The following is a 72,089-nucleotide window of genomic DNA, read 5'->3' on the forward strand; positions in this document are numbered from 1 at the left end:
CATAGCGACCCAATTTCCGTGTGAATTCGTCAATGTGTGGGAGTGAGGGATGCAGTAAAGTGGGATTAGTGGATCGGAAATGTGATTGTCGTATCCCAAAAGAAAACCCTGTCGTTTCCATAGAAACGTTACTCGATTTAGAAGGAAATGTCTTAGAACACATAGTACTCGTATTTCATAGCCACGGAATTCCCGTGTGAATTCGTCAATGTTTGGGAGTGAGGGTTGCAGTAAAGGAGGATTAGTGGATCGGAAATGTGATTGTCGTATCCCAAAAGAAAATCCTGTCGTTTCCATAGAAATGTTACTCGATTTAGAAGGAAATGTCTTAGAACACATAGTACTTGTATTTCATAGCGACGCAATTTCCGTGTGAATTCGTCAATGTGTGGGAGTGAGGGATGCAGTAAAGAAGGATTAGTGGATCGGAAATGACACTGTCGTATCCCAAAAGAAAATCCTGTCGTTTCCATAGAAACGTTACTCGATTTAGAAGGAAATGTCTTAGAACACATAGTACTCGTATTTCATAGCGACGGAATTTCCGTGTGAATTCGTCAATGCTTGGGAGTGAGGGATGCAGTAAAGAAGGATTAGTCTATCGGAAATGAGATTGTCGTATCCCAAAAGAAAATCCTGTCGTTTCCATAGAAACGTTACTCGATTTAGAAGGAAATGTCTTAGAACACATAGTATTTCATAGCCACGCAATTTCCGTGTGAATTCGTCAATGTTTGGGAGTGAGGGATGGAGTAAAGAAGGATTAGTGGATCGGAAATGAGATTGTCGTATCTCAAAAAAAAGTCCTGTCGCTTCCATAGAAATGTTACTTGATTTAGAAGGAGAAGTCATAGAACCCATAGTAATTCTAAGCGACGGAATTTCCGTGTGAATTCGTCAATGTGTGGGAGTGAGGGATGCAGTAAAGAAGGATTAGTGGATCGGAAATGTGATTGTCGTATCCCAAAAGAAAATCCTGTCGTTTCCATAGAAACGTTACTCGATTTAGAAGGAAATGTCTTAGAACACATAGTACTCGTATTTCATAGCGACACAATTTCCGTGTGAGTACGTCAATGTGTGGGAGTGAGGGATGCAGTAAAGAAGGATTAGTGGATCGGAAATGAGATTGTCGTATCCCAAAAGAAAATCCTGTCGTTTCCATAGAAACGTTACTCGATTTAGAAGGAAATGTCTTAGAACACATAGTACTCGCATTTCATAGCGACGGAATTTCCGTGTGAATTCGTCAATGTTTGTAAGTGAGGGATGCAGTAAAGAAGGATTAGTGGATCGGAAATGAGATTGTCGTATCCCAAAAGAAAATCCTGTCGTTTCCATAGAAACGTTACTCGATTTAGAAGGAAATGTCTTTGAACACATAGTATTTCATAGCGACGGAATTTCCGTGTGAATTCGTCAATGTGTGGGAGTGAGGGATGCAGTAAAGAAGGATTAGTGGATCGGAAATGAGATTGTCGTATCCCAAAAGAAAATCCTGTCGTTTCCATAGAAACGTTACTCGATTTAGAAGGAAATGTCTTAGAACACATGGTACTCGTATTTCATAGCGACGCAATTTCCGTGTGAATTCGTCAATGTGTGGGAGTGAGGGATGCAGTAAAGAAGGATTAGTGGATCGGAAATGTGATTGTCGTATCCCAAAAGAAAATCCTGTCGTTTCCATAGAAACGTGACTCGATTTAGAAGGAAATGTTTTAGAACACATAGTACTAGTATTTCATAGCGACGGAATTTCCGTGTGAATTCGTCAATGTGTGGGAGTGAGGGATGCAGTAAAGAAGGATTAGTGGATCGGAAATGAGATTGTCGTATCCCAAAAAAAAATCCTGTCGTTTCCATAGAAACGTTACTCGATTTAGAAGGAAATGTCTTAGAACACATAGTACTCGTATTTCATAGCGACGCAATTTCCGTGTGAATTCGTCAATGTGTGGGAGTGAGGGATGCAGTAAAGAAGGATTAGTGGATCGGAAATGAGATTGTCGTATCTCAAAAGAAAATCCTGTCGTTTCCATAGAAACGTTACTCGATTTAGAAGGAAATGTCTTAGAATACATAGTACTACTATTTCATAGCGACGCAATTTCCGTGTGAATTCGTCAATGTGTGGGAGTGAGGGATGCAGTAAAGAAGGATTTGTGGATCGGAAATGAGATTGTCGTATCACAAAAGAAAATCCTGTCGTTTCCATAGAAACGTTACTCGATTTAGAAGGAAATCTCTTAGAACACATAGTACTCGTATTTCATAGCGACGCAATTTCCGTGTGAATTCGTCAATGTGTGGGAGTGAGGGATGCAGTAAAGAAAGATTAGTGGATCGGAAATGAGATTGTCGTATCCCAAAAGATATTCCTGTCGCTTCCATAGAAACGTTACTCGATTTAGAAGGAGAAGTCATAGAACCCATAGTAATTCATAGCGACGCAATTTCCGTATGAATTCGTCAATGTTTGGGAGTGAGGGATGCAGTAAAGTAGGATTAGTGGATCGGAAATGAGATTGTCGTATCCCAAAAAAATGTCCTGTCGTTTCCACAGAAACGTTAGTTGATTTAGAAGGAGAAGTCATACAACCCACAGTAATTCATAGCGACGCAATATCCATGTGAATTCGTCAATGTGTGGGAGTGAGGGATGCAGTAAAGAAGGATTAGTGGATCGGAAATGAGATTGTCGTATTCCAAAAGAAAATCCTGTCGTATCCATAGAAACGTTACTTGATTTAGAATGAAATGTCTTAGAACACATAGTACTCGTATTTCATAGCGACGGAATTTCCGTGTGAATTCGTCAATGTGTGGGAGTGAGGGATGCAGTAAAGAAGGATTAGTGGATCGGAAATGAGATTGTCGTATCCCAAAAGAAAATCCTGCCGTTTCCATAGAAACGTTACTCGATTTAGAAGGAAATGTCTTCTAACACATAGTATTTCATAGCGACGCAATTTCCGTGTGAATTCGTCAATGTTTGGGAGTCAGGGATGCAGTAAAGAAGGGTTAGTGGATCGGAAATGTGATTGTCATATCCCAAAAGAAAATCCTGTCGTTTCCATAGAAACGTTACTCGATTTAGAAGGAAATGTCTTAGAACACATAGTACCCGTATTTCTTAGCGACGGGATTTCCGTGTGAATTCGTCAATGTGTGGGAGTGAGGGATGCAGTAAAGAAGGATTAGTGGATCGGAAATGAGATTGTCGTATCCCAAAAGAAAATCCTGTCGTTTCCATAGAAACGTTACTCGATTTAGAAGGAAATGTCTTAGAACAAATAGTATTTCATAGCGACGAAGTTTCCGTGTGAATTCGTCAATGTTTGGGAGTGAGGGATGCAGTAAAGAAGGATTAGTGGATCGGAAATGTGATTGTCGTATCCTAATAGAAAATCCTGTCGTTTCCATAGAAACGTTACTCGATTGAGAAGGAAATGTCTTCTAACACATAGTACTTCATAGGACGCAATTTCCGTGTGAATTCGTCAATGCTTGGGAGTGAGGGATGCAGTAAAGAAGGATTAGTGGATCGGAAATGTGATTGTCGTATCCCAAAAGAAAATCCTGTCGTTTCCATAGAAACGTTACTCGATTTAGAGGGAAATATCTTAGAACACATAGTACTCCTATTTCATAGCGACACAGTTTCCGTGTGAGTACGTCAATGTGTGGGAGTGAGGGATGGAGCAAAGAAAGATTAGTGGATCGGAAATGAGATTTTCGTATCCCAAAAGAAAATCCTGTCGTTTCCATAGAAACGTTATTCGATTTAGAAGGAAATGTCTTAGAACACATAGTATTTCATAGCGACGTAATTTCCGTGTGAGTACGTCAATGTTTGGGAGTGAGGGATGCAGTAAAGAAGGATTAGTGGATCGGAAATGTGATTGTCGTATCCCAAAAGAAAATCCTGTCGTTTCCATACAAACGTTACTCGATTTAGAAGGAAATGTCTTAGAACACATAGTACTCGTATTTCATAGCAACGGAATTTCCGTGTGAATTAGTCAATGTGTGGGAGTGAGGGATGCAGTAAAGAAGGATTAGTGGATCGGAAATGAGATTGTCGTATCCCAAAAGAAAATCCTGTCGTTTCCGTAGAAACGTTACTCGATTTAGAAGGAAATGTCTTAGAACACATAGTATTTCATGGCGACGCATTTTCCGTGTGAATTCGTCAATGTTTGGGAGTGAGGGATGCAGTAAAGAAGGATTAGTGGATCGGAAATGTGATTGTCGTATCCCAAAAGAAAATCCTGTCGTTTCCATAGAAACGTTACTCGATTTAGAAGGAAATGTCTTAGAACACATAGTACTCGTATTTCATAGCGACCGGAATTTCCGTGTGAATTCGTCAATGTGTGGGAGTGAGGGATGCAGTAAAGAAGGAATAGTGGATCGGAAATGTGATTGTCGTATCCCAAAAGAAAATCCTGTCGTTTCCATAGAAACGTTACTCGATTTAAAAGGAAATGTCTTAGAACACATAGTATTTCATAGCGACGCAATTTCCGTGTGAATTCGTCAATGTTTGGGAGTGAGGGATGCATAAAAGAAGGATTAGTGGATCGGAAATGAGATTGTCGTATCCCAAAAGAAAATCCTGTCGTCTCCATAGAAACGTTACTCGGTTTAGAAGGAAATGTCTTAGAACACATAGTACTCGTATTTCATAGCGACGCAATTTCCGTGTGAATTCGTCAATGTTTGGGAATGAGGGATGCAGTAAAGAAGGATTAGTGGATCGGAAATGTGATTGTCGTATCCCAAAAGAAAATCCAGTCGTTTCCATAGAAACGTTACTCGATTTAGAAGGAAATGTCTTAGAACACATAGTACTCGTATTTCATAGCGACACAATTTCCGTGTGAGTACGTAAATGTGTGGGAGTGAGGGATGGAGTGAAGAAGGATTAGTGGATCGGAAATGTGATTGTCGTATCCCAAAAGAAAATCCTGTCGTTTCCATAGAAACGTTACTCGATTTAGAAGGAAATGTCTTAGAACACATAGTATTTCATAGCGACGCAATTTCCGTGTGAATTCGTCAATGTTTGGGAGTGAGGGATGCAGTAAAGAAGGATTAGTGGATCGGAAATGTGATTCAAAAATGGCTCTGAGCACTATGGGACTCAACTTCTGAGGTCATTAGTCCCCTAGAACTTAGAACTAGTTAAACCTAACTAACCTAAGGACGTCACAAACATCCATGCCCGAGGCAGGATTCGAACCTGCGACCGTGGCGGTCTTGCGGTTCCAGACTGCAGCGCCTTTAACCGCACGGCCACTTCGGCCGGCCAGAAATGCGATTGTCGTATCCCAAAAGAAAATCCTGTCGTTTCCATAAAAACGTTACTCGATTTAGAAGGAAATGTCTTAGAACACATAGTACTCGTATTTCATAGCGACGGAATTTCCGTGTGAATTCGTTAATGTGTGGGAGTGAGGCATGCAGTAAAGAAGGATTAGTGGATCGGAAATGAGATTGTCGTATCCCAAAAGAAAAACCTGTCGTTTCCATAGAAACGTTACTCGATTTAGAAGGAAATGTCTTAGAACACATAGTATTTCATAGCGACGCAATTTCCGTGTGAATTCGTCAATGTTTGAGAGTGAAGGATGCAGTAAAGAAGGATTAGTGGATCGGAAATGTGATTGTCGTATCCCAAAAGAAAATCCTGTCGTTTCCATAGAAACGATACTCGATTTAGAAAGAAATGTCTTAGAACACATAGTACTTGTATTTCATAGCGACGGAATTTCCGTGTGAATTCGTCAATGTGTGGGAGTGAGGGATGCAGTAAAGAAGGATTAGTGGAGCGGAAATGAGATTGTCGTATCTCAAAAGAAAATCTTGTCGTTTCCATAGAAACGTTACTCGATTTAGAAGGAATTGTCTTAGAACACATAGTACTCGTATTTCATAGCGACGCAATTTCCGTGTGAATTCGTCAATGTGTGGGAGTGAGGGATGCAGTAAAGAAGGATTAGTGGTTCGGAAATGTGATTGTCGTATCCCAAAAGAAAATCCTGTCGTTTCCATAGAAACGTTACTCGATTTAAAAGGAAATGTCTTAGAACACATAGTATTTCATAGCGACGCAATTTCCGTGTGAATTCGTCAATGTTTGGGAGTGAGGGATGCATAAAAGAAGGATTAGTGGATCGGAAATGAGATTGTCGTATCCCAAAAGAAAATCCTGTCGTCTCCATAGAAACGTTACTCGGTTTAGAAGGAAATGTCTTAGAACACATAGTACTCGTATTTCATAGCGACGCAATTTCCGTGTGAATTCGTCAATGTTTGGGAGTGAGGGATGCAGTAAAGAAGGATTAGTGGATCGGAAATGTGATTGTCGTATCCCAAAAGAAAATCCAGTCGTTTCCATAGAAACGTTACTCGATTTAGAAGGAAATGTCTTAGAACACATAGTACTCGTATTTCATAGCGACACAATTTCCGTGTGAGTACGTAAATGTGTGGGAGTGAGGGATGGAGTGAAGAAGGATTAGTGGATCGGAAATGTGATTGTCGTATCCCAAAAGAAAATCCTGTCGTTTCCATAGAAACGTTACTCGATTTAGAAGGAAATGTCTTAGAACACATAGTATTTCATAGCGACGCAATTTCCGTGTGAATTCGTCAATGTTTGGGAGTGAGGGATGCAGTAAAGAAGGATTAGTGGATCGGAAATGTGATTCAAAAATGGCTCTGAGCACTATGGGACTCAACTTCTGAGGTCATTAGTCCCCTAGAACTTAGAACTAGTTAAACCTAACTAACCTAAGGACGTCACAAACATCCATGCCCGAGGCAGAATTTGAACCTGCGACCGTGGCGGTCTTGCGGTTCCAGACTGCAGCGCCTTTAACCGCACGGCCACTTCGGCCGGCCGGAAATGTGGTTGTCGTATCCCAAAAGAAAATCCTGTCGTTTCCATAGAAACGTTACTCGATTTAGAAGAAAATGTCTTAGAACACATAGTACTCGTATTTCATAGCGACGGAATTTCCGTGTGAATTCGTCAATGTGTGGGAGTGAGGCATGCAGTAAAGAAGGATTAGTGGATCGGAAATGAGATTGTCGTATCCCAAAAGAAAATCCTGTCGTTTCCATAGAAACGTTACTCGATTTAGAAGGAAATGTCTTAGAACACATAGTATTTCATAGCGACGCAATTTCCGTGTGAATTCGTCAATGTTTGAGAGTGAAGGATGCAGTAAAGAAGGATTAGTGGATCGGAAATGTGATTGTCGTATCCCAAAAGAAAATCCTGTCGTTTCCATAGAAACGATACTCGATTTAGAAAGAAATGTCTTAGAACACATAGTACTTGTATTTCATAGCGACGGAATTTCCGTGTGAATTCGTCAATGTGTGGGAGTGAGGGATGCAGTAAAGAAGGATTAGTGGATCGGAAATGAGATTGTCGTATCTCAAAAGAAAATCTTGTCGTTTCCATAGAAACGTTACTCGATTTAGAAGGAATTGTCTTAGAACACATAGTACTCGTATTTCATAGCGACGCAATTTCCGTGTGAATTCGTCAATGTGTGGGAGTGAGGGATGCAGTAAAGAAGGATTAGTGGATCGGAAATGAGATTGTCGTATCCCAAAAGAAATTCCTGTCGTTTCCATAGAAACGTTACTCAATTTAGAAGGAAATGTCTTAGAAGACATAGTATTTCATAGCGACGCAATTTCCATGTGAATTCGTCAATGTGTGGGAGTGAGGGATGCAGTAAAAAAGGATTAGAGGATCGGAAATGGGATTGTCGTATCCCAAAAGAAAATCCTGTCGTTTCCATAGAAACGTTACTCGATTTAGAAGGAAATGTCTTCTAACACATAGTATTTCATAGCGACGCAATTTCCGTGTGAATTCGTCAATGTTTGGGAGTGAGGGATGCAGTAAAGAAGGATTAGTTAATCGGAAATGTGATTGTCGTATCCCAAAAGAAAATCCTGTCGTTTCCATTGAAACGTTACTCGATTTAGAAGGAAATTTCTTAGAACACATAGTACTCGTATTTCATAGCGACGGAATTTCCGTGTGAATTCGTCAATGTGTGGGAGTGAGGGATGCAGTAAAGAAGGATTAGTGGATCGGAAATGAGATTGTCGTATCCCAAAAGAATATCCTGTCGTTTCCATAGAAACGTTACTCGATTTAGAAGGAAATGTCTTAGAACACATAGTACTCGTATTTCATAGCGACGCAATTTCCGTGTGAGTTCGTCAATGTGTGGGAGTGAGGGATGGAGTAAAGAAGGATTAGTGGATCGGAAATGAGATTGTCGTATCCCAAAAGAAAATCCTGTTGTTTCCATAGAAACGTTACTCAATTTAGAAGGAAATGTCTTAGAAGACATAGTATTTCATAGCGACGCAATTTCCGTGTGAATTCATCAATGTTTGGGAGTGAGGGATGCAGTAAAGATGGATTAGTGGATCGGAAATGTGATTGTCGTATCCCAAATGAAAATCCTGTCGTTTCCATAGAAACGTTACTCGATTTAGAAGGAAATGTCTTAGAACACATAGTACTCGTATTTCATAGCGACGGAATTTCCGTGTGAATTCGTCAATGTTTGGGAGTGAGGGATGCAGTAAAGAAGGATTAGTGCATCGGAAATGAGATTGTCGGATCCCAAAAGAAAATCCTGTCGTTTCCGTAGAAACGGTACTCGATTTAGAAGGAAATGTCTTAGAACACATAGTATTTCATGGCGACGCAATTTCCGTGTGAATTCGTCAATGTTTGGGAGTGAGGGATGCAGTAAAGGAGGATTAGTGGATCGGAAATGAGATTGTCGTATACCAAAAGAAAATCCTGTCGTCTCCATAGAAACGTTACTCAATTTAGAAGGAAATATTTAGAACACATAGTACTCGTATTTCATAGCGACGCAATTTCCGTGTGAATTCGTCAATGTTAGGGAGTGAGGGATGCATTAAAGAAGGATTAGTGGATCGGAAATGTGATTGTCGTATCCCAAAAGAAAATCCAGTCGTTTCCATAGAAACGTTACTCGATTTAGAAGGAAATGTCTTAGAACACATAGTACTCGTATTTCATAGCGACACAATTTCCGTGTGAGTACGTCAATGTGTGGGAGTGAGGGATGGAGTGAAGAAGGATTAGTTAATCGGAAATGTGATTGTCGTATCCCAAAAGAAAATCCTGTCGTTTCCATAGAAACGTTACTCGATTTAGAAGGAAATGTCTTAGAACACATAGTATTTCATAGCGACGCAATTTCCGTGTGAATTCGTCAATGTTTGGGAGTGAGGGATGCAGTAAAGAAGGATTAGTGGATCGGAAATGTGATTCAAAAATGGCTCTGAGCACTATGGGACTCAACTTCTGAGGTCATTAGTCCCCTAGAACTTAGAACTAGTTAAACCTAACTAACCTAAGGACGTCACAAACATCCATGCCCGAGGCAGGATTCGAACCTGCGACCGTAGCGGTCTTGCGGTTCCAGACTGCAGCGCCTTTAACCGAACGGCCACTTCGGCCGGCCGGAAATGTGATTGTCGTATCCCAAAAGAAAATCCTGTCGTTTCCATAAAAACGTTACTCGATTTAGAAGGAAATGTCTTAGAACACATAGTACTCGTATTTCATAGCGACGGAATTTCCGTGTGAATTCGTCAATGTGTGGGAGTGAGGGATGCAGTAAAGAAGGATTAGTGGATCGGAAATGAGATTGTCGTATCCCAAAAGAAAATCCTGTCGTTTCCATAGAAACGTTACTCGATTTAGAAGGAAATGTCTTAGAACACAAAGTATTTCATAGCGACGCAATTTCCGTGTGAATTCGTCAATGTTTGGGAGTGAAGGATGCAGTAAAGAAGGATTAGTGGATCGGAAATGTGATTGTCGTATCCCAAAAGAAAATCCTGTCGTTTCCGTAGAAACGATACTCGATTTAGAAGGAGAAGTCATAGAACCCATAGTAATTCATAGCGACGCAATTTCCGTATGAATTCGTCAATGTTTGGGAGTGAGGGATGCAGTAAAGAAGGATTAGTGGATCGGAAATGAGATTGTCGTATCCCAAAAAAATGTCCTGTCGTTTCCATAGAAACGTAACTTGATTTAGAAGGAGAAGTCATACAACCCACAGTAATTCATAGCGACGCAATATCCATGTGAATTCGTCAATGTGTGGGAGTGAGGGATGCAGTAAAAAAGGATTAGTGGATCGGAAATGAGATTGTCGTATTCCAAAAGAAAATCCTGTCGTATCCATAGAAACGTTACTTGATTTAGAAGGAAATGTCTTAGAACACATAGTACTCGTATTTCATAGCGACGGAATTTCCGTGTGAATTCGTCAATGTGTGGGAGTGAGGGATGCAGTAAAGAAGGATTAGTGGATCGGAAATGAGATTGTCGTATCCCAAAAGAAAATCCTGTCGTTTCCATAGAAACGTTACTCGATTTAGAAGGATATGTCTTCTAACACATAGTATTTCATAGCGACGCAATTTCCGTGTGAATTCGTCAATGTTTGGGAGTGAGGGATGCAGTAAAGAAGGATTATTGGATCGGAAATGTGATTGTCGTATCCCAAACGAAAATCCTGTCGTTTCCATAGAAACGTTACTCGATTTAGAAGGAAATGTCTTAGAACAAATAGTATTTCATAGCGACGAAGTTTCCGTGTGAATTCGTCAATGTTTGGGAGTGAGGGATGCAGTAAAGAAGGATTAGTGGATCGGAAATGTGATTGTCGTATCCTAAAAGAAAATCCTGTCGTTTCCATAGAAACGCTACTCGATTTAGAAGGAAATGTCTTCTAACACATAGTATTTCATAGCGACGAAATTTCCGTGTGAATTCGTCAATGTTTGGGAGTGAGGGATGCAGTAAAGAAGGATTAGTGGATCGGAAATGTGATTGTCGTATCCCAAAAGAAAATCCTGTCGTTTCCATAGAAACGTTACTCGATTTAGAAGGAAATGTCTTAGAACACATAGTACTCGTATTTCATAGCGACGGAATTTCCGTGTGAATTCGTCAATGTTTGGGAGTGAGGGATGCAGTAAAGAAGGATTAGTGGATCGGAAATGAGATTGTCGCATCCCAAAAGAAAATCCTGTCGTTTCCGTAGAAACGTTACTCGATTTAGAAGGAAATGTCTTAGAACACATAGTATTTCATGGCGACGCAATTTCCGTGTGAATTCATCAATGTTTGGGAGTGAGGGATGCAGTAAAGAAGGATTAGTGGATCGGAAATGTGATTGTCGTATCCCAAAAGAAAATCCTGTCGTTTCCATAGAAACGTTACTCGATTTAGAAGGAAATGTCTTAGAACACATAGTACTCGTATTTCATAGCGACGGAATTTCCGTGTGAATTCGTCAATGTGTGGGAGTGAGGGATGCAGTAATGAAGGATTAGTGGAACCGAAATGAGATTGTCGTATCCCAAAAGATAATCCTGTCGTTTCCATAGAAACGTTACTCGATTTAGAAGGAAATGTCTTAGAACAAATAGTATTTCATAGCGACCCAATTTCCGTGTGAATTCGTCAATGTTTGGGAGAGAGGGATGCAGTAAAGAAGGATTAGTGGATCGGAAATGTGATTGTCGTATCCCAAAAGAAAATCCTGTCGTTTCCATAGAAACGTTACTCGATTTAGAAGGAAATGTCTTAGAACACATAGTACTCGTATTTCATAGCGACGGAATTTCCGTGTGAATTCGTCAATGTGTGGGAGTGAGGGATGCAGTAAAGAAGGATTAGTGGATCGGAAATGAGATTGTCGTATCCCAAAGGAAAATCCTGTCGTTTCCATAGAAACGTTACTCGATTTAAAAGAAAATGTCTTAGAACACATAGTATTTCATAGCGACGCAATTTCCGTGTGAATTCGTCAATGTTTGGGAGTGAGGGATGCATAAAAGAAGGATTAGTGGATCGGAAATGAGATTGTCGTATCCCAAAAGAAAATCTTGTCGTCTCCATAGAAACGTTACTCGATTTAGAAGGAAATATTTAGAACACATAGTACTCGTATTTCATAGCGACGCAATTTCCGTGTGAATTCGTCAATGTTAGGGAGTGAGGGATGCAGTACAGAAGGATTAGTGGATCGGAAATGTGATTGTCGTATCCCAAAAGAAAATCCAGTCGTTTCCATAGAAACGTTACTCGATTTAGAAAGAAATGTCTTAGAACACATAGTACTCGTATTTCATAGCGACACAATTTCCGTGTGAGTACGTCAATGTGTGGGAGTGAGGGATGGAGTGAAGAAGGGTTAGTGGATCGGAAATGTGATTGTCGTATCCCAAAAGAAAATCCTGTCGTTTCCATAGAAACGTTACTCGATTTAGAAGGAAATGTCTTAGAACACATAGTATTTCATAGCGACGCAATTTCCGTGTGAATTCGTCAATGTTTGGGAGTGAGGGATGCAGTAAAGAAGGATTAGTGGATCGGAAATGTGATTCAAAAATGGCTCTGAGCACTATGGGACTCAACTTCTGAGGTCATTAGTCCCCTAGAACTTAGAACTAGTTAAACCTAACTAACCTAAGGACGTCACAAACATCCATGCCCGAGGCAGGATTCGAACCTGCGACCGTAGCCGTCTTGCGGTTCCAGACTGCAGCGCCTTTAACCGCACGGCCACTTCGGCCGGCCGGAAATGTGATTGTCGTATCCCCAAAGAAAATCATATCGTTTCCATAAAAACGTTACTCGATTTAGAAAGAAATGTCTTAGAACACATAGTACTCGTATATCATAGCGACGGAATTTCCGTGTGAATTCGTCAATGTGTGGGAGTGAGGGATGCAGTAAAGAAGGATTAGTGGATCGGAAATGAGATTGTCGTATCCCAAAAGAAAATCCTGTCGTTTCCATAGAAACGTTACTCGATTTAGAAGGAAATGTCTTAGAACACATAGTATTTCATAGCGACGCAATTTCCGTGTGAATTCGTCAATGTATGGGAGTGAAGGATGCAGTAAAGAAGGATTAGTGGATCGGAAATGTGATTGTCGTATCCCAAAAGAAAATCCTGTCGTTTCCATAGAAACGATACTCGATTTAGAAGGAGAAGTCATAGAACCCATAGTAATTCATAGCGACGCAATTTCCGTATGAATTCGTCAATGTTTGGGAGTGAGGGATGCAGTAAAGAAGGATTAGTGGATCGGAAATGAGATTGTCGTATCCCAAAAAAATGTCCTGTCGTTTCCATAGAAACGTTACTTGATTTAGAAGGAGAAGTCATGCAACCCACAGTAATTCATAGCGACGCAATATCCATGTGAATTCTTCAATGTGTGGGAGTGAGGGATGCAGTAAAGAAGGATTAGTGGATCGGAAATGAGATTGTCGTATTCCAAAAGAAAATCCTGTCGTATCCATAGAAACGTTACTTGATTTAGAAGGAAATGTCTTAGAACACATAGTACTCGTATTTCATAGCGACGGAAGTTCCGTGTGAATTCGTCAATGTGTGGGAGTGAGGGATGCAGTAAAGAAGGATTAGTGGATCGGAAATGAGATTGTCGTATCCCAAAAGAAAATCCTGTCGTTTCCATAGAAACGTTACTCGATTTAGAAGGAAATGTCTTAGAACAAATAGTATTTCATAGCGACGAAGTTTCCGTGTGAATTCGTCAATGTTTGGGAGTGAGGGATGCAGTAAAGAAGGATTAGTGGATCGGAAATGTGATTGTCGTATCCTAAAAGAAAATCCTGTCGTTTCCATAGAAACGTTACTCGATTTAGAAGGAAATGTCTTCTAACACATAGAATTCATAGCGGCGCAATTTCCGTGTGAATTCGTCAATGTTTGGGAGTGAGGGATGCAGTAAAGAAGGATTAGTGGATCGGAAATGTGATTGTCGTATCCCAAAAGAAATCCTGTCGTTTCCATAGAAACGTTACTCGATTTAGAAGGAAATGTCTTAGAACACATAGTACTCGTAATTCATAGCGACACAGTTTCCGTGTGAGTACGTCAATGTGTGGGAGTGAGGGATGGAGTAAAGAAGGATTAGTGGATCGGAAATGAGATTGTCGTATCCCAAAAGAAAATCCTGTCGTTTCCATAGAAACGTTACTCGATTTAGAAGGAAATGTCTTAGAAGACATAGTATTTCATAGCGACGCAATTTCCGTGTCAATTCGTCAATGTGTGGGAGTGAGGGATGCAGTAAAGAAGGATTAGTGGATCGGAAATGAGATTGTCGTATCCCAAAAGAAAATCCTGTCGTTTCCGTAGAAACGTTACTCGATTTAGAAGGATATGTCTTAGAACACATAGTATTTCATGGCGACGCAATTTCCGTGTGAATTCGTCAATGTCTGGGAGTGAGGGATGCAGTAAAGAAGGATTAGTGGATCGGAAATGTGATTGTAGTATCCCAAAAGAAAATCCTGTCGTTTCCATAGAAACGTTACTCGATTTAGAAGGAAATGTCTTAGAACACATAGTACTCGTATTTCATAGCGACGGAATTTCCGTGTGAATTCGTCAATGTGTGGGAGTGAGGGATGCAGTAAAGAAGGATTAGTGGAACCGAAATGAGATTGTCGTATCCCAAAAGAAAATCCTGTCGTTTCCATAGAAAAGTTACTCGATTTAGAAGGAAATGTCTTAGAACAAATAGTATTTCATAGCGACGCAATTTCCGTGTGAATTCGTCAATGTTCGGGAGTGAGGGATGCAGTAAAGAAGGATTAGTGGATCGGAAATGTGATTGTCGTATCCCAAAAGAAAATCCTGTCGTTTCCATAGAAACGTTACTCGATTTAGAAGGAAATGTCTTAGAACACATAGTACTCGTATTTCATAGCGACGGAATTTCCGTGTGAATTCGTCAATGTGTGGGAGTGAGGGATGCAGTAGAGAAGGATTAGTGGATCGGAAATGTGATTGTCGTATCCCAAAAGTAAATCCTGTCGTTTCCCTAGAAACGTTACTCGACTTAGAAGGAAATGTCTTAGAACACATAGTATTTCATAGCGACGCAATTTCCGTGTGAATTCGTCAATGTTTGGGAGTGAGGGATGCAGTAAAGAAGGATTGGTGGATCGGAAATGTGATTGTCATATCCCAAAAGAAAATCCAGTCGTTTCCATAGAAACGATACTCGATTTAGAAGGAAATGTCTTAAAACACATAGTATTTCATAGCGACGCAAATTCCGTGTGAATTCGTCAATGTTTGGGAGTGAGGGATGCATAAAAGAAGGATTAGGGGATCGGAAATGAGATTGTCGTATCGCAAAAGAAAATCCCGTCGTCTCCATAGAAACGTTACTCGATTTAGAAGGAAATGTCTTAGAACACATAGTACTCGTATTTCATATCGACGCAATTTCCGTGTGAATTCGTCAATGTTTGGGAGTGAGGGATGCAGTAAAGAAGGATTAGTGGATCGGAAATGTGATTGTCGTATCCCAAAAGAAAATCCAGTCGTTTCCATAGAAACGTTACTCGATTTAGAAGGAAATGTCTTAGAACACATAGTACTCGTATTTCATAGCGACACAATTTCCGTGTGAGTACGTCAATGTGTGGGAGTGAGGGATGGAGTAAAGAAGGATTAGTGGATCGGAAATGTGATTGTCGTATCCCAAAAGAAAATCCTGTCGTTTCCATAGAAACGTTACTAGATATAGAAGGAAATGTCTTAGAACACATAGTATTTCATAGCGACGCAATTTCCGTGTGAATTCGTCAATGTTTGGGAGTGAGGGATGCAGTAAAGAAGGATTAGTGGATCGGAAATGTGATTGTCGTATCCCAAAAGAAAATCCAGTCGTTTCCATAGAAACGTTACTCGATTTAGAAGGAAATGTCTTAGAACACATAGTACTCGTATTTCATAGCGACACAGTTTCCGTGTGAGTACGTCAATGTGTGGGAGTGAGGGATGGAGTAAAGAAGGATTAGTGGATCGGAAATGAGATTGTCGTATCACAAAAGAAAATCCTGTCGTTTCCATAGAAACGTTACTCGATTTAGAAGGAAATGTCTTAGAACACATAGTATTTCATAGCGACGCAATTTCCGTGTGAATTCGTCAATGTTTGGGAGTGAGGGATGCAGTAAAGAAGGATTAGTGGATCGGAAATGTGATGTTCGTATCCCAAAAGAAAATCCTGTCGTTTCCATAGAAACGTTACTCGATTTAGAAGGAAATGTCTTAGAACACATAGTATTTCATAGCGACGCAATTTCCGTGTGAATTCGTCAATGTTTGGGAGTGAGGGATGGAGTAAGGAAGGATTAGTGGATCGGAAATGTGATTGTCGTATCTCAAAAGAAAATCCTGTCGTTTCCATAGAAATGTTACTCGATTTAGAAGGAAATGTCTTAGAACACATAGTACTCGTATTTCATAGCGACACAGTTTCCGTGTGAGTACGTCAATGTGTGGGAGTGAGGGATGGAGTAAAGTAGGATTAGTGGATCGGAAATGAGATTGTCGTATCCCAAAAGAAAATCCTGTCGTTTCCATAGAAACGTTACTCGATTTAGAAGGAAATGTCTTAGAACACATAGTATTTCATAGCGACGCAATTTCCGTGTGAATTCGTCAATGTTTGGGAGTGAGGGATGCAGTAAAGAAGGATTTGTGGATGGGAAATGTGAATGTCGTATCCCAAAAGAAAATCCTGTCGTTTCCTTAGAAACGTTACTCGATTTAGAAGGAAATGTCTTAGAACACATAGTACTCGTATTTCATAGCGACACAATTTCCGTGTGAGTACGTCAATGTGTGGGAGTGAGGGATGGAGTAAAGAAGGATTAGTGGATCGGAAATGTGATTGTCGTATCCCAAAAGAAAATCCTGTCGTTTCCATAGACACGTTACTCGATTTAGAAGGAAATGTCTTAGAACACATAGTATTTCATAGCGACGCAATTTCCGTTTGAATTCGTCAATGTTTGGGAGTGAGGGATGCAGTAAAGAAGGATTAGTGGATCGGAAATGTGATTGTCGTATCCCAAAAGAAAATCCTGTCGTTTCCATAGAAACGTTACTCGATTTAGAAGGAAATGTCTTAGAACACATAGTACTCGTATTTCACAGCGACGGAATTTCCGTGTGAATTCGTCAATGTGTGGGAGTGAGGGATGCAGTAAAGAAGGATTAGTGGATCGGAAATGTGAATGTCGAATCCCAAAAGAAAATCCTGTCGTTTCCATAGAAACGTTACTCGATTTAGAAGGAAATGTCTTAGAACACATAGTATTTCATAGCGACGCAATTTCCGTGTGAATTCGTCAATGTTTGGGAGTGAGGGATGCAGTAAAGAAGGATTAGTGGATCGGAAATGTGAATGTCGAATCCCAAAAGAAAATCCTGTCGTTTCCATAGAAACGTTACTCGATTTAGAAGGAAATGTCTTAGAACACATAGTACTCGTATTTCATAGCGACGGAATTTCCGTGTGAATTCGTCAATGTGTGGGAGTGAGGGATGCAGTAAAGAAGGATTAGTGGATCGGAAATGTGAATGTCGAATCCCAAAAGAAAATCCTGTCGTTTCCATAGAAACGTTACTCGATTTAGAAGGAAATGTCTTAGAACACATAGTATTTCATAGCGACGCAATTTCCGTGTGAATTCGTCAATGTTTGGGAGTGAGGGATGCAGTAAAGAAGGATTAGTGGATCGGAAATGTGAATGTCGTATCCCAAAAGAAAATCCTGTCGTTTCCATAGAAACGTTACTCGATTTAGAAGGAAATGTCTTAGAACACATAGTACTCGTATTTCATAGCGACACAATTTCCGTGTGTGTACGTCAATGTGTGGGAGTGAGGGATGGAGTAAAGAAGGATTAGTGGATCGGAAATGTGATTGTCGTATCCCAAAAGAAAATCCTGTCGTTTCCATAGAAACGTTACTCGATTTAGAAGGAAATGTCTTAGAACACATAGTATTTCATAGCGACGAAATTTCCGTTTGAATTCGTCAATGTGTGGGAGTGAGGGATGCAGTAAAGAAGGATTAGAGGATCGGAAATGTGATTGTCGTATCCCAAAAGAAAATCCTGTCGTTTCCATAGAAACGTTACTCGATTTAGAAGGAAATGTCTTAGAACACATAGTATTTCATAGCGACGCAATTTCCGTGTGAATTCGTCAATGAGTGGGAGTGAGGGATGCAGTAAAGAAGGATTAGTGGATCGGAAATGTGATTGTCGTATCCCAAAAGAAAATCCTGTCGTTTCCATAGTAACGTTACTCGATTTAGAAGGAGAAGTCATAGAACAAATAGTATTTCATAGCGATGCAATTTTCGTGAGAATTCGTCAATGTGTGGGAGTGAGGGATGCAGTAAAGAAGGATTAGTGGATCGGAAATGAGATTGTCGTTTCAAAAAGAAAATCCTGTCGTTTCCATAGAAACGTTACTCGATTTAGAAGGAAATGTCATAGAACAAATAGTATTTCATAGCGACGCAATTTCCGTGTGAATTCGTCAATGTTTGGGAGTGAGGGATGCAGTAAAGAAGGATTGGTGGATCGGAAATGAGATTGTCGTATCCCAAAAGAAAATCCTGTTGTTTCCATAGAAACGTTACTCGATTTAGAAGGAAATGTCTTAGAACACATAGTACTCGTAATTCATAGCGACGGAATTTCCGTGTGAATTCGTCAATATGTGGGAGTGAGGGATGCAGTAAAGAAGGATTAGTGGATCGGAAATGTGATTGTCGTATCCCAAAAGAAAATTATGTCGTTTCCATAGAAGCGTTACTCGATTTAGAAGGAAATGTCTTAGAACACATAGTATTTCATAGCGACGCAATTTCCGTGTAAATTCGTCAGTGTTTGGGAGTGAAGGATGCAGTAAAGAAGGATTAGTGGATCGGAAATGTGATTGTCGTATCCCAAAAGAAAATCCTGTCGTTTCCATAGCAACGTTACTCGATTTAGAAGGAAATGTCTTAGAACACATAGTATTTCATAGCGACGCAATTTCCGTTTGAATTCGTCAATGTGTGGGAGTGAGGGATGCAGTAAAGAAGGATTAGAGGATCGGAAATGTGATTGTCGTATCCCAAAAGAAAATCCTGTCGTTTCCATAGAAACGTTACTCGATTTAGAAGGAAATGTCTTAGAACACATAGTATTTCATAGCGACGCAATTTCCGTGTGAATTCGTCAATGAGTGGGAGTGAGGGATGCAGTAAAGAAGGATTAGTGGATCGGAAATGAGATTGTCGTATCCCAAAAGAAAATCCTGTCGTTGCCATAGTAACGTTACTCGATTTAGAAGGAGAAGTCATAGAACAAATAGTATTTCATAGCGACGCAATTTCCGTGTGAATTCGTCAATGTTTGGGAGTGAGGGATGCAGTAAAGAAGGATTGGTGGATCGGAAATGAGATTGTCGTATCCCAAAAGAAAATCCTGTTGTTTCCATAGAAACGTTACTCGATTTAGAAGGAAATGTCTTAGAACACATAGTACTCGTATTTCATAGCGACGGAATTTCCGTGTGAATTCGTCAATGTGTGGGAGTGAGGGATGCAGTAAAGAAGGATTAGTGGATCGGAAATGTGATTGTCGTATCCCAAAAGAAAATTATGTCGTTTCCATAGAAGCGTTACTCGATTTAGAAGGATATGTCTTAGAACACATAGTATTTCATAGCGACGCAATTTCCGTGTAAATTCGTCAGTGTTTGGGAGTGAGGGATGCAGTAAAGAAGGATTAGTGGATCGGAAATGTGATTGTCGTATCCCAAAAGAAAATCCTGTCGTTTCCATAGAAACGTTACTCGATTTAGAAGGAAATGTCTTAGAACACATAGTATTCATAGCGACGCAATTTCCGTGTGAATTCGTCAATGTTTGGGAGTGAGGGATGGAGTAAAGAAGGATTAGTGGATCGGAAATGTGATTGTCGTATCCCAAAAGAAAATCCTGTCGTTTCCATAGAAACGTTACTCGATTTAGAAGGAAATGTCTTAGAACACATAGTATTTCATAGCGACGCAATTTCCGTGTGAATTCGTCAATGTTTGGGAGTGAGGGATGCAGTAAAGAAGGATTAGTGGTTCGGAAATGAGATTGTCGTATCCCAAAAGAAAATCCTGTCGTTTCCATAGAAACGTTACTCGATTTAGAAGGAAATGTCTTAGAACACATAGTATTTCATAGCGACGCAATTTCCGTGTGAATTCGTCAATGTTTGGGAGTGAGGGATGCAGTAAAGAAGGATTAGTGGATCGCAAATGTGATTGTCGTATCCCAAAAGAAAATCCTGTCGTTTCCATAGAAACGTTACTCGATTTAGAAGGAAATGTCTTAGAACACATAGTACTCGTATTTCATAGCGACGGAATTTCCGTGTGAATTTGTCAATGTGTGGGAGTGAGGGATGCAGTAAAGAAGGATTAGTGGATCGGAAATGTGATTGTCGTATCCCAAAAGAAAATTATGTCGTTTCCATAGAAACGTTACTCGATTTAGAAGGAAATGTCTTAGAACACATAGTATTTCATAGCGACGCAATTTCCGTGTGATTCGTCAATGTTTGGGAGTGAGGGATGGAGTAAAGAAGGACTAGTGGATCGGAAATGTGATTGTCGTATCCCAAAGGAAAATCTTGTCGTTTCCCTAGAAACGTTACTCGATTTAGAAGGAAATGTCTTAGAACACATAGTATTTCATAGCGACGCAATTTCCGTGTGAATTCGTCAATGTTTGGGAGTGAGGGATGCAGTAAAGAAGGATTAGTGGTTCGGAAATGAGATTGTCGTATCCCAAAAGAAAATCGTGTCGTTTCCATAGAAACGTTACTCGATTTAGAAGGAAATGTCTTAGAACACATAGTATTTCATAGCGACGCAATTTCCGTGTGAATTCGTCAATGTTTGGGAGTGAGGGATGCAGTAAAGAAGGATTAGTGGATCGGAAATGTGATTGTCGTATCCCAAAAGAAAATCCTGTCGTTTCCATAGAAACGTTACTCGATTTAGAAGGAAATGTCTTAGAACACATAGTACACGTATTTCATAGCGACGGAATTTCCGTGTGAATTCGTCAATGTGTGGGAGTGAGGGATGCAGTAAAGAAGCATTAGTGGATCGGAAATGAGATTGTCGTATCCCAAAAGAAAATCCTGTCGTTTCCACACAAACGTTACTCGATTTAGAAGGAAATGTCTTAGAACACATAGTACTCGTATTTCATAGCGACGGAATTACCGTGTGAATTCGTCAATGTGTGGGAGTGAGGGATGCAGTAAAGAAGGATTAGTGGATCGGAAATGTGATTGTCGTTTCCCAAAAGAAAATCCTGTCGTTTCCATAGAAACGTTACTCGATTTAGAATGAAATGTCTTAGAACACATAGTATTTCATAGCGACGCAATTTCCGTGTGAATTCGTCAATGTTTGGAAGTGAGGGATGCAGTAAAGAAGGATTAGTGGTTCGGAAATGAGATTGTCGTATCCCAAAAGAAAATCCACTCGTTTCCATAGAAACGTTACTTGATTTAGAAGGAAATGTCTTAGAACACATAGTATTTCATAGCGACGCAATTTCCGTGTGAATTCGTCAATGTTTGGGAGTGAGGGATGCAGTAAAGAAGGATTAGTGGATCGGAAATGTGATTGTCGTATCCCAAAAGAAAATCCTGTCGTTTCCATAGAAACGTTACTCGATTTAGAAGGAAATGTCTTAGAACACATAGTACTCGTATTTCATAGCGACACAATTTCCATGTGAGTACGTCAATGTGTGGGAGTGAGGGATGGAGTAAAGAAGGATTAGTGGATCGGAAATGAGATTGTCGTATCCCAAAAGAAAATCCTGTCGTTTCCATAGAAACGTTACTCGATTTAGAAGGAAATGTCTTAGAACACATAGTATTTCATAGCGACGCAATTTCCGTGTGAATTCGTCAATGTTTGGGAGTGAGGGATTCAGTAAAGAAGGATTAGTGGATCGGAAATGTGATTGTCGCATCCCAAAAGAAAATCCTGTCGTTTCCATAGAAACGTTACTCGATTTAGAAGGAAATGTCGTAGAACACATAGTACTCGTATTTCATAGCGACGGAATTTCCGTGTCAATTCGTCAATGTGTGGGAGTGAGGGATGCAGTAAAGAAGGATTAGTGGATCGGAAATGAGATTGTCGTATCCCAAAAGAAAATCCTGTCGTTTCCATAGAAACGTTACTCGATTTAGAAGGAAATGTCTTAGAACACATAGTACTCGTATTTCATAGCGACGCAATTTCCGTGTGAATTCGTCAATGTTTGGGAGTGAGGGATGCAGTAAAGAAGGATTAGTGGATCGGAAATGTGATTGTCGTATCCCAAAAGAAAATCCTGTCGTTTCCATAGAAACGTTACTCGATTTAGAAGGAAATGTCTTAGAACACATTGTATTTCATAGCGACGCAATTTCCGTGTGAATTCGTCAATGTGTGGGAGTGAGGGATGCAGTAAAGAAGGATTAGTGGATCGGAAATGAGATTGTCGTATCCCAAACGAAAATCCTGTCGTTTCCATAGAAACGTTACTCGATTTGGAGGGAAATGTCTTAGAACACATAGTATTTCATAGCGACGCAATTTCCGTGTGAATTCGTCAATGTTTGGGAGTGAGGGATGCAGTAAAGAAGGATTAGTGGATCGGAAATGTGATTGTCGTATCCCAAAAGAAAATCCTGTCGTTTCCATAGAAACGTTACTCGATTTGGAAGGAAATGTCTTAGAACACATAGTACTCGTATTTCATAGCGACACAATTTCCGTGTGAGTACGTCAATGTGTGGGAGTGAGGGATGGAGTAAAGAAGGATTAGTGGATCGGAAATGAGATTGTCGTATCCCAAAAGAAAATCCTGTCGTTTCCATAGAAACGTTACTCGATTTAGAAGGAAATGTCTTAGAACACATAGTACTCGTATTTCATAGCGACGCAATTTCCGTGTGAATTCGTCAATGTGTGGGAGTGAGGGATGCAGTAAAGAAGGATTAGTGGATCGGAAATGAGTTTGTCGTATCCCAAACGAAAATCCTGTCGTTTCCATAGAAACGTTACTCGATTTGGAAGGAAATGTCTTAGAACACATAAGATTTCATAGCGACGCAATTTCCGTGTGAATTCGTCAATGTTTGGGAGTGAGAGATGCAGTAAAGAAGGATTAGTGGATCGGAAAAGTGATTGTCGTATCCCAAAAGAAAATCCTGTCGTTTCCATAGAAACGTTACTCGTTTTAGAAGGAAATGTCTTAGAACACATAGTATTTCATAGCGACGCAATTTCCGTGTGAATTCGTCAATGTTTGGGAGTGAGGGATGCAGTAAAGAAGGATTAGTGGAACGGAAATGTGATTGTCGTATCCCAAAAGAAAATCCTGTCGTTTCCATTGAAACGATACTCGATTTTGAAGGAAATGTCTTAGAACACATAGTACTCGTATTTCATAGCGACGGAATTTCCGTGTGAATTCGTCAATGTGTCGGAGTGAGGGATGCAGTAAAGAAGGATTAGTGGATCGGAAATCAGATTGTTGTTTCAAAAAGAAAATCCTGTCGTTTCCATAGAAACGTTACTCGATTTAGAAGGAAATGTCTTAGAACAAATAGTATTTCATAGCGACGCAATTTCCGTGTGAATTCGTCAATGTTTGGGACTGAGGGATGCAGTAAAGAAGGATTAGTGGATCGGAAATGTGATTGTCGTATCCCAAAAGAAAATCCTGTCGTTTCCATAGAAACGTTACTCGATTTAGAAGGAAATGTCTTAGAACACATAGTACTCGTATTTCATAGCGACGGAATTTCCGTGTGAATTTGTCAATGTGTGGGAGTGAGGGATGCAGTAAAGAAGGATTAGTGGATCGGAAATGTGATTGTCGTATCCCAAAAGAAAATTATGTCGTTTCCATAGAAACGTTACTCGATTTAGAAGGAAATGTCTTAGGACACATAGTATTTCATAGCGACGCAATTTCCGTGTGAATTCGTCAATGTTTGGGAGTGAGGGATGGAGCAAAGAAGGATTAGTGGATCGGAAATGTGATTGTCGTATCCCAAAGGAAAATCCTGTCGTTTCCATAGAAACGTTACTCGATTTAGAAGGAAATCTCTTAGAACACATAGTATTTCATAGCGACGCAATTTCCGTGTGAATTCGTCAATGTTTGGGAGTGAGGGATGCAGTAAAGAAGGATTAGTGGTTCGGAAATGAGATTGTCGTATCCCAAAAGAAAATCCTGTCGTTTCCATAGAAACGTTACTCGATTTAGAAGGAAATGTCTTAGAACACATAGTATTTCATAGCGACGCAATTTCCGTGTGAATTCGTCAATGTTTGGGAGTGAGGGATGCAGTAAAGATGGATTAATGGATCGGAAATTTGATTGTCGTATCCCAAATGAAAATCCTGTCGTTTCCATAGAAACGTTACTCGATTTAGAAGGAAATGTCTTAGAACACATAGTACACGTATTTCATAGCGACGGAATTTCCGTGTGAATTCGTCAATGTGTGGGAGTGAGGGATGCAGTAAAGAAGCATTAGTGGATCGGAAATGAGATTGTCGTATCCCAAAAGAAAATCCTGTCGTTTCCACACAAACGTTACTCGATTTAGAAGGAAATGTCTTAGAACACATAGTACTCGTATTTCATAGCGACGGAATTACCGTGTGAATTCGTCAATGTGTGGGAGTGGGGGATGCAGTAAAGAAGGATTAGTGGATCGGAAATGTGATTGTCGTTTCCCAAAAGAAAATCCTGTCGTTTCCATAGAAACGTTACTCGATATAGAATGAAATGTCTTAGAACACATAGTATTTCATAGCGACGCAATTTCCGTGTGAATTCGTCAATGTTTGGAAGTGAGGGATGCAGTAAAGAAGGATTAGTGGTTCGGAAATGAGATTGTCCTATCCCATAAGAAAATCCACTCGTTTCCATAGAAACGTTACTTGATTTAGAAGGAAATGTCTTAGAACACATAGTATTTCATAGCGACGCAATTTCCGTGTGAATTCGTCAATGTTTGGGAGTGAGGGATGCAGTAAAGATGGATTAGTGGATCGGAAATGTGATTGTCGTATCCCAAATGAAAATTCTGTCGTTTCCATAGGAACGTTACTCGAATTAGAAGGAAATCTGTTAGAACACATGGTACTCGTTTTTCATAGCGACGCAATTTCCGTGTGAATTCGTCAATGTTTGGGAGAGAGGGATGCAGTAAAGAAGGATTAGTGGATCGGAAATGTGATTGTCGTATCCCAAAAGAAAATCCTGTCGTTTCCATAGAAACGTTACTCGATTTGGAAGGAAATGTCTTAGAACACATAGTACTCGTATTTCATAGCGACACAATTTCCGTGTGAGTACGTCAATGTGTGGGAGTGAGGGATGGAGTAAAGAAGGATTAGTGGATCGGAAATGAGATTGTCGTATCCCAAAAGAAAATCCTGTCGTTTCCATAGAAACGTTACTCGATTTAGAAGGAAATGTCTTAGAACACATAGTATTTCATAGCGACGCAATTTCCGTGTGAATTCGTCAATGTTTGGGAGTGAGGGATGCAGTAAAGAAGGATTAGTGGATCGGAAATGTGATTGTCGCATCCCAAAAGAAAATCCTGTCGTTTCCATAGAAACGTTACTCGATTTAGAAGGAAATGTCGTAGAACACATAGTACTCGTATTTCATAGCGACGGAATTTCCGTGTGAATTCGTCAATGTGTGGGAGTGAGGGATGCAGTAAACAAGGATTAGTGGATCGGAAATGAGATTGTCGTATCCCAAAAGAAAATCCTGTCGTTTCCATAGAAACGTTACTCGATTTAGAAGGAAATGTCTTAGAACACATAGTACTCGTATTTTATAGCGACGCAATTTCCGTGTGAATTCGTCAATTTTTGGGAGTGAGGGATGCAGTAAAGAAGGATTTGTGGATCGGAAATGTGATTGTCGTATCCCAAAAGAACATCCTGTCGTTTCCATAGAAACGTTACTCGATTTAGAAGGAAATGTCTTAGAACAAATAGTATTTCATAGCGACGCAATTTCCGTGTGAATTCGTCAATGTTTGGGACTGAGGGATGCAGTAAAGAAGGATTAGTGGATCGGAAATGTGATTGTCGTATCCCAAAAGAAAATCCTGTCGTTTCCATAGAAACGTTACTCGATTTAGAAGGAAATGTCGTAGAACACATAGTACTCGTATTTCATAGCGACGGAATTTCCGTGTGAATTCGTCAATGTGTGGGAGTGAGGGATGCAGTAAACAAGGATTAGTGGATCGGAAATGAGATTGTCGTATCCCAAAAGAAAATCCTGTCGTTTCCATAGAAACGTTACTCGATTTAGAAGGAAATGTCTTAGAACACATAGTACTCGTATTTCATTGCGACGCAATTTCCGTGTGAATTCGTCAATGTTTGGGAGTGAGGGATGCAGTAAAGAAGGATTAGTGGATCGGAAATGTGATTGTCGTATCCCAAAAGAAAATCCTGTCATTTCCATAGAAACGTTACTCGATTTAGAAGGAAATGTCTTAGAACACATTGTATTTCATAGCGACGCAATTTCCGTGTGAATTCGTCAATGTGTGGGAGTGAGGGATGCAGTAAAGAAGGATTAGTGGATCGGAAATGAGTTTGTCGTATCCCAAATGAAAATCCTGTCGTTTCCATAGAAACGTTACTCGATTTGGAAGGAAATGTCTTAGAACACATAGTATTTCATAGCGACGCAATTTCCGTGTGAATTCGTCAATGTTTGGGAGTGAGGGATGCAGTAAAGAAGGATTAGTGGATCGGAAAAGTGATTGTCGTATCCCAAAAGAAAATCCTGTCGTTTCCATAGAAACGTTACTCGTTTTAGAAGGAAATGTCTTAGAACACATAGTATTTCATAGCGACGCAATTTCCGTGTGAATTCGTCAATGTTTGGGAGTGAGGGATGCAGTAAAGAAGGATTAGTGGAACGGAAATGTGATTGTCGTATCCCAAAAGAAAATCCTGTCGTTTCCATAGAAACGATACTCGATTTAGAAGGAAATGTCTTAGAACACATAGTACTCGTATTTCATAGCGACGGAATTTCCGTGTGAATTCGTCAATGTGTGGGAGTGAGGGATGCAGTAAAGAAGGATTAGTGGATCGGAAATGAGATTGTTGTTTCAAAAAGAAAATCCTGTCGTTTCCATAGAAACGTTACTCGATTTAGAAGGAAATGTCTTAGAACAAATAGTATATCATAGCGACGCAATTTCCGTGTGAATTCGTCAATGTTTGGGACTGAGGGATGCAGTAAAGAAGGATTAGTGGATCGGAAATGTGATTGTCGTATCCCAAAAGAAAATCCTGTCGTTTCCATAGAAACGTTACTCGATTTAGAAGGAAATGTCTTAGAACACATAGTACTCGTATTTCATAGCGACGGAATTTCCGTGTGAATTTGTCAATGTGTGGGAGTGAGGGATGCAGTAAAGAAGGATTAGTGGATCGGAAATGTGATTGTCGTATCCCAAAAGAAAATTATGTCGTTTCCATAGAAACGTTACTCGATTTAGAAGGAAATGTCTTAGAACACATAGTATTTCATAGCGACGCAATTTCCGTGTGAATTCGTCAATGTTTGGGAGTGAGGGATGGAGCAAAGAAGGATTAGTGGATCGGAAATGTGATTGTCGTATCCCAAAGGAAAATCCTGTCGTTTCCATAGAAACGTTACTCGATTTAGAAGGAAATGTCTTAGAACACATAGTATTTCATAGCGTCGCAATTTCCGTGTGAATTCGTCAATGTTTGGGAGTGAGGGATGCAGTAAAGAAGGATTAGTGGTTCGGAAATGAGATTGTCGTATCCCAAAAGAAAATCCTGTCGTTTCCATAGAAACGTTACTCGATTTAGAAGGAAATGTCTTAGAACACATAGTATTTCATAGCGACGCAATTTCCGTGTGAATTCGTCAATGTTTGGGAGTGAGGGATGCAGTAAAGATGGATTAATGGATCGGAAATTTGATTGTCGTATCCCAAATGAAAATCCTGTCATTTCCACAGAAACGTTACTCGATTTAGAAGGAAATGTCTTAGAACACATAGTACACGTATTTCATAGCGACGGATTTTCCGTGTGAATTCGTCAATGTGTGGGAGTGAGGGATGCAGTAAAGAAGCATTAGTGGATCGGAAATGAGATTGTCGTATCCCAAAAGAAAATCCTGTCGTTTCCACACAAACGTTACTCGATTTAGAAGGAAATGTCTTAGAACACATAGTACTCGTATTTCATAGCGACGGAATTACCGTGTGAATTCGTCAATGTGTGGGAGTGGGGGATGCAGTAAAGAAGGATTAGTGGATCGGAAATGTGATTGTCGTTTCCCAAAAGAAAATCCTGTCGTTTCCATAGAAACGTTACTCGATTTAGAATGAAATGTCTTAGAACACATAGTATTTCATAGCGACGCAATTTCCGTGTGAATTCGTCAATGTTTGGAAGTGAGGGATGCAGTAAAGAAGGATTAGTGGTTCGGAAATGAGATTGTCGTATCCCAAAAGAAAATCCACTCGTTTCCATAGAAACGTTACTTGATTTAGAAGGAAATGTCTTAGAACACATAGTATTTCATAGCGACGCAATTTCCGTGTGAATTCGTCAATGTTTATGAGTGAGGGATGCTGTAAAGAAGGATTAGTGGATCGGAAATGTGATTGTCGTATCCCAAAAGAAAATCCTGTCGTTTCCATAGAAACGTTACTCGATTTGGAAGGAAATGTCTTAGAACACATAGTACTTGTATTTCATAGCGACACAATTTCCGTGTGAGTACGTCAATGTGTGGGAGTGAGGGATGGAGTAAAGAAGGATTAGTGGATCGGAAATGAGATTGTCGTATCCCAAAAGAAAATCCTGTCGTTTCCATAGAAACGTTACTCGATTTAGAAGGAAATGTCTTAGAACACATAGTATTTCATAGCGACGCAATTTCCGTGTGAATTCGTCAATGTTTGGGAGTGAGGGATGCAGTAAAGAAGGATTAGTGGATCGGAAATGTGATTGTCGCATCCCAAAAGAAAATCCTGTCGTTTCCATAGAAACGTTACTCGATTTAGAATGAAATGTCGTAGAACACATAGAACTCGTATTTCATAGCGACGGAATTTCCGTGTGAATTCGTCAATGTGTGGGAATGAGGGATGCAGTAAACAAGGATTAGTGGATCGGAAATGTGATTGTCGTATCCCAAAAGAACATCCTGTCGTTTATATAGAAACGTTACTCGATTTAGAAGGAAATGTCTTAGAACAAATAGTATTTCATAGCGACGCAATTTCCGTGTGAATTCGTCAATGTTTGGGATGAGGGATGCAGTAAAGAAGGATTAGTGGATCGGAAATGTGATTGTCGTATCCCAAAAGAAAATCCTGTCGTTTCCATAGAAACGTTACTCGATTTAGAAGGAGTGTCTTAGAACACATAGTACTCGTATTTCATAGCGACGGAATTTCCGTGTGAATTTGTCAATGTGTGGGAGTGAGGGATGCAGTAAAGAAGGATTAGTGGATCGGAAATGTGATTGTCGTATCCCAAAAGAAAATTATGTCGTTTCCATAGAAACGTTACTCGATTTAGAAGGAAATGTCTTAGAACACATAGTATTTCATAGCGACGCAATTTCCGTGTGAATTCGTCAATGTTTGGGAGTGAGGGATGGAGTAAAGAAGGATTAGTGGATCGGAAATGTGATTGTCGTATGCCAAAGGAAAATCCTGCCGTTTCCATAGAAACGTTACTCGATTTAGAAGGAAATGTCTTAGAACACATAGTATTTCATAGCGACGCAATTTCCGTGTGAATTCGTCAATGTTTGGGAGTGAGGGATGCAGTAAAGGAGGATTAGTGGTTCGGAAATGAGATTGTCGTATCCCAAAAGAAATTCCTGTCGTTTCCATAGAAACGTTACTCGATTTAGAAGGAAATGTCTTAGAACACATAGTATTTCATAGCGACGCAATTTCCGTGTGAATTCGTCAATGTTTGGGAGTGAGGGATGCAGTAAAGATGGATTAGTGGATCGGAAATGTGATTGTCGTATCCCAAATGAAAATCCTGTCGTTTCCATAGAAACGTTACTCGATTTAGAAGGAAATGTCTTAGAACACATAGTACACGTATTTCATAGCGACGGAATTTCCGTGTGAATTCGTCAATGTGTGGGAGTGAGGGATGCAGTAAAGAAGGATTAGTGGATCGGAAATGAGATTGTCGTATCCCAAAAGAAAATCCTGTCGTTTCCACACAAACGTTACTCGATTTAGAAGGAAATGTCTTAGAACACATAGTACTCGTATTTCATAGCGACGGAATTACCGTGTGAATTCGTCAATGTGTGGGAGTGAGGGATGCAGTAAAGAAGGATTAGTGGATCGGAAATGTGATTGTCGTTTCCCAAAAGAAAATCCTGTCGTTTCCATAGAAACGTTACTCGATTTAGAATGAAATGTCTTAGAACACATAGTATTTCGTAGCGACGCAATTTCCGTGTGAATTCGTCAATGTTTGGAAGTGAGGGATGCAGTAAAGAAGGATTAGTGGTTCGGAAATGAGATTGTCGTATCCCAAAAGAAAATCCACTCGTTTCCATAGAAACGTTACTTGATTTAGAAGGAAATGTCTTAGAACACATAGTATTTCATAGCGACGCAATTTCCGTGTGAATTCGTCAATGTTTGGGAGTGAGGGATGCAGTAAAGAAGGATTAGTGGATCGGAAATGTGATTGTCGTATCCCAAAAGAAAATCCTGTCGTTTCCATAGAAACGTTACTCGATTTAGAAGGAAATGTCTTGGAACACATAGTACTCGTATTTCATAGCGACACAATTTCCGTGTGAGTACGTCAATGTGTGGGAGTGAGGGATGGAGTAAAGAAGGATTAGTGGATCGGAAATTAGATTGTCGTATCCCAAAAGAAAATCCTGTCGTTTCCATAGAAACGTTACTCGGTTTAGAAGGAAATGTCTTAGAACACATAGTATTTCATAGCGACGCAATTTCCGTGTGAATTCGTCAATGTTTGGGAGTGAGGGATGCAGTAAAGAAGGATTAGTGGATCAGAAATGTGATTGTCGCATCCCAAAAGAAAATCCTGTCGTTTCCATAGAAACGTTACTCGATTTAGAAGGAAATGTCGTAGAACACATAGTACTCGTATTTCATAGCGACGGAATTTCCGTGTGAATTCGTCAATGTGTGGGAGTGAGGAATGCAGTAAAGAAGGATTAGTGGATGGGAAATGAGATTGTCGTATCCCTAAAGAAAATCCTGTCGTTTCCATAGAAACGTTACTCGATTTAGAAGGAAATGTCTTAGAACACATAGTACTCGTATTTCATAGCGACGCAATTTCCGTGTGAATTCGTCAATGTTTGGGAGTGAGGGATGCAGTAAAGAAGGATTAGTGGATCGGAAATGTGATTGTCGTATCCCAAAAGAAAATCCTGTCGTTTCCATAGAAACGTTACTCGATTTAGAAGGAAATGTCTTAGAACACATTGTATTTCATAGCGACGCAATTTCCGTGTGAATTCGTCAATGTGTGGGAGTGAGGGATGCAGTAAAGAAGGATTAGTGGATCGGAAATGAGATTGTCGTATCCCAAACGAAAATCCTGTCGTTTCCATAGAAACGTTACTCGATTTGGAAGGAAATGTCTTAGAACACATAGTATTTCATAGCGACGCAATTTCCGTGTGAATTCGTCAATGTTTGGGAGTGAGGGATGCAGTAAAGAAGGATTAGTGGATCGGAAATGTGATTGTCGTATCCCAAAAGAAAATCCTGTCGTTTCCATAGGAACGTTACTCGAATTAGAAGGAAATCTCTTAGAACACATAGTACTCGTTTTTCATAGCGACGGAATTTCCGTGTTAATTCGTCAATGTGTGGGAGTGAGGGATGCAGTAAAGAAGGATTAGTGGATCGGAAATGAGATTGTCGTATCCCAAAAGAAAATCCTGTCGTTTCCATAGAAACGTTACACGATTTAGAAGGAAATGTCTTAGAACTCATAGTACTCGTATTTCATAGCGACGGAATTTCCGTGTGAATTCGACAATGTGTGGGAGTGAGGGATACAGTAAAGAAGGACTAGTGGATCGGAAATGTGATTGTCGTATCCCAAAAGAAAATCCTGTCGTTTCCATAGAAACGTTACTCGATTTAGAAAGAAATGTCTTAGAACACATAGTACTCGTATTTCATAGCGACGCAATTTCCGTGTGAATTCGTCAATGTGTGGGAGTGAGGGATGCAGTAGAGAAGGATTAGTGGATCGGAAATGAGGTTGTCGTATCCCAAAAGAAAATCCTGTCGTTTCCATAGAAACGTTACTCGATTTAGAAGGAAATGTCTTAGAACACATAGTATTTCATAGCGACGCATTTTCTGTGTGAATTCGTCAGTGTTTGGGAGTGAGGGAGCAGTAAAGAAGGATTAGTGGATCGGAAATGTGATTGTCGTATCCCAAAAGAAAATACTGTCGTTTCCATTGAAGCGTTACTCGATTTAGAAGGAACTGTCTTAGAACACATAATACTCGTATTTCATAGCGACGGAATTTCCGTGTGAATTCGTCAATGTGTGGGAGTGAGGGATGCAGTAAAGAAGGATTAGTGGATCGGAAATGAGATTGTCGTATCCCAAAAAGAAAATCCTGTCGTTTCCATAGAAACGTTACTCGATTTAGAAAGAAATGTCTTAGAACACATAGTATTTCATAGCGACGCAATTTCCGTGTGAATTCGTCAATGTGTGGGAGTGAGGGATGCAGTAAGGAAGGATTAGTGGATCGGAAATGAGATTGTCGTATCCCAAAAGAAAATACTGTCGTTTCCATAGAAACGTTACTCGATTTGGAGGGAAATGTCTTGGAACACATAGTATTTCATAGCGACGGAATTTCCGTGTGAATTCGTCTATGTTTGGGAGTGAGGGATGCAGTAAAGAAGGATTAGTGGATCGGAAATGTGATTGTCGTATCACAAAAGAAAATCCTGTCGTTTCCATAGAAACGTTACTCGATTTAGAAGTAAATGGCTTAGAACACATAGTACTCGTATTTCATTGCGACGGAATTTCCGTGTGAATTCGTCAATGTGTGGGAGTGAGGGATGCAGTAAAGAAGGATTAGTGGATCGGAAATGAGATTGTCGTATCCCAAAAGAAAATCCTGTCGTTTCCATAGAAACGTTACACGATTTGGAAGGAAATGTCTTAGAACTCATAGTACTCGTATTTCATAGCGACGGAATTTCCGTGTGAATTCGACAATGTGTGGGAGTGAGGGATACAGTAAAGAAGTACTAGTGGATCGGAAATGTGATTGTCGTATCCCAAAAGAAAATCCTGTCGTTTCCATTGAAGCGTTACTCGATTTAGAAGGAACTGTCTTAGAACACATAGTACTCGTATTTCATAGCGACGGAATTTCCGTGTGAATTCGTCAATGTGTGGGAGTGAGGGATGCAGTAAAGAAGGATTAGTGGATCGGAAATGAGATTGTCGTATCCCAAAAGAAAATCCTGTCGTTTCCATAGAAACGTTACTCGATTTAGAAGGAAATGTCTTGGAACACTTAGTGTTTCATAGCGACGCAATTTCCGTGTGAATTCGTCAATGTTTGGGAGTGAGGGATGCATTAAAGAAGGATTAGCGGATCGGAAATGTGATTGTCGTATCCCAAAAGAAAATCCTGTCGTTTCCATAGAAACGTTACTCGATTTAGAAAGAAATGTCTTAAAACACATAGTATTTCATAGCGACGCAATTTCCGTGTGAATTCGTCAATGTGTGGGAGTGAGAGATGCAGTAAAGAAGGATTAGTGGATCGGAAATGAGATTGTCGTATCCCAAAAGAAAATACTGTCGTTTCCATAGAAACGTTACTCGATTTGGATGGAAATGTCTTGGAACACATAGTATTTCATAGCGATGGAATTTCCGTGTGAATTCGTCAATGTTTGGGACTGAGGGATGCAGTAAAGAAGGATTAGTGGATCGGAAATGTGATTGTCGTATCACAAAAGAAAATCCTGTCGTTTCCATAGAAACGTTACTCGATTTAGAAGTAAATGGCTTAGATCACATAGTACTCGTATTTCATTGCGACGGAATTTCGGTGTGAATTCGTCAATGTGTGGGCGTGAGGGATGCAGTAAAGGATTAGTGGATCGGAAATGAGATTGTCGTATCCCAAAAGAACATCCTGTCGTTTCCATAGAAACGTTACTCGATTTAGAAGGAAATGTCGTAGAACTAATAGTACTCGTATTTCATAGCGACGGAATTTCCGTGTAAATTCGTCAACGTGTGGGAGTGAGGGATGCAGTAAAGAAGGATTAGTGGATCGGAAATGTGATTGTCGTATCCCAAAAGAAAATCCTGTCGTTTCCATATAAACGTTACTCGTTTTAGAAGGAAATGTCTCAGAACACATAGTACCCGTATTTCATAGCGACGGAATATCCGTGTGAATTCGTCATTGTATGGGAGTGAGGTATGCAGTAAAGAAGGTTTAGTGGATCGGAAATGTGATTGTCGTATCCCAACAGAAAATCCTGTCGTTTCGATAGAAACGTTACTCGATTTAGAAGGAAATGTCTTAGAACACATAGTACCCGTATTTCATAGCGACGGAATTTCCGTGTGAATTCGTCAATGTTTGGGAGTGAGGGATGCAGTAAAGAAGGATTAGTGGATCGGAATTGTGATTGTCGTATCCCAAGAGAATATCCTGTCGTTTCCATAGAAACGTTACTCGATTTAGAAGGAAATGTCTTAGAACACATAGTACTCGTGTTTCATAGCGACGCAATTTCCGTGTGAATTCGTCAATGTTTGGGAGTGAGGGATGCAGTAAAGAAGGGTTAGTGGATCGGAAATGAGATTGTCGTATCCCAAAAGAAAATCCTATCGTTTCCATAGAAACGTTACTCGATTTAGAAGGAAATGTCTTAGAACACATTGTATTTCATAGCGACGCAATTTCCGTGTGAATTCGTCAATGTTTGGGAGTGAGGGATGCTGTAAAGAAGGATTAGTGGATCGGAAATGAGATTGTCGTATCCCAAACATATGTCCTGTCGTTTCCATAGAAACGTTACTTGATTTAGAAGGAGAAGTCATAGAACCCATAGTAATTCATAGCGACGGAATTTCCGTGTGAATTCGTCAATGTGTGGGAGTGAGGGATGCAGTAAAGAAGGATTAGTGGTTCGGAAATGTGATTGTTGTATCCCAAAAGAAAATCCTGTCGTTTCCATAGAAACGTTACTCGATTTAGAAGGAAATGTCTTAGAACACATAGTACTCGTATTCCATAGCGACGCAATTTCCGTGTGAATTCGTCAATGTTTGGGAGTGACGGATGCAGTAAAGAAGGGTTAGTGGATCGGAAATGAGATTGTCGTATCCCAAAAGAAAATCCTGTCGTTTTCATAGAAACGTTACTCGATTTAGAAGGAAATGTCTTAGAACACATAGTATATCATAGCGACGCAATTTCCGTGTGAATTCGTCAATGTGTGGGAGTGAGGGATGCAGTAAAGAAGGATTAGTGGATCGGAAATGAGATTGTCGTATCCCAAACAAAAGTCCTGTCGTTTCCATAGAAACGTTACTTGATTTAGAAGGAGAAGTCATAGAACCCATAGTAATTCATAGCGACGGAATTTCCGTGTGAATTCGTCAATGTGTGGGAGTGAGGGATGCAGTAAAGAAGGATTAGTGGTTCGGAAATGTGATTGTCGTATCCCAAAAGAAAATCCTGTCGTTTCCATTGAAACGTTACTCGATTTAGAAGGAAATGTCTTAGAACACATAGTACTCGTATTTCATAGCGACGGAATTTCCGTGTGAATTCGTCAATGTTTGGGAGTGAGGGATGCAGTAAAGTAGGATTAGTGGAACGGAAATGTGATTGTCGTATCCCAAAAGAAAATCCTGTCGTTTCGATAGAAACGTTACTCGATTTAGAAGGAAATGTCTTAGAACACATAGTACTCGTATTTCATTGCGACGCAATTTCCGTGTGAATTCGTCAATGTGTGGGAGTGAGGGATGCAGTAAAGAAGGAATAGTGGATCGGAAATGAGATTGTTGTCTCCCAAAAGAAAATCCTGTCGTTTCCATAGAAACGTTACTCGATTTAGAAGGAAATGTCTTAGAACACATAGTATTTCATAGCGACGCAATTTCCGTGTGAATTCGTCAATGTGTGGGAGTGAGGGATGCAGTAAAGAAGGATTAGTGGATCGGAAATGAGTTTGTCGTATCCCAAAAGAAAATCCCGTCGTTTCCATAGAAACGTTACTCGATTTAGAAGGAAATGTCTTAGAACACATAGTAATCGTATTTCATAGTGACGGAATTTCCCTGTGAATTCGTCAATGTTTGGGAGTGAGGGATGCAGTAAAGAAGGATTAGTGGATCGGAAATGTGAATGTCGTATCCCAAAAGAAAATCCTGTCGTTTCCATAGAAACGTTACTCGATTTAGAAGGAAATGTCTTAGAACACATAGTACTCGTATTTCATAGCGACGGAATTTCCGTGTGAATTCGTCAATGTTTGGGAGTGTGGGATGTAGTAAAGAAGGATTAGTGGATCAGAAATGAGATTGTCGTATCCCAAAAGAAAATCCTGTCGTTTCCATAGAAACGTTACTCGATTTAGAAGGAAATGTCATAGAACAAATAGTATTTCATAGCGACGCAATTTCCGTGTGAATTCGTCAATGTTTGGGAGTGAGGGATGCAGTAAAGAAGGATTGGTGGATCGGAAATGAGATTGTCGTATCCCAAAAGAAAATCCTGTCGTTTCCATAGAAACGTTACTCGATTTAGAAGGAAATGTCTTAGAACACATAGTACTCGTATTTCATAGCGACGCAATTTCCGTGTGAATTCGTCAATGTTTGGGAGTGAGGGATGCAGTAAAGAAGGATTAGAGGATCGGAAATGAGATTGTCGTATCAAAAAAGAAAATCCTGTCGTTTCCATAGAAACGTTACTCGATTTAGAAGGAAATGTCATAGAACACATAGCACTCGTATTTCATAGCGACGCAATTTCCGTGTGAATTCGTCAATGTTTGGGAGTGAGGGATGCAGTAAAGAAGGATTAGTGGATCGGAAGTGAGATGGTCGTATCCCAAAAGAAAATCCTGTCGTTTCCATAGAAACGTTACTCGATTTAGAAGGAAATGTCTTAGAACACATAGTACTCGTATTTCATAGCGACGCAATTTCGGTGTGAATTCGTCAATGTGTGGGAGTGAGGGATGCAGTAAAGAAGGATTAGTGGATCGGAAATGAGATTGTCGTATCCCAAAAGAAAATCCTGTCGTTTCCATAGAAACGTTACTCGATTTAGAAAGAAGTGTCTTAGAACACATAGTACTCGTATTTCATAGCGACGCAATTTTTGTGTGAATTCGTCAATGTGTGGGAGTGAGGGATGCAGTAAAGAAGGATTAGTGGATCGGAAATGTGATTGTCGTATCCCAAAAGAAAATCCTGTCGTTTCGATAGAAACATTACTCGATTTAGAAGGAAATGTCTTAGAACACATAGTACCCGTATTTCATAGCGACGGAATTTCCGTGTGAATTCGTCAATGTTTGGGAGTGAGGGATGCAGTAAAGAAGGATTAGTGGATCGGAATTGTGATTGTCGTATCCCAAAAGAAAATCCTGTCGTTCCCATAGAAACGTTACTCGATTTAGAAGGAAATGTCTTAGAACACATAGTACTCGTATTCCATAGCGACGCAATTTCCGTGTGAATTCGTCAATGTTTGGGAGTGAGGGATGCAGTAAAGAAGGGTTAGTGGATCGGAAATGAGATTGTCGTATCCCAAACGAAAATACTGTCGTTTCCATAGAAACGTTACTCGATTTAGAATTAAATGTCTTAGAACACATAGTATATCATAGCGACGCAATTTCCGTGTGAATTCGTCAATGTGTGGGAGTGAGGGATGCAGTAAAGAAGGATTAGTGGATCGGAAATGAGATTGTCGTATCCTAAACAAAAGTCCTGTCGTTTCCATAGAAACGTTACTTGATTTAGAAGGAGAAGTCATAGAACCCATAGTAATTCATAGCGACGGAATTTCCGTGTGAATTCGTCAATGTGTGGGAGTGAGGGATGCAGTAAAGAAGGATTAGTGGTTCGGATATGTGATTGTCGTATCCCAAAAGAAAATCCTGTCGTTTCCATTGAAACGTTACTCGATTTAGAAGGAAATGTCTTAGAACACATAGTACTCGTATTTCATAGCGATGGAATTTCCGTGTGAATTCGTCAATGTTTGGGAGTGAGGGATGCAGTAAAGAAGGATTAGTGGATCGGAAATGTGATTGTCGTATCCCAAAAGAAAATCCTGTCGTTTCGATAGAAACGTTACTCGATTTAGAAGGAAATGTCTTAGAACACATAGTACTCGTATTTCATAGCGACGCAATTTCCGTGTGAATTCGTCAATGTGTGGTAGTGAGGGATGCAGTAAAGTAAGAATAGTGGATCGGAAATGAGATTGTCGTCTCCCAAAAGAAAATCCTGTCGTTTCCATAGAAACGTTACTCGATTTAGAAGGAAATGTCTTAGAACACATAGTATTTCATAGCGACGCAATTTCCGTGTGAATTCGTCAATGTGTGGGAGTGAGGGTTGCAGTAAAGAAGGTTTAGTGGATCGGAAATGAGTTTGTCGTATCCCAAAAGAAAATCCCGTTGTTTCCATAGAAACGTTACTCGATTTAGAAGGAAATGTCTTAGAACACATAGTACTCGTATTTCATAGCGACGCAATTTCCGTGTGAATTCGTAAATGTGTGGGAGTGAGGGAGCAGTAAAGAAGGATTAGTGGATCGGAAATGTGATTGTCGTATCCCAAAAGAAAATCCTGTCGTTTCCATAGAAACGTTACTCGATTTAGAAGGAAATGTCTTAGAACACATAGTACTCGTATTTCATAGCGACGCAATTTCCGTGTGAATTCGTCAATGTTTGGGAGTGAGGGATGCAGTAAAGAAGGATTAGAGGATCGGAAATGAGATTGTCGTATCCCAAAAGAAAATCCTGTCGTTTCCATAGAAACGTTACTCGATTTAGAAGGAAATGTCATAGAACACGTAGTACTCGTATTTCATAGCGACGCAATTTCCGTGTGAATTCGTCAATGTTTGGGAGTGAGGGATGCAGTAAAGAAGGATTAGTGGATCGGAAGTGAGATGGTCGTATCCCAAAAGAAAATCATGTCGTTTCCATAGAAACGTTACTCGATTTAGAAGGAAATGTCTTAGAACACATAGTACTCGTATTTCATAGCGACGCAATTTCGGTGTGAATTCGTCAATGTGTGGGAGTGAGGGATGCAGTAAAGAAGGATTAGTGGATCGGAAATGAGATTGTCGTATCCCAAAAGAAAATCCTGACGTTTCCATAGAAACGTTAATCGATTTAGAAAGAAGTGTCTTAGAACACATAGTACTCGTATTTCATAGCGACGCAATTTCCGTGTGAATTCGTCAATGTGTGGGAGTGAGGGATGCAGTAAAGAGGGATTAGTTGATCGGAAATGTGATTGTCGTATCCCAAAAGAAACTCCTTTCGTTTCCATAGAAACATTACTCGATTTAGAAGGAAATGTCTTAGAACACATAGTACTCGTATTTCACAGCGACGGAATTTCCGTGTGAATTCGTCAATGTTTGGGAGTGAGGGATGCAGTAAAGAAGGATTAGAGGATCGGAAATGAGATTGTCGTATCCCAAAAGAAAATCCTGTCGTTTCCATAGAAACGTTACTCGATTTAGAAGGAAATGTCATAGAACACATAGTACTCGTATTTCATAGCGACGCAATTTCCGTGTGAATTCGTCAATGATTGGGAGTGAGGGATGCTGTAAAGAAGGATTAGTGGATCGGAAATGAGATTGTCGTATCCGAAAAGAAAATCCTGTCGTTTCCATAGAAACGTTACTCGATATAGAAGGAAATGACTTACAACACATAGTACTCGTATTTCATAGCGACGCAATTTCCGTGTGAATTTGTCAATGTTTGGGAGTGAGGGATGCAGTAAAGAAGGATTAGAGGATCGGAAATGAGATTGTCGTATCCCAAAAGAAAATCCTGTCGTTTCCATAGAAACGTTACTCGATTTAGAAGGAAATGTCATAGAACACATAGTACTCGTATTTCATAGCGACGCAATTTCCGTGTGAATTCGTCAATGTTTGGGAGTGAGGGATGCAGTAAAGAAGGATTAGTGGATCGGAAATGAGATTGTCGTATCCCAAAAGAAAATCCTGTCGTTTCCATAGAAACGTTACTCGATTAAGAAGGAAATGTCTTAGAACACATAGTACTCGTATTTCATAGCGACGCAATTTCCGTGTGAATTCGTCAATGTGTGGGAGTGAGGGATGCAGTAAAGAAGGATTAGTGGATCGGAAATGAGATTGTCGTATCCCAAAAGAAAATCCTGTCGTTTCCATAGAAACGTTACTCGATTTAGAAGGAAATGTCTTAGAACACATAGTACTCGTATTTCATAGCGACGGAATTTCCGTGTGAATTCGTCAATGTGTGGGAGTGAGGGATGCAGTAAAGAAGGATTAGTGGATCGGAAATGTGATTGTCGTATCCCAAAAGAAAATCCTGTCGTTTCCATAGAAACGTTACTCGATTTAGAAGGAAATGTCTTAGAACACATAGTACTCGTATTACATAGCGACGGAATTTCGGTGTGAATTCGTCAATGTTTGGGAGTGAGGGATGCAGTAAAGAAGGATTAGTGGATCGGAAATGAGATTGTCGTATCCCAAAAGAAAATCCTGTCGTTTCCATAGAAACGTTACTCGATTTAGAAGAAAATGTCTTAGAACACATTGTACTCGTATTTCATAGCGACGCAATTTCCCTGTGAATTCGTCAACGTTTTTGAGTGAGGGATGCAGTAAAGATGGATTAGTGGATCGGAAATGTGATTGTCGTATCCCAAAAGAAAATCCTGTCGTTTCCATAGAAACGTTACTCGATTTAGAAGGAAATGTCTTAGAACACATAGTACTCGTATTTCATAGCGACGGAATTTCCGTGCGAATTCGTCAATGTGTGGGAGTGAGGGATGCAGTAAAGAAGGATTAGTGGATCGGAAATGTGATTGTCGTATCCCAAAAGAAAATCCTGTCGTATCCATAGAAACATTACTCGATTTAGAAATAAATGTCTTAAAACACATAGTACTCGTATTTCATAGCGACGCAATTTCCGTGTGAATTCGTCAATGTGTGGGAGTGAGGGATGCAGTATAGAAGGATTAGTGGATCGGAATTGAGATTGTCGTATCCCAAAAGAAAATCCTGTCGTTTCCATAGAAACGTTACTAATTTAGAAAGAAGTGTCTTAGAACACATAGTACTCGTATTTCATAGCGACGCAATTTCAGTGTGAATTCGTCAGTGTTTGGGAGTGAGGGATGCAGTAAAGAAGGATTAGTGGATCGGAAATGAGATTGTCGTATCCCAAAAGAAAATCCTGTCGTTTCCATAGAAACGTTACTCGATTTAGAAGGAAATGTCTTAGAACACATAGTACTTGTGTTTCATAGCGACGCAACTTCCGTGTGAATTAGTCAATGTTTGGGAGTGAGGGATGCAGTAAAGAAGGATTAGTGGATCGGAAATGAGATTGTCGTATCCCAAAAGAAAATCCTGTCGTTTCCATAGAAACGTTACTCGATTTAGAAGGAAATGTCTTAGAACACATAGTACTCGTATTTCATAGCGACGCAATTTCCGTGTGAATTCGTCAATGATTGGGAGTGAGGGATGCTGTAAAGAAGGATTAGTGGATCGGAAATGAGATTGTCGTATCCGAAAAGAAAATCCTGTCGTTTCCATAGAAACGTTACTCGATATAGAAGGAAATGACTTACAACACATAGTACTCGTATTTCATAGCGACGCAATTTCCGTGTGAATTCGTCAATGTTTGGGAGTGAGGGATGCAGTAAAGAAGGATTAGAGGATCGGAAATGAGATTGTCGTATCCCAAAAGAAAATCCTGTCGTTTCCATAGAAACGTTACTCGATTTAGAAGGAAATGTCATAGAACACATAGTACTCGTATTTCATAGCGACGCAATTTCCGTGTGAATTCGTCAATGTTTGGGAGTGAGGGATGCAGTAAAGAAGGATTAGTGGATCGGAAATGAGATTGTCGTATCCCAAAAGAAAATCCTGTCGTTTCCATAGAAACGTTACTCGATTAAGAAGGAAATGTCTTAGAACACATAGTACTCGTATTTCATAGCGACGCAATTTCCGTGTGAATTCGTCAATGTGTGGGAGTGAGGGATGCAGTAAAGAAGGATTAGTGGATCGGAAATGAGATTGTCGTATCCCAAAAGAAAATCCTGTCGTTTCCATAGAAACGTTACTCGATTTAGAAGGAAATGTCTTAGAACACATAGTACTCGTATTTCATAGCGACGGAATTTCCGTGTGAATTCGTCAATGTGTGGGAGTGAGGGATGCAGTAAAGAAGGATTAGTGGATCGGAAATGTGATTGTCGTATCCCAAAAGAAAATCCTGTCGTTTCCATAGAAACGTTACTCGATTTAGAAGGAAATGTCTTAGAACACATAGTACTCGTATTACATAGCGACGGAATTTCGGTGTGAATTCGTCAATGTTTGGGAGTGAGGGATGCAGTAAAGAAGGATTAGTGGATCGGAAATGAGATTGTCGTATCCCAAAAGAAAATCCTGTCGTTTCCATAGAAACGTTACTCGATTTAGAAGAAAATGTCTTAGAACACATTGTACTCGTATTTCATAGCGACGCAATTTCCCTGTGAATTCGTCAACGTTTTTGAGTGAGGGATGCAGTAAAGATGGATTAGTGGATCGGAAATGTGATTGTCGTATCCCAAAAGAAAATCCTGTCGTTTCCATAGAAACGTTACTCGATTTAGAAGGAAATGTCTTAGAACACATAGTACTCGTATTTCATAGCGACGGAATTTCCGTGCGAATTCGTCAATGTGTGGGAGTGAGGGATGCAGTAAAGAAGGATTAGTGGATCGGAAATGTGATTGTCGTATCCCAAAAGAAAATCCTGTCGTATCCATAGAAACATTACTCGATTTAGAAATAAATGTCTTAAAACACATAGTACTCGTATTTCATAGCGTCGCAATTTCCGTGTGAATTCGTCAATGTGTGGGAGTGAGGGATGCAGTATAGAAGGAGTAGTGGATCGGAATTGAGATTGTCGTATCCCAAAAGAAAATCCTGTCGTTTCCATAGAAACGTTACTAATTTAGAAAGAAGTGTCTTAGAACACATAGTACTCGTATTTCATAGCGACGCAATTTCAGTGTGAATTCGTCAGTGTTTGGGAGTGAGGGATGCAGTAAAGAAGGATTAGTGGATCGGAAATGAGATTGTCGTATCCCAAAAGAAAATCCTGTCGTTTCCATAGAAACGTTACTCGATTTAGAAGGAAATGTCTTAGAACACATAGTACTTGTGTTTCATAGCGACGCAACTTCCGTGTGAATTAGTCAATGTTTGGGAGTGAGGGATGCAGTAAAGAAGGATTAGTGGATCGGAAATGAGATTGTCGTATCCCAAAAGAAAATCCTGTCGTTTCCATAGAAACGTTACTCGATTTAGAAGGAAATGTCTTAGAACACAAAGTACTCGTATTTCATAGCGAAGCAAATTCCGTGTGAATTCGTCAATGTTTGGGAGTGAGGGATGCAGTAAAGTAGGATTAGTGGATTGGAAATGTGATTGTCGTATCCCAAAAGAAAATTCTGTCGTATCCATAGGAACGTTACTCGATTTAGAAGGAAATGTCTTAGAGCACATAGTACTCGTATTTCATAGCGAAGCAATTTCCGTGTGAATTCGTCAATGTGTGGGAGTGAGGGATGCAGTAAATAAGGATTAGTGGATCGGAAATGTGATTGTAGTGTCCCAAAAGAAAATCCTGTCGTCTCCATAGAAACTTTACTCGATTTTCAAGGAAATGTCTTAGAACAGATATTACTCGTATTTCATAGCGTCGCAATTTCCGTGTGAATTCTTCAATGTGTGGGAGTGAGGGATGCAGTAAAGAAGGATTAGTGGATCGGAAATGAGATTGTCGTATCCCAAAAGAAAATCCTGTCGTTTCCATAGAAACGTTACTCGATTTAGAAGGAAATGTCTTAGAACACATAATACTCGTATTTCTTAGCGACGGAATTTCCGTGTGAATTCGTCAATGTGTGGGAGTGAGGGATGCAGTAAAGAAGGATAAGTGGATCGGAAATGAGATTGTCGTATCCCAAAAGAAAATCCTGTCGTTTCCATAGAAACGTTACTCGATTTAGAAGGAAATGTCTTAGAACACATAGTACTCGTATTTCGTACCGACACAATTTCCGTGTGAATTCGTCAATGTGTGGGAGTGAGGGATGCAGTAAAGAAGGATTAGTGGATCGGAAATGTGATTGTCGTATCCAAAAGAAAATCCTGTCGTTCCCATAGAAACGTTACTCGATTTAGAAGGAAATGTCTTAGAACACATAGTACTCGTATTTCATAGTGAAGCAATTTCCGTGTGAATTCGTCAATGTGTGGGAGTGAGGGATGCAGTAAAGAAGGATTAGTGGATCGGAAATGAGATTGTCGTATCCCAAAAGAAAATCCTGTCGTTTCCATAGAAACGTTACTCGATTTAGAAGGAAATGTCTTAGAACACATAATACTCGTATTTCGTAGCGACGGAATTTCCGTGTGATTTCGTCAATGTGTGGGAGTGAGGGATGCAGTAAAGAAGGATTAGTGGATCGGAAATGTGATTGTCGTATCCCAAAAGAGAATCCTGTCGTTTCCATAGAAACGTTACTCGATTTAGAAGGAAATGTCTTAGAACACGTAGTACTCGTATTTCATAGCGACGCAATTTCCGTGTGAATTCTTCAATGTGTGGGAGTGAGGGATGCTGTAAAGAAGGATTAGTGGATCGGAATGGAGATTGTCGTATCCCAAAAGAAAATCCTGTCGTTTCCATAGAAACGTTACTCGATTTAGAAGGAAATGTCTTAGAACACATAATACTCGTATTTCGTAGCGACGGAATTTCCGTGTGAATTCGTCAATGTGTGGGAGTGAGGGATGCAGTAAGGAAGGATTAGTGGATCGGAAATGTGATTGTCGTATCCCAAAAGAAAATCCTGTCGTTTCCATAGAAACGCTACTCGATTTAGAAGGAAATGTCTTAGAACACATAGTACTCGTATTTCATAGCGACGCAATTTCCGTGTGAATTCGTCAATGTTTGGGAGTGAGGGATGCAGTAAAGAAGGATTAGTGGATCGGAAATATGATTGTCGTATCCCAAAAGGAAATCCTGTCGTTTCCTTTAAAACCTTACTCGATTTAGAAGGAAATGTCTTAGAACACATAATACTCGTATTTCGTAGCGACGGAATTTCCGTGTGAATTCGTCAATGTGTGGGAGTGAGGGATGCAGTAAAGAAGGATTAGTGGATCGCAAATGTGATTGTCGTATCCCAAAAGAAAATCCTGTCGTTTCCATAGAAACGTTACTCGATTTAGAAGGAAATGTCTTAGAACACATAGTACTCGTATTTCATAGCGACGCAATTTCCGTGTGAATTCTTCAATGTGTGGGAGTGAGGGATGCAGTAAAGAAGGATTAGTGGATCGGAAATGAGATTGTCGTATCCCAAAAGAAAATCCTGTCGTTTCCATAGAAACGTTACTCGATTTAGAAGGAAATGTCTTAGAACACATAATACTCGTAATTCGTAGCGACGGAATTTCCGTGTGAATTCGTCAATGTGTGGGAGTGAGGGATGCAGTAAATAAGGATTAGTGGATCGGAAATGTGATTGTCGTATCCCAAAAGAAAATCCTGTCGTTTCCATAGAAACGTTACTCGATTTAGAAGGAAATGTCTTAGAACACATAGTACTCGTATTTCATAGCGACGCAATTTCCGTGTGAATTCGTCAATGTTTGGGAGTGAGGGATGCAGTAAAGAAGGATTAGTGGATCGGAAATGAGATTGTCGTATCCCAAAAGAAAATCCTGTCGTTTCCATAGAACCGTTACTCGATTTAGAAGGAAATGTCTTAGAACAAATAGTACTCGTATTTCATAGCGACGCAATTTCCGTGTGAATTCGTCAATGTGTGGGAGTGAGGGATGCAGTAAAGAAGGATTAGTGGATCAGAAATGTGATTGTCGTATCCCAAAAGAAAATCCTGTCGTTTCCATAGAAACGTTACTCGATTTACAAGGAAATGTCTTAGAACACATAGTACTCGTATTTCATAGCGACGCAATTTCCGTGTGAATTCTTCAATGTGTGGGAGTGAGGGATGCAGTAAAGAAGGATTAGGGGATCGGTAATGAGAGTGTCGTATCCCAAAAGAAAATCCTGTCGTTTCCATAGAAGCGTTACTCGATTTAGAGGGAAATGTCTTAGAACACATAATACCCGTATTTCGTAGCGACGGAATTTCCGTGTGAATTCGTCAATGTGTGGGAGTGAGGGATGCAGTAATGGAGGATTAGTGGATCGGAAATGTGATTGTCGTATCCCAAAAGAAAATCCTGTCGTTTCCATAGAAACGTTACTCGATTTAGAAGGAAATGTCTTAGAACACATAGTACTCGTATTTCATAGCGACGCAATTTCCGTGTGAATTCGTCAATGTGTGGGAGTGAGGGATGCAGTAAAGAAGGATTAGTGGATCGGAAATGTGATTGTCGTATCCCAAAAGAAAATCCTGTCGTTTCAATAGAAACGTTACTCGATTTACAAGGAAATGTCTTAGGACACACAGTACTCGTATTTCATACCGACACAATTTCCGTGTGAATTCGTCAATGTGTGGGAGTGAGGGATGCAGTAAAGAAGGATTAGTGGATCGGAAATGTGATTGTCGTATCCCAAAAGAAAATCCTGTCGTTTCCATAGAAACGTTACTCCATTTAGAAGGAAATGTCTTAGAACACATAGTACCCGTATTTCATAGCGAAGCAATTTCCGTGTGAATTCGTCAATGTGTGGGAGTGAGGGATGCAGTAAAGAAGGATTAGTGGATCGGAAATGAGATTGTCGTATCCCAAAAGAAAATCCTGTCGTTTCCATAGAAACGTTACTCGATTTAGAAGGAAATGTCTTAGAACACATAATACTCGTATTTCGTAGCGACGGAATTTCCGTGTGAATTCGTCAATGTGTGGGAGTGAGGGATGCAGTAAAGAAGGATTAGTGGATCGGAAATGTGATTGTCGTATCCCAAAAGAAAATGTTTTCGTTTCCATAGAAACGTTACTCGATTTAGAAGGAAATGTCTTAGAACACATAGTACTCGTATTTCATAGCGACGCAATTTCCGGGTGAATTCTTCAATGTGTGGGAGTGAGTGATGCAGTAAAGAAGGATTAGTGGATCGGAAATGAGATTGTCGTATCCCAAAAGAAAATCCTGTCGTTTCCATAGAAACGTTACTCGATTTAGAAGGAAATGTCTTAGAACACATAATACTCGTATTTCGTAGCGACGGAATTTCCGTGTGAATTCGTCAATGTGTGGGAGTGAGGGATGCAGTAAAAAAGGATTAGTGGATCGGAAATGTGATTGTCGTATCCCAAAAGAAAATCCTGTCGTTTCCATAGAAACGTTACTCGATTCAGATGGAAATGTCTTAGAACACATAGTACTCGTATTTCATAGCGAAGCAATTTCCGTGTGAATTCGTCAATGTGTGGGAGTGAGGGATGCAGTAAAGGAGGATTAGTGGATCGGAAATGAGATTGTCGTATCCCAAAAGAAAATCCTGTCGTTTCCATAGAAACGTTACTCGATTTAGAAGGAAATGTCTTAGAACAGATATTACTCGTATTTCATAGCGTCGCAGTTTCCGTGTGAATTGTTAAATGTGTGGGAGTGAGGGATGCAGTAAAGAAGGATTAGTGGATCGGAAATGAGATTGTCGTATCCCAAAAGAAAATCCTGTCGTTTCCATAGAAACGTTACTCGATTTAGAAGGAAATGTCTTAGAACACATAATACTCGTATTTCGTAGCGACGGAATTTCCGTGTGAATTCGTCAATGTGTGGGAGTGAGGGATGCAGTAAAGAAGGATTAGTGGATCGGAAATGAGATTGTCGTATCCCAAAAGAAAATACTGTCGTTTCCATAGAAACGTTACTCGATTTAGAAGGAAATGTCTTAGAACACATAGTACTCGTATTTCATACCGACACAATTTCCGTGTGAATTCGTCAATGTGTGGGAGTGAGGGATGCAGTAAAGAAGGATTAGAGGATCGGAAATGTGATTGTCGTATCCCAAAAGAAAATCCTGTCGTTTCCATAGAAACGTTACTCGATTTACAAGGAAATGTCTTAGGACACATAGTACTCGTATTTCATACCGACACAATTTCCGTGTGAATTTGTCAATGTGTGGGAGTGAGGGATGCAGTAAAGAAGGATTAGTGGATCGGAAATGTGATTGTCGAGTCCCAAAAGAAAATCCTGTCGTTTCCATAGAAACGTTACTCCATTTAGAAGGAAATGTCTTAGAACACATAGTACCCGTATTTCATAGCGAAGCAATTTCCGTGTGAATTCGTCAATGTGTGGGCGTGAGGGATGCAGTAAAGAAGGATTGGTGGATCGGAAATGAGATTGTCGTATCCCAAAAGAAAATCCTGTCGTTTCCATAGAAACGTTACTCGATTTAGAAGGAAATGTCTTAGAACACATAATACTCGTATTTCGTAGCGACGGAATGTCCGTGTGAATTCGTCAATGTGTGGGAGTGAGGGATGCAGTAAAGAAGGATTAGTGGATCGGAAATGTGATTGTCGTATCCCAAAAGAAAATCCTTTCGTTTCCATAGAAACGTTACTCGATTCAGAAGGAAATGTCTTAGAACACATAGTACTCGTATTTCATAGCGACGCAATTTCCGTGTGAATTCTTCAATGTGTGGGAGTGAGTGATGCAGTAAAGAATAATTAGTGGATCGGAAATGAGATTGTCGTATCCCAAAAGAAAATCCTGTCGTTTCCATAGAAACGTTACTCGATTTAGAAGGAAATGTCTTAGAACACGTAGTACTCGTATTTCATAGCGACGCAATTTCCGTGTGAATTCGTCAATGTGTGGGAGTGAGGGATGCAGTAAAGAAGGATTAGTGGATCGGAAATGAGATTGTCGTATCCCAAAAGAAAATCCTGTCGTTTCCATAGAAACGTTACTCGATTTAGAAGGAAATGTCTTAGAACACATAATACTCGTATTTCGTAGCGACGGAATTTCCATGTGAATTCGTCAATGTGTGGGAGTGAGGGATGCAGTAAAGAAGGATTAGTGGATCGGAAATGTGATTGTCGTATCCCAAAAGAGAATCCTGTCGTTTCCATAGAAACGTTACTCGATTTAGAAGGAAATGTCTTAGAACACGTAGTACTCGTATTTCATAGCGACGCAATTTCCGTGTGAATTCTTCAATGTGTGGGAGTGAGGGATGCTGTAAAGAAGGATTAGTGGATCGGAAATGAGATTGTCGTATCCCAAAAGAAAATCCTGTCGTTTCCATAGAAACTTTACTCGATTTAGAAGGAAATGTCTTAGAACACATAATACTCGTATTTCGTAGCGACGGAATTTCCGTGTGAATTCGTCAATGTGTGGGAGTGAGGGATGCAGTAAAGAAGGATTAGTGGATCGGAAATGTGATTGTCGTATCCCAAAAGAAAATCCTGTCGTTTCCATAGAAACGTTACTCGATTTAGAAGGAAATGTCTTAGAACACATAGTACTCGTATTTCATACCGACACAATTTCCGTGTGAATTCGTCAATGTGTGGGATCGAGGGATGCAGTAAGGAAGGATTAGTGGATCGGAAATGTGATTGTCGTATCCCAAAAGAAAATCCTGTCGTTTCCATAGAAACGCTACTCGATTTAGAAGGAAATGTCTTAGAACACATAGTACTCGTATTTCATAGCGACGCAATTTCCGTGTGAATTCGTCAATGTTTGGGAGTGAGGGATGCAGTAAAGAAGGATTAGTGGATCGGAAATATGATTGTCGTATCCCAAAAGGAAATCCTGTCGTTTCCTTTAAAACCTTACTCGATTTAGAATGAGATGTCTTAGAACACATAATACTCGTATTTCGTAGCGACGGAATTTCCGTGTGAATTCGTCAATGTGTGGGAGTGAGGGATGCAGTAAAGAAGGATTAGTGGATCGCAAATGTGATTGTCGTATCCCAAAAGAAAATCCTGTCGTTTCCATAGAAACGTTACTCGATTTAGAAGGAAATGTCTTAGAACACATAGTACTCGTATTTCATAGCGACGCAATTTCCGTGTGAATTCTTCAATGAGTGGGAGTGAGGGATGCAGTAAAGAAGGATTAGTGGATCGGAAATGAGATTGTCGTATCCCAAAAGAAAATCCTGTCGTTTCCATAGAAACGTTACTCGATTTAGAAGGAAATGTCTTAGAACACATAATACTCGTATTTCGTAGCGACGGAATTTCCGTGTGAATTCGTCAATTTGTGGGAGTGAGGGATGCAGTAAATAAGGATTAGTGGATCGGAAATGTGATTGTCGTATCCCAAAAGAAAATCCTGTCGTTTCCATAGAAACGTTACTCGATTTAGAAGGAAATGTCTTAGAACACATAGTACTCGTATTTCATAGCGACGCAATTTCCGTGTGAATTCGTCAATGTTTGGGAGTGAGGGATGCAGTAAAGAAGGATTAGTGGATCGGAAATGAGATTGTCGTATCCCAAAAGAAAATCCTGTCGTTTCCATAGAAACGTTACTCGATTTAGAAGGAAATGTCTTAGAACAAATAGTACTCGTATTTCATAGCGACGCAATTTCCGTGTGAATTCGTCAATGTGTGGGAGTGAGGGATGCAGTAAAGAAGGATTAGTGGATCAGAAATGTGATTGTCGTATCCCAAAAGAAAATCCTGTCGTTTCCATAGAAACGTTACTCGATTTACAAGGAAATGTGTTAGAACACATAGTACTCGTATTTCATAGCGACGCAATTTCCGTGTGAATTCTTCAATGTGTGGGAGTGAGGGATGCAGTAAAGAAGGTTTAGGGGATCGGTAATGAGAGTGTCGTATCCCAAAAGAAAATCCTGTCGTTTCCATAGAAGCGTTACTCGATTTAGAAGGAAATGTCTTAGAACACATAATATCCGTATTTCGTAGCGACGGAATTTCCGTGTGAATTCGTCAATGTGTGGGAGTGAGGGATGCAGTAAAGGAGGATTAGTGGATCGGAAATGTGATTGTCGTATCCCAAAAGAAAATCCTGTCGTTTCCATAGAAACGTTACTCGATTTAGAAGGAAATGTCTTAGAACACATAGTACTCGTATTTCATAGCGACGCAATTTCCGTGTGAATTCGTCAATGTGTGGGAGTGAGGGATGCAGTAAAGAAGGATTAGTGGATCGGAAATGTGATTGTCGTATCCCAAAAGAAAATCCTGTCGTTTCCATAGAAACGTTACTCGATTTACAAGGAAATGTCTTAGGACACACAGTACTCGTATTTCATACCGACACAATTTCCGTGTGAATTCGTCAATGCGTGGGAGTGAGGGATGCAGTAAAGAAGGATTAGTGGATCGGAAATGTGATTGTCGTATCCCAAAAGAAAATCCTGTCGTTTCCATAGAAACGTTACTCCATTTAGAAGGAAATGTCTTAGAACACATAGTACCCGTATTTCATAGCGAAGCAATTTCAGTGTGAATTCGTCCATGTGTGGGAGTGAGGGATGCAGTAAAGAAGGATGAGTGGTTAGGAAATGAGATTGTCGTATCCCAAATGAAAATCCTGTCGTTTCCATAGAAACGTTACTCGATTTAGAAGGAAATGTCTTCTAACACATAGTACTCGTATTTCATAGCGACGCAATTTCCGTGTGAATTCGTCAATGTGTGGGAGTGAGGGATGCAGTAAAGAAGGATTAGTGGATCGGAAATGTGATTGTCGTATCCCAAAAGAAAATCCTGTCGTTTCCATAGAAACGTTACTCGATTTCGAAGGAAATGTCTTCTAACACATAGTACTCGTATTTCATAGCGGCGCAATTTCCGTGTGAATTCGTCAATGTGTGGAGTGAGGGATGCAGTAAAGAAGGATTAGTGGATCGGAAATGAGATTGTCGTATCCCAAAAGAAAATCCTGTCGTTTCCATAGAAACGTTACTCGATTTAGAAGAAATTGTCTTAGAACACATAGTACTCGTATTTCATAGCGACGCAATTTCCGTGTGAATTCGTCAATGTGTGGGAGTGATGGGTGCAGTAAAGAAGTATTAGTGGTTAGGAAATGAGATTGACGTATCCCAAAAGAAAATCCTGTCGTTTCCATAGAAACGTTACTCGATTTAGAAGGAAATGTCTTCTAACACATAGTACTCGTATTTGATAGCGACGCAATTTCCGTGTGAATTCGTCAATGTGTGGGCGTGAGGGATGCAGTAAAGAAGGACTAGTGGATCGGAAATGTGATTGTCGTATCCCAAAAGAAAATCCTGTCGTTTCCATAGAAACGTTACTCGATTTAGAAGGAAATGTCTTCTAACACGTAGTACTCGTATTTCATAGCGACGCAATTTCCGTGTGAATTCGTCATTGTGTGGGAGTGAGGGATGCAGTAAAGAAGGATTAGTGGATCGGAAATGAGATTGTCGTATCCCAAAAGAAAATCCTGTTGTTTCCATAGAAACGTTACTCTATTTAGAAGGAAATGTCTTCTAACATATAGTACTCGTATTTCATAGCGACGCAATTTCAGTGTGAATTCGTCAATGTGTGGGAGTGAGGGATGCAGTAAAGAAGGATTAGTGGATCGGAAATGTGATTGTCGTATCCCAAAAGAAAATCCTGTCGTTTCCATAGAAACGTTACTCGATTTAGAAGGAAATGTCTTCTAACACATAGTACTCGTATTTCATAGCGACGCAATTTCCGTGTGAATTCGTCAATGTGTGGGAGTGAGGGATGCAGTAAAGAAGGATTAGTGGTTAGGAAATGAGATTGTCGTATCCCAAAAAAAAAATCCTGTCGTTTCCATAGAAACATTACTCGATTTAGAAGGAAATGTCTTAGAACACATAGTATTTCATAGCGACCGAATTTCCGTGTGAATTCGTCAATGTTTGGGAGTGAGAGATGCAGTAAAGATGGATTAGTTGATCGGAAATGAGATCGTCGTATCCCAAAAGAAAATCCTGTCGTTTCCATAGAAACGTTACTCGATTTAGAAGGAAATGCCTTCTAACACATAGTACTCGTATTTCATAGCGAAGGAATTTCCGTGTGAATTCGTCAATGTGTGGGAGTGAGGGATGCAGTAAGGAAGGATTAGTGGATCGGAAATGAGATTCTCGTATCCCAAAAGAAAATCCCGTCGTTTCCATAGAAACGTTACTCGATTTAGAAGGAAATGTCTTCTAACACATAGTACTCGTATTTCATAGTGACGCAATTTCCGTGTGAATTCGTCAATGTGTGTGAGTGAGGGATGCAGTAAAGAAGGATTAGTGGTTCGGAAATGAGATTTGCGTATCCCAAAAGAAAATCCTGTCGTTTCCATAGAAACGTTACTCGATTTAGAAGGAATTGTCTTAGAACACATAGTACTCATATTTCATAGCGACGCAATTTCCGTGTGAATTCGTCAATGTGTGGGAGTGAGGGATGCAGTAAAGAAGGATTAGTGGTTAGGAAATGAGATTGTCGTATCATAAAAGAAAATCCTGTCGTTTCCATAGAAACGTTACTCGATTTAGAAGGAATTGTCTTAGAACACATAGTACTCGTATTTCATAGCGACGCAATTTTCGTGTGAATTCGTCAATGTGTGGGAGTGAGGGATGCAGTAAAGAAGGATGAGTGGTTAGGAAATGAGATTGTCGTATCCCAAAAGAAAATCCTGTCGTTTCCATAGAAACGTTACTCGATTTAGAAGGAAATGTCTTCTAACACATAGTACTCGTATTTCATAGCGACGCAATTTCCGTGTGAATTCGTCAATGTGTGGGAGTGAGGGATGCAGTAAAGAAGGATTAGTGGATCGGAAATGTGATTGTCGTATCCCAAAAGAAAATCCTGTCGTTTCCATAGAAGCGTTACTCGATTTCGAAGGAAATGTCTTCTAACACATAGTACTCGTATTTCATAGCGACGCAATTTCCGTGTGAATTCGTCAATGTGTGGAGTGAGGGATGCAGTAAAGAAGGATTAGTGGATCGGAAATGTGATTGTCGTATCCCAAAAGAAAAGCCTGTCGTTTCCATAGAAACGTTACTCGATTTAGAAGGAATTGTCTTAGAACACATAGTACTCGTATTTCATAGCGACGCAATTTCCGTGTGAATTCGTCAATGTCTGGGAGTGATGGGTGCAGTAAAGAACGATTAGTGGTTAGGAAATGAGATTGCCGTATCCCAAAAGAAAATCCTGTCGTTTCCATAGAAACGTTACTCGATTTAGAAGGAAATGTCTTCAAACACATAGTACTCGTATTTGATAGCGACGCAATTTCCGTGTGAATTCGTCAATGAGTGGGAGTGAGGGATGCAGTAAAGAAGGATTAGTGGATCGGAAATGAGATTGTCGTATCCCAAAAGAAAATCCTGTCGTTTCCATAGAAACGTTACTCGATTTAGAAGGAATTGTATTAGAACACATAGTACTCGTATTTCATAGCGACGCAACTTCCGTGTGAATTCGTCAATGTGTGGGAGTGAGGGATGCAGTAAAGAAGGATTAGTGGTTAGGAAATGAGATTGTCGTATCCCAAAAAAAAATCCTGTCGTTTCCATAGAAACGTTACTCGATTTAGAAGGAAATGTCTTAGAACACATAGTATTTCATAGCGACCGAATTTCCGTGTGAATTCGTCAATGTTTGGGAGTGAGGGATGGAGTAAAGATGGATTAGTGGATCGGAAATGAGATCGTCGTATCCCGAAAGAAAATCCAGTCGTTTCCATAGAAACGTTACTCGATTTAGAAGGAAATGCCTTCTAACACATAGTACTCGTATTTCATAGCGAAGCAATTTCCGTGTGAATTCGTCAATGTGTGGGAGTGAGGGATGCAGTAAGGAAGGATTAGTGGATCGGAAGTGAGATTCTCGTATCCCAAAAGAAAATCCCGTCGTTTCCATAGAAACGTTACTCGATTTAGAAGGAAATGTCTTCTAACACATAGTACTCGTATTTCATAGCGACGCAATTTCCGTGTGAATTCGTCAATCTGTGGGAAAGAGGGATGCAGTAAAGAAGGATTAGTGGATCGTGAATGAGATTTGCGTATGCCAAAAGAAAATCCTGTCGTTTCCATAGAAACGTTACTCGATTTAGAAGGAATTGTCTTAGAACACATAGTACTCGTATTTCATAGCGACGCAATTTCCGCGTGAATTCGTCAATGTGTGGGAGTAAGGGATGCAGTAAAGAAGGATTAGTGGTTAGGAAATGAGATTGTCGTATCCCAAAAGAAAATCCTGTCGTTTCCATAGAAACGTTACTCGATTTAGAAGGAAATGTCTTCTAACACATAGTACTCGTATTTCATAGCGACGCAATTTCCGTGTGAATTCGTCAATTTGTGGGAGTGAGGGATGCAGTAAATAAGGATTAGTGGATCGGAAATGTGATTGTCGTATCCCAAAAGAAAATCCTGTCGTTTCCATAGAAACGTTACTCGATTTAGAAGGAAATGTCTTAGAACACATAGTACTCGTATTTCATAGCGACGCAATTTCCGTGTGAATTCGTCAATGTTTGGGAGTGAGGGATGCAGTAAAGAAGGATTAGTGGATCGGAAATGAGATTGTCGTATCCCAAAAGAAAATCCTGTCGTTTCCATAGAAACGTTACTCGATTTAGAAGGAAATGTCTTAGAACAAATAGTACTCGTATTTCATAGCGACGCAATTTCCGTGTGAATTCGTCAATGTGTGGGAGTGAGGGATGCAGTAAAGAAGGATTAGTGGATCAGAAATGTGATTGTCGTATCCCAAAAGAAAATCCTGTCGTTTCCATAGAAACGTTACTCGATTTACAAGGAAATGTGTTAGAACACATAGTACTCGTATTTCATAGCGACGCAATTTCCGTGTGAATTCTTCAATGTGTGGGAGTGAGGGATGCAGTAAAGAAGGTTTAGGGGATCGGTAATGAGAGTGTCGTATCCCAAAAGAAAATCCTGTCGTTTCCATAGAAGCGTTACTCGATTTAGAAGGAAATGTCTTAGAACACATAATATCCGTATTTCGTAGCGACGGAATTTCCGTGTGAATTCGTCAATGTGTGGGAGTGAGGGATGCAGTAAAGGAGGATTAGTGGATCGGAAATGTGATTGTCGTATCCCAAAAGAAAATCCTGTCGTTTCCATAGAAACGTTACTCGATTTAGAAGGAAATGTCTTAGAACACATAGTACTCGTATTTCATAGCGACGCAATTTCCGTGTGAATTCGTCAATGTGTGGGAGTGAGGGATGCAGTAAAGAAGGATTAGTGGATCGGAAATGTGATTGTCGTATCCCAAAAGAAAATCCTGTCGTTTCCATAGAAACGTTACTCGATTTACAAGGAAATGTCTTAGGACACACAGTACTCGTATTTCATACCGACACAATTTCCGTGTGAATTCGTCAATGCGTGGGAGTGAGGGATGCAGTAAAGAAGGATTAGTGGATCGGAAATGTGATTGTCGTATCCCAAAAGAAAATCCTGTCGTTTCCATAGAAACGTTACTCCATTTAGAAGGAAATGTCTTAGAACACATAGTACCCGTATTTCATAGCGAAGCAATTTCAGTGTGAATTCGTCCATGTGTGGGAGTGAGGGATGCAGTAAAGAAGGATGAGTGGTTAGGAAATGAGATTGTCGTATCCCAAATGAAAATCCTGTCGTTTCCATAGAAACGTTACTCGATTTAGAAGGAAATGTCTTCTAACACATAGTACTCGTATTTCATAGCGACGCAATTTCCGTGTGAATTCGTCAATGTGTGGGAGTGAGGGATGCAGTAAAGAAGGATTAGTGGATCGGAAATGTGATTGTCGTATCCCAAAAGAAAATCCTGTCGTTTCCATAGAAACGTTACTCGATTTCGAAGGAAATGTCTTCTAACACATAGTACTCGTATTTCATAGCGGCGCAATTTCCGTGTGAATTCGTCAATGTGTGGAGTGAGGGATGCAGTAAAGAAGGATTAGTGGATCGGAAATGAGATTGTCGTATCCCAAAAGAAAATCCTGTCGTTTCCATAGAAACGTTACTCGATTTAGAAGAAATTGTCTTAGAACACATAGTACTCGTATTTCATAGCGACGCAATTTCCGTGTGAATTCGTCAATGTGTGGGAGTGATGGGTGCAGTAAAGAAGTATTAGTGGTTAGGAAATGAGATTGACGTATCCCAAAAGAAAATCCTGTCGTTTCCATAGAAACGTTACTCGATTTAGAAGGAAATGTCTTCTAACACATAGTACTCGTATTTGATAGCGACGCAATTTCCGTGTGAATTCGTCAATGTGTGGGCGTGAGGGATGCAGTAAAGAAGGACTAGTGGATCGGAAATGTGATTGTCGTATCCCAAAAGAAAATCCTGTCGTTTCCATAGAAACGTTACTCGATTTAGAAGGAAATGTCTTCTAACACGTAGTACTCGTATTTCATAGCGACGCAATTTCCGTGTGAATTCGTCATTGTGTGGGAGTGAGGGATGCAGTAAAGAAGGATTAGTGGATCGGAAATGAGATTGTCGTATCCCAAAAGAAAATCCTGTTGTTTCCATAGAAACGTTACTCTATTTAGAAGGAAATGTCTTCTAACATATAGTACTCGTATTTCATAGCGACGCAATTTCAGTGTGAATTCGTCAATGTGTGGGAGTGAGGGATGCAGTAAAGAAGGATTAGTGGATCGGAAATGTGATTGTCGTATCCCAAAAGAAAATCCTGTCGTTTCCATAGAAACGTTACTCGATTTAGAAGGAAATGTCTTCTAACACATAGTACTCGTATTTCATAGCGACGCAATTTCCGTGTGAATTCGTCAATGTGTGGGAGTGAGGGATGCAGTAAAGAAGGATTAGTGGTTAGGAAATGAGATTGTCGTATCCCAAAAAAAAAATCCTGTCGTTTCCATAGAAACATTACTCGATTTAGAAGGAAATGTCTTAGAACACATAGTATTTCATAGCGACCGAATTTCCGTGTGAATTCGTCAATGTTTGGGAGTGAGAGATGCAGTAAAGATGGATTAGTGGATCGGAAATGAGATCGTCGTATCCCAAAAGAAAATCCTGTCGTTTCCATAGAAACGTTACTCGATTTAGAAGGAAATGCCTTCTAACACATAGTACTCGTATTTCATAGCGAAGGAATTTCCGTGTGAATTCGTCAATGTGTGGGAGTGAGGGATGCAGTAAGGAAGGATTAGTGGATCGGAAATGAGATTCTCGTATCCCAAAAGAAAATCCCGTCGTTTCCATAGAAACGTTACTCGATTTAGAAGGAAATGTCTTCTAACACATAGTACTCGTATTTCATAGTGACGCAATTTCCGTGTGAATTCGTCAATGTGTGTGAGTGAGGGATGCAGTAAAGAAGGATTAGTGGTTCGGAAATGAGATTTGCGTATCCCAAAAGAAAATCCTGTCGTTTCCATAGAAACGTTACTCGATTTAGAAGGAATTGTCTTAGAACACATAGTACTCATATTTCATAGCGACGCAATTTCCGTGTGAATTCGTCAATGTGTGGGAGTGAGGGATGCAGTAAAGAAGGATTAGTGGTTAGGAAATGAGATTGTCGTATCATAAAAGAAAATCCTGTCGTTTCCATAGAAACGTTACTCGATTTAGAAGGAATTGTCTTAGAACACATAGTACTCGTATTTCATAGCGACGCAATTTTCGTGTGAATTCGTCAATGTGTGGGAGTGAGGGATGCAGTAAAGAAGGATGAGTGGTTAGGAAATGAGATTGTCGTATCCCAAAAGAAAATCCTGTCGTTTCCATAGAAACGTTACTCGATTTAGAAGGAAATGTCTTCTAACACATAGTACTCGTATTTCATAGCGACGCAATTTCCGTGTGAATTCGTCAATGTGTGGGAGTGAGGGATGCAGTAAAGAAGGATTAGTGGATCGGAAATGTGATTGTCGTATCCCAAAAGAAAATCCTGTCGTTTCCATAGAAGCGTTACTCGATTTCGAAGGAAATGTCTTCTAACACATAGTACTCGTATTTCATAGCGACGCAATTTCCGTGTGAATTCGTCAATGTGTGGAGTGAGGGATGCAGTAAAGAAGGATTAGTGGATCGGAAATGTGATTGTCGTATCCCAAAAGAAAAGCCTGTCGTTTCCATAGAAACGTTACTCGATTTAGAAGGAATTGTCTTAGAACACATAGTACTCGTATTTCATAGCGACGCAATTTCCGTGTGAATTCGTCAATGTCTGGGAGTGATGGGTGCAGTAAAGAACGATTAGTGGTTAGGAAATGAGATTGCCGTATCCCAAAAGAAAATCCTGTCGTTTCCATAGAAACGTTACTCGATTTAGAAGGAAATGTCTTCAAACACATAGTACTCGTATTTGATAGCGACGCAATTTCCGTGTGAATTCGTCAATGAGTGGGAGTGAGGGATGCAGTAAAGAAGGATTAGTGGATCGGAAATGAGATTGTCGTATCCCAAAAGAAAATCCTGTCGTTTCCATAGAAACGTTACTCGATTTAGAAGGAATTGTATTAGAACACATAGTACTCGTATTTCATAGCGACGCAACTTCCGTGTGAATTCGTCAATGTGTGGGAGTGAGGGATGCAGTAAAGAAGGATTAGTGGTTAGGAAATGAGATTGTCGTATCCCAAAAAAAAATCCTGTCGTTTCCATAGAAACGTTACTCGATTTAGAAGGAAATGTCTTAGAACACATAGTATTTCATAGCGACCGAATTTCCGTGTGAATTCGTCAATGTTTGGGAGTGAGGGATGGAGTAAAGATGGATTAGTGGATCGGAAATGAGATCGTCGTATCCCGAAAGAAAATCCAGTCGTTTCCATAGAAACGTTACTCGATTTAGAAGGAAATGCCTTCTAACACATAGTACTCGTATTTCATAGCGAAGCAATTTCCGTGTGAATTCGTCAATGTGTGGGAGTGAGGGATGCAGTAAGGAAGGATTAGTGGATCGGAAGTGAGATTCTCGTATCCCAAAAGAAAATCCCGTCGTTTCCATAGAAACGTTACTCGATTTAGAAGGAAATGTCTTCTAACACATAGTACTCGTATTTCATAGCGACGCAATTTCCGTGTGAATTCGTCAATCTGTGGGAAAGAGGGATGCAGTAAAGAAGGATTAGTGGATCGTGAATGAGATTTGCGTATGCCAAAAGAAAATCCTGTCGTTTCCATAGAAACGTTACTCGATTTAGAAGGAATTGTCTTAGAACACATAGTACTCGTATTTCATAGCGACGCAATTTCCGCGTGAATTCGTCAATGTGTGGGAGTAAGGGATGCAGTAAAGAAGGATTAGTGGTTAGGAAATGAGATTGTCGTATCCCAAAAGAAAATCCTGTCGTTTCCATAGAAACGTTACTCGATTTAGAAGGAAATGTCTTCTAACACATAGTACTCGTATTTCATAGCGACGCAATTTCCGTGTGAATTCGTCAATGTGTGGGAGTGAGGGATGCAGTAAAGAAGGATTAGTGGATCGGAAATTAGATTGTCATATCCCAAAAGAAAATCCTGTCGTTTCCATAGAAACGTTACTCGATTTAGAAGGAATTGTCTTAGAACACATAGTACTCATATTTCGTAGCGACGCAATTTCCGTGTGAATTCGTCAATGTGTGGGAGTGAGGGATGCAGTAAAGAAGGATTAGTGGTTAGGAAATGAGATTGTCGTATCCCAAAAGAAGATCCCGTCGTTTCCATTGAAACGTTACTCGATTTAGAAGGAATTGTCTTAGAACACATAGTACTCGTATTTCATAGCGACGCAATTTTCGTGTGAATTCGTCAATGTGTGGGAGTGAGGGATGCAGTAAAGAAGGATGAGTGGTTAGGAAATGAGATTGTCGTATACCAAAAGAAGATCCTGTCGTTTCCATAGAATCGTTACTCGATTTAGAAGGAATTGTCTTAGAACACATAGTACTCGTATTTCATAGCGACGCAATTTCCGTGTGAATTCGTCAATGTGTGGGAGTGAGGGATGCAGTAAAGGAGGATGAGTGGTTAGGAAATGAGATTGTCGTATCCCAAAAGAAAATCCTGTCGTTTCCATAGAAACGTTACTCGATTTAGAAGGAAATGTCTTCTAGCACATAGTACTCGTATTTCATAGCGACGCAATTTACGTGTGAAATCGTCAATGTGTGGGAGTGAGGGATGCAGTAAAGAAGGATTAGTGGATCGGAAATGTGATTGTCGTATCCCAAAAGAAAATCCTGTCGTTTCCATAGAAACGTTACTCGATTTCGAAGGAAATGTCTTCTAACACATAGTACTCGTATTTCATAGCGACGTAATTTCCGTGTGAATTCGTCAATGTGTGGAGGGAGGGATGCAGTAAAGAAGGATTAGTGCATCGGAAATGAGATTGTCGTATCCCAAAAGAAAATCCTGTCGTTTCCATAGAAACGTTACTCGATTTAGAAGGAAACGTCTTAGAACACATAGTACTCCTATTTCATAGCGACGCAATTTCCGTGTGAATTCGTCAATGTGGGGGAGTGAGGGATGCAGTAAAGAAGGATTAGTGGTTAGGAAATGAGATTGTCGTATCCCAAAAGAAAATCCTGTCGTTTCCATAGAAACGTTACTCGATTTAGAAGGAAATGTCTTCTAACACATAGTACTCGTATTTGATAGCGACGCAATTTCCGTGTTAATTCGTCAATGTGTGGGAGTGAGGGATGCAGTAAAGAAAGATTAGTGGATCGGAAATGTTATTGTCGTATCCCAAAGAAAATCCTGTCGTTTCCATAGAAACGTTACTCGATTTAGAAGGAAATGTCTTCTAACACATAGTACTCGTATTTCATAGCGACGCAATTTCCGTGTGAATTCGTCAATGTGTGGGAGTGAGGGATGCAGTAAAGAAGGATTAGTGGATCGGAAATTAGACTGTCGTATCCCAAAAGAAAATCCTGTCGTTTCCATAGAAACGTTACTCGATTTAGAAGGAAATGTCTTCTAACACATAGTACTCGTATTTCATAGCCACGCAATTTCCGTGTGAATTCGTCAATGTGTGGGAGTGAGGGATGCAGTAAAGCAGGATTAGTGGATCGGAAATGTGATTGTCGTATCCCAAAAGAAAATCCTGTCGTTTCCATAGAAACGTTACTCGATTTAGAAGGAAATGTCTTCTAACACATAGTACTCGTATTTCATAGCGACGCAATTTCCGTGTGAATTCGTCAATGTGTGGGAGTGAGGGATGCAGTAAAGAAGGATTAGTGGATCGGAAATGAGATTGTCGTATCCCAAAAGAAAATACTGACGTTTACATAGAAACGTTACTCGATTTAGAAGGAAATGTCTTCTAACACATAGTACTCGTATTTCATAGCCACGCAATTTCCGTGTGAATTCGTCAATGTGTGGGAGTGAGGGATGCAGTAAAGAAGGATTAGCGGATCGGAAATGTGATTGTCGTATCCCAAAAGAAAATCCTGTCATTTCCATAGAAACGTTACTCGATTTAGAAGGAAATGTCTTCTAACACATAGTACTCGTATTTCATAGCGACGCAATTTCCGTGTGAATTCGTCAATGTTTGGGAGTGAGGGATGCAGTAAAGAAGGATTAGTGGATCGGAAATGTGATTGTCGTATCCCAAAAGAAAATCCTGTCGTTTCCATAGAAACGTTACTCGATTTAGAAGGAAATGTCTTCTAACACATCGTACTCGTATTTCATAGCGACGCAATTTCCGTGTGAATTCGTCAATGTGTGGGAGTGAGGGATGCAGTAAAGAAGGATTAGTGAATCGGAAATGAGATTGTCGTATCCCAAAAGAAAATCCTGTCGTTTCCATAGAAACGTTACTCCATTTAGAAGGAAATGTCTTCTAACACATAGTACTCGTATTTCATAGCGACGCAATTTCCGTGTGAATTCGTCAATGTGTGGGAGTGAGGGATGCAGTAAAGAAGGAATAGTGGATCGGAAATGTGATTGTCGTATCCCAAAAGAAAATCCTTTCGTTTCCATAGAAACGTTACTCGATTTAGAAGGAAATGTCTTCTAACACATAGTACTCGTATTTCATAGCGACGCAATTTCCGTGTGAATTCGCCAATGTGTGGGAGTTAGGGATGCAGTAAAGAAGGATTAGTGGATCGGAAATGTGATTGTCGTATCCCAAAAGAAAATCCTGTCGTTTCCATAGAAACGTTACTCGATTTAGAAGGAAACGTCTTCTAACACATACTACTCGTATTTCATAGCGACGCAATTTCCGTGTGAATTCGTCAATGTGTGGGAGTGAGGGATGCAGTAAAGAAGGATTAGTGGATCGGAAATGTGATTGTCGTACCCCAAAAGAAAATCCTGTCGTTTCCATAGAAACGTTACTCGATTTAGAAGGAAATGTCTTCTAACACATAGTACTCGTATTTCATAGCGACGCAATTTCCGTGTGAATTCGTCAATGTGTGGGAGTGAGGGATGCAGTAAAGAAGGATTAGTGAATCGGAAATGAGATTGTCGTATCCCAAAAGAAAATCCTGTCGTTTCCATAGAAACGTTACTCCATTTAGAAGGAAATGTCTTCTAACACATAGTACTCGTATTTCATAGCGACGCAATTTCCGTGTGAATTCGTCAATGTGTGGGAGTGAGGGATGCAGTAAAGAAGGAATAGTGGATCGGAAATGTGATTGTCGTATCCCAAAAGAAAATCCTGTCGTTTCCATAGAAACGTTACTCGATTTAGAAGGAAATGTCTTCTAACACATAGTACTCGTATTTCATAGCGACGCAATTTCCGTGTGAATTCGCCAATGTGTGGGAGTTAGGGATGCAGTAAAGAAGGATTAGTGGATCGGAAATGTGATTGTCGTATCCCAAAAGAAAATCCTGTCGTTTCCATAGAAACGTTACTCGATTTAGAAGGAAACGTCTTGTAACACATACTACTCGTATTTCATAGCAACGCAATTTCCGTGTAAATTCGTCAATGTGTGGGAGTGAGGGATGCAGTAAAGAAGGATTAGTGGATCGGAAATGTGATTGTCGTACCCCAAAAGAAAATCCTGTCGTTTCCATAGAAACGTTACGCGATTTAGAAGGAAATGTCTTCTACACGTAGTACTCGTATTTCATAGCGACGCAATTTCCGTGTGAATTCGTCAATGTTTGGGAGTGAGGGATGCAGTAAAGAAGGATTAGTGGATCGGAAATGAGATTGTCGTATCCCAAAAGAAAATCCTGTCGTTTCCATAGAAACGTTACTCGATTTAGAAGGAAATGTCTTAGAACACATAGTACTCGTATTTCATAGCGACGCAATTTCCGTGTGAATTCGTCAATGTTTGGGAGTGAGGGATGCAGTAAAGAATAATTAGTGGATCGGAAATAAGATTGTCGTATCCCAAAAGAAAATCCTGTCGTTTCCATAGAAACGTTACTCGATTTAGAAGGAAATGTCTTAGAACACATAGTACTCGTATTTCATAGCGACGCAATTTCCGTGTGAATTCGTCAATGTTTGGGAGTGAGGGATGCAGTAAAGAAGGATTAGTGGATCGGAAATGAGATTGTGGAACCCCAAAAGAAAATCCTGTCGTTTCCATAGAAACTTTACTCGATTTAGAAGGAAATAACTTAGAACAAATAGTATTTCATAGCGACGCAATTTCCGTATGAATTCGTCAATGTGTGGGAGTGAGGGATGCAGTAAAGAAGGATTAGTGGATCGGAAATGAGATTGTCGTATCCCAAAAGAAAATCCTGTCGTTTCCATATAAACGTTACTCGATTTAGAAGGAAATGTCTTAGAACTAATAGTATTTCATAGCGACGCAATTTCCGTGTGAATTCGTCAATGTGTGGGAGTGATGGATGCAGTAAAGAAGGATTAGTGGATCGGAAATGAGATTGTCGTATCCCAAAAGAAAATCCTGTCGTTTCCATAGAAACTTTACTCGATTTAGAAGGAAATGTTTTAGAACAAATAGTATTTCATAGCGACGCAATTTCCGTGTGAATTCGTCAATGTTTGGGAGTGAGGGATGCAGTAAAGAAGGATTAGTGGATCGGAAATGAGATTGTCGTATCCCAAAAGAAAATCCTGTCGTTTCCATAGAAACGTTACTCGATTTAGAAGGAAATGTCTTAGAACAAATAGTATTTCGTAGCGACGCACTTTCCGTGTGAATTCTTCAATGTGTGGGAGTGAGGGATGCAGTAAAGAAGGATTAGTGGATCGGAAATGTGATTGTCGTATCCCAAAAGAAAATCCTGTCGTTTCCATAGAAACGTTACTCGATTTAGAAGGAAATGTCTTCTAACACATAGTACTCGTATTTCATAGCGACCCAATTTCCGTGTGAATTTGTCAATGTGAGGGAGTGAGGGATGCAGTAAAGAAGGATTAGTGGGTCGGAAATGTGATTGTCGTATCCCAAAAGAAAATCCTGTCGTTTCCATAGAAACGTTACTCGATTTAGAAGGAAATGTCTTAGAACAAATAGTATTTCATAGCGACGCAATTTCCGTGTGAATTCGTCAATGTGTGGGAGTGAGGGATGCAGTAAAGAAGGATTAGTGGATCGGAAATGAGATTGTCGTATCCCAAAAGAAAATCCTGTCGTTTCCATAGAAACGTTACTCGATTTGGAAGGAAATGTCTTAGAGCAAATAGTATTTCATAGCGACGCAATTTCCGTGTGAATTCGTCAATGTGTGGGAGTGAGGGATGCAGTAAAGAAGGTTTAGTGGAACGGAAATGAGATTGTCGTATCCCAAAAGAAAATCCTGTCGTTACCATAGAAACGTTACTCGATTTAGAAGGAAATGTCTTAGAACAAAAAGTATTTCATGGCGACGCAATTTCCGTGTGAATTCGTCAATGTGTGGGAGTGAGGGATGCAGTAAAGAAGGATTAGTGGATCGGAAATGAGATTGTCGTATCCCAAAAGAAAATCCTATCGTTTCCATAGAAACGTTACTCGATTTAGTAGGAAATGTCTTAGAACAAATAGTATTTCATAGCGACGCAATTTCCGTGTGAATCCGTCAATGTGTGGGAGTGAGGGATGCAGTAAAGAAGGATTAGTGGATCGGAAATGAGATTGTCGTATACCAAAAGAAACTCCTGTCGTTTCCATAGAAACGTTACTCGATTTAGAAGGAAATGTCTTAGAACAAATAGTATTTCATAGCGACGCAATTTCCGTGTGAATTCGTCAATGTTTGGGAGTGAGGGATGCAGTAAAGAAGTATTAGTGGATCGGAAATGAGATTGTCGTATCCCAAAAGAAAATCCTGTCGTTTCTATAGAAACGTTACTCGATTTTGAAGGAAGTGTCTTAGAACAAATAGTATTTCATAGCGACGCAATTTCCGTGTGAATTCGTCAATGTGTGGGAGTGAGGGATGCAGTAAAGAAGGATTAGTGGATCGGAAATGTGATTGTCGTATCCCAAAAGGAAATCCTGTCGTTTCCATAGAAACGTTACTCGATTTAGAAGGAAATGTCTTCTAACACATAGTACTCGTATTTCATAGCGACGCAATTTCCGTGTGAATTCGTCAATGTGTGGGAGTGAGGGATGCAGTAAAGAAGGATTAGTGGATCGGAAATGTGATTGTCGTATCCCAAAAGAAAATCCTGTCGTTTCCATAGAAACGTTACTCGATTTAGAAGGAAATGTATTCTAACACATAGTACTCGTATTTCATAGCGACGCAATTTCCGTGTGAATTCGCCAATGTGTGGGAGTGAGGGATGCAGTAAAGAAGGATTAGTGGATCGGAAATGTGATTGTCGTATCCCAAAAGAAAGTCCTGTCGTTTCCATAGAAACGTTACTCGATTTAGAAGGAAATGTCTTCTAACACATACTACTCGTATTTCATAGCGACGCAATTTCCGTGTGAATTCGTCAATGTGTGGGAGTGAGGGATGCAGTAAAGAAGGATTAGTGGATCGGAAATGAGATTGTCGTATACCAAAAGAAACTCCTGTCGTTTCCATAGAAACGTTACTCGATTTAGAAGGAAATGTCTTAGAACAAATAGTATTTCATAGCGACGCAATTTCCGTGTGAATTCGTCAATGTTTGGGAGTGAGGGATGCAGTAAAGAAGTATTAGTGGATCGGAAATGAGATTGTCGTATCCCAAAAGAAAATCCTGTCGTTTCTATAGAAACGTTACTCGATTTTGAAGGAAGTGTCTTAGAACAAATAGTATTTCATAGCGACGCAATTTCCGTGTGAATTCGTCAATGTGTGGGAGTGAGGGATGCAGTAAAGAAGGATTAGTGGATCGGAAATGTGATTGTCGTATCCCAAAAGGAAATCCTGTCGTTTCCATAGAAACGTTACTCGATTTAGAAGGAAATGTCTTCTAACACATAGTACTCGTATTTCATAGCGACGCAATTTCCGTGTGAATTCGTCAATGTGTGGGAGTGAGGGATGCAGTAAAGAAAGATTAGTGGATCGGAAATGTGATTGTCGTACCCCAAAAGAAAATCCTGTCGCTTCCATAGAAACGTTACTCGATTTAGAAGGAAATGTCTTCTAACACATAGTACTCGTATTTCATAGCGACGCAATTTCCGTGTGAATTCGTCAATGTTTGGAAGTGAGGGATGCAGTAAAGAAGGATTAGTGGATCGGAAATGAGATTGTCGTATCCCAAAAGAAAATCCTGTCGTTTCCATAGAAACGTTACTCGATTTAGAAGGAAATGTCTTAGAACACATAGTACTCGTATTTCATAGCGACGCAATTTCCGTGTGAATTCGTCAATGTTTGGGAGTGAGGGATGCAGTAAAGAATAATTAGTGGATCGGAAATGAGATTGTCGTATCCCAAAAGAGAATCCTGTCGTTTCCATAGAAACGTTACTCGATTTAGAAGGAAATGTCTTAGAACACATAGTACTCGTATTTCATAGCGACGCAATATCCGTGTGAATTCGTCAATGTTTGGGAGTGAGGGATGCAGTAAAGAAGGATTAGTGGATCGGAAATGTGATTGTGGAACCCCAAAAGAAAATCCTGTCGTTTCCATAGAAACTTTACTCGATTTAGAAGGAAATAACTTAGAACAAATAGTATTTCATAGCGACGCAATTTCCGTGTGAATTCGTCAATGTGTGGGAGTGAGGGATGCAGTAAAGAAGGATTAGTGGATCGGAAATGTGATTGTCGTATCCCAAAAGGAAATCCTGTCGTTTCCATAGAAACGTTACTCGATTTAGAAGGAAATGTCTTCTAACACATAGTACTCGTATTTCATAGCGACGCAATTTCCGTGTGAATTCTTCAATGTGTGGGAGTGAGGGATGCAGTAAAGAAGGATTAGTGGATCGGAAATGTGATTGTCGTATCCCAAAAAAAATTCCTGTCGTTTCCATAGAAACGTTACTCGATTTGGAAGGAAATGTCTTCTAACACATAGTACTCGTATTTCATAGCGACGCAATTTCCGTGTGAATTCCTCAATGTGTGGGAGTGAGGGATGCAGTAAAGAAGGATTAGTGGATCGGAAATGTGATTGTCGTATCCCAAAAGAAAATCCTGTCGTTTCCATTGAAACGTTACTCGATTTAGAAGGAAATGTCTTCTAACACATAGTACTCGTATTTCATAGCGACGCAATTTCCGTGTGAATTCGTCAATGTGTGGGAGTGAGCGATGCAGTAAAGAAGGATTAGTGGATGGGAAATGTGATTGTCGTATCCCAAAAGAAAATCCTGTCGTTTCCATAGAAACGTTACTCGATTTAGAAGGAAATGTCTTCTAACACATAGTACTCGTATTTCATAGCGACGCAATTTCCGTGTGAATTCGTCAATGTGTGGGAGTGAGGGATGCAGTAAATAAGGGTTAGTGGATCGGAAATGTGATTGTCGTATCCCAAAAGAAAATCCAGTCGTTTCCATAGAAACGTTACTCGATTTAGAAGGAAATGTCTTCTAACACATAGTACTCGTATTTCATAGCGACGCAGTTTCCGTGTGAATTCGACAATGTTTGGGAGTGAGGGATGCAGTAAAGGAGGATTAGTGGATCGGAAATGAGATTGTCGTATCCCAAAAGAAAATCCTGTCGTTTCCATAGAAACGTTACTCGATTTAGAAGGAAATGTCTTCTAACACATAGTACTCGTATTTCATAGCGACGCAATTTCCGTGAGAATTCGTCAATGTGTGGGAGTAAGGGATGCAGTAAAGAAGGATTAGTGGATCGGAAATGAGATTGTCATTTCCCAAAAGAAAATCCTTTCGTTTCCATAGAAACGTTACTCGATTTAGAAGGAAATGTCTTAGAACACATAGTACTCGTATTTCATAGCGACGCAATTTCCGTGTGAATTCGTCAATGTTTGGGAGTGAGGGATGCAGTAAAGAAGGATTAGTGGATCGGAAATGAGATTGTCGTATCCCAAAAGAACATCCTGTCGTTTCCATAGAAACGTTACTTGATTTAGAAGGAAATGTCTTAAAACAAATAGTATTTCATAGCGACGCAATTTCCGTGTGAATTCGTCAATTTTTGTGAGTGAGGGATGCAGTAAAGAAGGATTAGTGGATCGGAAATGTGATTGTCGTATCCCAAAGGAAAATCCTGTCGTTTCCATAGAATAGTTACTTGATTTAGAAGGAAATGTCTTAGAACACATAGTACTCGTATTTCATAGCGACGCAATTTACGTGTGAATCCGTCAATGTGTGAGAGTGAGGGATGCAGTAAAGAAGGATTAGTGGATCGGAAATGTGATTGTCGTATCCCAAAAGAAAATCCTGTCGTTTCCATAGAAACGTTACTCGATTTAGAAGGAAATGTCTTCTAACACATAGTACTCGTTTTTCGTAGCGACGCAATTTCCGTGTGAATTCGTCAATGTTTGGGAGTGAGGGATGCAGTAAAGAAGGATTAGTGGATCGGAAATGTGATTGTCGGATCCCAAAAGAAAATCCTGTCGTTTCCATAGAAACGTTACTCGATTTACAGGGAAATGTCTTAGAACAAATAGTATTTCATAGCGAAGCAATTTCCGTGTGAATTCGTCAATGTTTGATAGTGAGGGATGCAGTAAAGAACTATTAGTGGATCGGAAATGAGATTGTCGTATCCCATAAGAAAATCCCGTCGTTTCCATAGAAACGTTAGTCGATATAGAAGGAAATGTCTTAGAAGAAATAGTATTTCATAGCGACGCAATTTCCGTGTGAATTCGTCAATGTTTGGGAGTGAGGGATGCAGTAATGAAGGATTAGTGGATCGGAAATGAGATTGTCGTATCCCAAAAGAAAATCCTGTCGTTTCCATAGAAACGTTACTCGATTTAGAAGGAAATGTCTTCTAACACATAGTACTCGTATATCATAGCGACGCAGTTTCCGTGTGAATTCGTCAATGTGTGGGAGTGAGGGATGCAGTAAAGAAGGATTAGTGGATCGGAAATGTGATTGTCGTATCCCAAAAGAAAATCCTGTCGTTTCCATAGAAACGTTATTCGATTTAGAAGGAAATGTCTTCTAACACATAGCACTCGTATTTCATAGCGACGCAATTTCCGTGTGAATTCGTCAATGTGTGGGAGTGAGGGATGCAGTAAATAAGGATTAGTGGATCGGAAATGTGATTGTCGTATCCCAAAAGAAAATCCTGTCGTTTCCATAGAAACGTTACTCGATTTAGAAGGAAATGTCTTCTAACACATAGTACTCGTATTTCATAGCGACGCAATTTCCGTGTGAATTCGTCAATGTTTGGGAGTGAGGGATGCAGTAAAGGAGGATTAGTGGATCGGAAATGAGATTGTCGTATCCCGAAAGAAAATCCTGTCGTTTCCATAGATACGTTACTCGATTTAGAAGGAAATGTCTTCTAACACATAGTACTCGTATTTCATAGCGACGCAATTTCCGTGTGAATTCGTCAATGTGTGGGAGTGATTGATGCAGTAAAGAAGGATTAATGGATCGGAAATGTGATTGTCGTATCCCAAAAGAAAATCCTTTCGTTTCCATAGAAACGTTACTCGATTTAGAAGGAAATGTCTTCTAACACATAGTATTTCATAGCGACGCAATTTCCGTGTGAATTCGTCAATGTTTGGGAGTGAGGGATGCAGTAAAGAAGGATTAGTGGATCGGAAATGAGATTGTCGTATCCCAAAAGAAAATCCTGTCGTTTCCATAGAAACGTTACTCGATTTAGAAGGAAATGTCTTAGAACAAATAGTATTTCATAGCGACGCAATTTCCGTGTGAATTCGTCAATGTTTGGGAGTGAGGGATGCAGTAAAGAAGGATTAGTGGATCGGAAATGTGGTTGTCGTATCCCAAAAGAAAATCCTGTCGTTTCCATAGAATAGTTACTCGATTTAGATGGAAATGTCTTAGAACACATAGTACTCGTATATCATAGCGACGCAATTTCCGTGTGAATTCGTCAATGTGTGGGAGTGAGGGATGCAGTAAAGAAGGATTAGTGGATCGGAAATGTGATTGTCGTATCCCAAAAGAAAATCCTGTCGTTTCCATAGAAACGTTACTCGATTTAGAAGGAAATGTCTTCTAACACATAGTACTCGTATTTCATAGCGACGCAATTTCCGTGTGAATTCGTCAATGTTTGGGAGTGAGGGATGCAGTAAAGAAGGATTAGTGTATCGGAAATGTGGTTGTCGTATCCCAAAAGAAAATC

Source organism: Schistocerca piceifrons, chromosome 7 (genome assembly GCF_021461385.2).
Source record: "Schistocerca piceifrons isolate TAMUIC-IGC-003096 chromosome 7, iqSchPice1.1, whole genome shotgun sequence".
NCBI lineage: Eukaryota > Metazoa > Arthropoda > Insecta > Orthoptera > Acrididae > Schistocerca > Schistocerca piceifrons.